We start from the raw sequence: 72,089 nt of genomic DNA on the forward strand, positions 1-72,089 counted from the left end.
AGGGCGGTCGTGAAGTCCCTGGCTCGTAGCTGCGGAAGTTGTGTGGCGGGGTTACGGCCGATCCAATCAAATTTTATTCCTCTTTCATGGGCCACAGTTCTTTTACTTTCCTTTCTTTGGGGGGGGGCCTTCTGAATTTGATAATTTTTGGCCCTATTCGTTGTTATTATCGATTCTTTCATCGGTGCGTGTTTGTGTTTGGCTTTGTGCTTAGGTTTATTTCTCCCCTTTAGTCATCTTTCATGTCACACAGTTCTTTTGCTTTCCATTCTTTGTGGACTTCCAGATTTTGATGATTTTTGTCTCTATTCGCGTTATTATGATTTCTTTCAAAGTTTCGTGTTTTTGTTTTTTTTGTCATTAGGCCAATCTTTTCCTTGTTCCTGTTTCACGGCTCGTACTTCTTGATCTTCTTATCTTTTTATCATTTGTTTTCTTTGGGGGAAGTTTGTCCCTGAATTTGATAAATTTGGGCACCGTTCTTGTTAGGATCGTTGCTTTCATCGTTTCGTGTGTATTTTTTTTTTTTTTCGTCCTTAAGGTAACATCATCTATATATTCCTTTCTCATGGCACACAGCTATTTTTACTTTCTTTTCTTTGTGGGCCTTCCGCGTCTGATCTTTTTTGGTCTTGCCCGTGATGCTATATTTTCTTTCATTCTTGTGTGTGTGTGTGTGTGTGTGTGTGTGTGTGTGTGTGTATTCGTGTGGAACTGTGTTTAACAGTTTCCTTAAGCCTTTTATGGTCATGACAACTGGTATTTTATTCCGTTTTACGCCAGAAGTTGATACTCTGATGAGGTGAGCCATACGACCAAGTGTGGTGATTGAAACCTTAGTAATACTTTTTTTTTTCTTAATTTAACTATATTTATTTTACGTTAGATGATCATTTATTACTTATTTATTTATCTATTTTGCAGCTCTCTAGAAACAGAGTTTCATAATTTTCGTCCTTACTGACGTATCTGGATGAGCTATCCTTTCATTCATCATTCACTGCTTGTTTGGTTAGAAATGTGTTTTATAAGAACATTAAGCTTGCGTTTCCTCTCTAATCCTCTTCCATGGGCCAAAGTTCTTTTACTTACTTTACATTTTAGGACTTTTACGTTTGAAAGTTTTAGATCTTTACTCCATTTCTGTATGAGTTATTATCTATTTTCTTATCGATTTGTGTTCAGGGGTTTTCCTTTGTTTAGACGTCTTTTTAATAGAAGCAGCTGGCACTACCGCAGTATCATCGTAGAATACTCTTCTTTAAGCCAGCATACACAAACGTCAATTTTCACTTTAAATGTTTCTTCAATCCTACTGATGTTATCACTATTCAGTTTTTGTCCTGCTTAATTATAAGTTGCCTTTTCTTGAGCTTGCTCTCAGCGGAGCCATGTACAAGAAAAAAATAATTAAATTACTAAATTGCTGAATGCTTAAAATGGAAAGTAATAAACTAGAAAAAAAATAATTTTAAAATTTTATTTCATTAGAATACATTAGCTACATAACATACCTAAACAATAGCTACGTTCTTACATATATCATCATATTAATCACACAGACACACACACACAGACACACAGACACACACACACACACACACACACACACACACACACACACACACTGACGTTCGAATGGGAAGTGGAGTGTTTGACTAAGTGATGCATATACATATTCGTACTTGTACATATTATACATGATCAGTTTTGCATGAACAGCAGCATCTGCTACAGGTTACATACCACAATTTGATATGAACGTAGTGTGTAGGATCATGAAAGTTAAGCTTGTCACAGGGATGTACAGAAGGGATATAGAACGAGATGTTCATCTGGATTCGAGAAAAGCTTAACTTTTTTTTATTATAATAAGCTTTGTAGTTTCTAGCTATAGCATTCGACACTAAGAAGACATACTGAATACTTGCTGAGTTCGAGATGCCTGTATACATAGCATCTTTAACACTGGAGGTAATAATAAGAGCAAAGGAAGAGTTCATAGATTGTGTAAGTGATGAACTGAGAACAGCGGATAACTCTTTCAGTAGAAAGAGTGACAAAAGGGACTGGAGTGAACCGATACATGGGTGTTGTGTGCCCGCATTAATGGTGAGCACTTAGTTATATTATGGAGTACTGGTTATGGTAATATTTTGTCTGTGCTTACTGTGGCATATTTTTTCTGTTGCTGGCCGTCTTTCATGGATATTAGTGTGACTTGTATCCTGGCATTCTCTTTCATGCTTATCGTCTCTTGGCACGCCACCACACTGTTCTTGCATTTCGTTGGATCCTGAATGTGGGTCTGACGCAGTGTTTTATTTGACCTTTTCTCATATTTCCTCCTCCTCTTCCTGCGTTTCATTTTTAGGCTCTTGGCGTTCCTGACCTTGGGCTTGCTGCTGAAGAAGATGTTGAGTGTGAGAAGGCTGGGCAGCAGCACCAGGAGGGCCGACAACAGTGAGCCAAGAGGACCCAGTGACATTCCAGCGGCTCCTACAGAAGAATAGTGCAGCTACTTTACTGGAACGTAATTTTTAAGAAGTGTTTTACTCTTATCTATCTTTAGCAATGTCTTAGTTTCAGTGAGGATATCCATACCCGTAAGCAAGAAAAGGAAACACTTAGAGAGTGCAACACCCATGCCATACAGTCTAGAGGCCCGTCCTCACGATCAGTGGGCACCTGAGATGTTGGAGAATGAAAATGAAAACATAAGCAACGCTACGCTGTCGCAACTCTCCATCTGACCACGCACATACACCCCACCTTCCTGCACACCTAACAAAGCGCATAACAAGCCGGCCCCAATCTTTTTTTTTTTTTCTTTAACCCATATCTGCCCGAATTTTTTTTTTTTTTTTCTGAGAATCTTTGATTTTTCTATATTTCTAGCCTTAGTATGAAGTAAATAATTTGCGAAAGGGCTTTGTTAAATTCTAAATATCATAGTAGGCACAGAATAAGGTGTGACATATATGTCACGCAAGGCAAATACGAGTGCATTTCTAGTTATATGGGAAAATAGTTTGTGTTGCTATGTAAACATGTTTATTTGTAATTATACAAGTTATATATCACAATTTCTCATTTTTCTGCAATACTTTGAACTATGACAAATAAAAAAAATACAATTTACAAAAAATTGCCACAAAAATATTCTATTTACTTGATGTGAAAGAGAAGTTTGCAAGGTATGCAGAGTCCTACATTACATTTACTACACTAACTTTGTGTGAAAGAGAAGGTTGCAAGGTATGCAGAGTCCTACATTACATTTACTACACTGCCTAGATGGAGTAGCAGCCGTGGCTCATTGGGCTAGAGAGCTCCGCTCTGACCAAACGGTCGGAGGATCGAATCCACCCAAGGGTCATTGGTAGACATCAGGAAGGGCATCCGGTCATAAAATGCTACACGCTCCAATCCAAAAGTCCTCTACCCAGGAGCAACGCCTTAGCCCTTCGGGGATACCAGACATAAAACCAGAACACACACTGACTAGATGGAACTTTTTGACATGCATCACCTGCACATTGTCGTCTTTTCTTCCCTGGTGTTTCTGTAAGGTAATGTTCTGTTCCATCATAACGAATATCCTCCAACACACGTTTATCATCTTTTCCTGAGTAAGACCGAGGCCTTCCTTTACCTTTTGGGGGCTCACCATACCGAGTAAGGTAGGTTTCAGCAATTTGTTCCTTGAATTCACACTGTTTCAGGTTGCCCCCAGACTTCTTATGCAACAGCCAAGCATTCTGTACAGTCACATCAATCAGCCATGTAAATATGCACCACCACCACTTTTTTCCCCGGAGCGCTATTTGATACTTGTTCACATTTTGGTCTTGCCTGTCAGTTCCTCCCACGTGCTGATTGTATTCTTGGATGATCTGTGGGCAGTCAACTTCAATCTTTTTTTTTCTCTTTCTGGCAATATCTTTTCACTTTACTTGAAAAATCACTTGTGTGACTTGTCGAAGCTATTGTCACGACTGAATTATCCATCCATCTACATACAACAATCTTGTTTCCCATGACAACAAAATATTCGGTGCTTCCTCTCTTCTGTTTCTTCACCATTTGTACAGACTTCAAAGGGCAACTCTTACATCTGTTTTCTCTTATTGTTCCTGTACCCCCATATTTTCTGTCTTGAAGTTCCTTCAGCAATGGAAAAGAAGTGATGAGATTATCAAAGTAAAAGTTATAAGGAAGATCTCTCTTATCTTCTGGCAATGAGTCAATAATGGTTAGTAACAAGCTAGTGACTATAATTCCAATCACAGAAAGTACATGTGAAAAGTGACTTCATATTAGCCTAGCGTGACATATATGTTACACCAAGATGAAGATGGTATATATGTGAAAAATAAAAATTGAGGAATTAATTTTATTACATAATAATAATCCTTTATGCTCTGTTCAACAGTATCAATCATTATAACAGTGTATTTTTCAAAGAAGAATGTGAAAACTGCTCACCTATTGTAAGAAGCCACTGTTTTGGGCAGAAGCTACTTTTCAACACAACAAATGTGGGAGGACTGGCAGATACAACCTTCACCACTCATGTAACATGTTCTCACAAGTCCTGTTTACACAGCTGACAATCCTGTTCAAACCTGTCTCAACTTAGGGAGATGTGGTGTGCATTAGTTTTGTATACAAGTTGCGTGACATATATGTTACGCTGGGCAGATATGGGGTAGGTGTAAGGAGAACGACTTGAGGACACATAACATGGGCCCTTCAGATTCCTTGCGCAGGTCGCATTGAAATTTCTGGAAAAAAATATATATATATATATATATATATATATATATATATATATATATATATATATATATATATATATATATATATATATATTCATTTCTCAGTATTATAAAAAAAGGCTACTTAAGACACAGCATTCTACCCAACAAAAGGTACCAGTTCAACATAAGACACATGACAATGTGGAATTTCATGACTCTGTACTGAATATTTTCTGAGTTCTGGCCCAGAAACCAAATCTCTACGTCCGGCCTGCCGCCCAGCTTTACGGACGGATATCCATTGATCCTAGTGACAACAACACCCTGATCTGACTGTCAGGTGGAGGGTAAAAATGATGGAAAATAATCACTTCGACATGATGAACTAAAACATCTTTTCCCCTCTTCTGATCTACTGTTTATGGTGCGGTTCGTCACCTTTCTTCGAAACTAGTGAGCAATGTGCTTGCGCACGACAGGCGCCCAATGATCGTGAAAAGCGTTCTTAAGTCCGAATCTCTGACCCCGCCCTGTGTCGTTGGTCTTTGACTGATTGCTCTCAAACTGAATTACCCAATCTTTACCTGACCTTCAGTCCATACTCGAAGTTTGGTTCAGATCTGATCAAGAGTGTTTAAGTTGACCTTATCACGTGTCCTTGACTTTTGACCTATTGCTTTGAAAACTAGAATGAAGTCATCTTGGGCTAACCTTAAATCCATCCATCAAGTTTTATCCAAACAGACTCATACCTTTATTAGTAAAGGGCAGAAAATTTGACCTTGCCCTGTGGCTCTTACATTTGACCAAATGTTCTCACATTTGAATCACTCCACCCTTTCCTGTCCTTTAACCCTTCCATCAAGCATGGTCAAAAAGGATCAAAACTCATGAGACAGTTTTCATGGCTTTACAGAACTTCGTATCTGGACGTAATATATCCAAGGACAATTTTTGGTTTAAATATGAATACACGCGCACCTGTGCGGGAGTAATAATTCAGTTATTTCAACTCTCTCTCTCTCTCTCTCTCTCTCACACACACACACACACACACACACACACACACACACACACACACACACACACACACACACACACACACACACACACACACACACACACAAACACACACACACTTGTTTTGTTCAAGTTATTTGTCATATATTCCATATCTCATTCAGAAATACTTGGATTATTGTACAGAGTCCGTAACTTCTTCACTGATGAGCAATTAGCTATAATTTATAAGAGTCTTGTGCGCTCTCAGCCTGAATATTCCTCACCCTTGTGGAATGGATGTGGAGAGGTTGCATTAAAACAACCAGACAAAATTCAGAACAAAGCTGTTAGAATTATTAACAACCCTGCCATTACAAATAAAATACCTCCCCTGTATGTAAGAAGGAATGTTGCCTCCGCTGCATTATTTTACAGATATTTTTATGGCAAATGCTCAGACGAAGTTGCGTCCATGGTGTCACCTCTCCATGCTTTCCCTCGCGCTACACGGGCATCTGGTAGCGCTCATGACTGGAATGTCACTCACCCATATTGCAGAACTTCTGCCTATCAGAATTCTTTCATTCCCCGAACTGCATCCCTCTGGAACTCGCTTCCCCAGAGTTGTTTCCCTCCAAACTTCAACCCACAGCTGTTCAAGTCTAACTGTTACAGATATTATATGAACAGAGGACACCAGTAATCTGGTGTATGGATATTTTTTTTAAATTCATTTGTTTTTCCTTCCTCCGTTGTTAAAAAAAAAAAAAAAAAAAAAAACTTTCTGATCAAAGCACCCAACTCTACTGGAAGACGGCTTCGCAAAAACTGAAGCCCAAGGATTTGTTGCCCTATTTTTTGTTTTTATAATGAAGAACACGAGACACGGACAGCCTCCACTCTCTCACTTTCTTGTCCTTTATGAAAAAAAGAAAAACAAATATCTTTGACTCTGACTGTGAACTTATCTTTTCACTGCCTGAGGAACCACGTCAAGAATTCTTCGTCTAGCCAAGCCTAACCCACAAGAGTCATCATTAATCTAACGCTAACCCACCTACGCCATCGATAACCCAAGCCTAACCCACCAACTCATCAACAGCCACCTATCTGCTGTACGTCATCAATAACCCAAATCTAATCCATCCACTTTGGGAATTAGCCTAATCCTAACCCATCCGTCATCAACAACCCAAGCCACACTCACCTACACCATCAATAACCCATGCCTAACCAACGTACGTCATCAATAACCCAATCCAAGCCCAGTGCGCCATAAATAACCCAAGCCAAACCCACCTACGTCATCAAAAAGCCAAGCCAAACCCATTACGCCATAAACAACCCATGCCAAACCCACCTTCGTCATAAATAACCCAATGCAAGCCCAGTACGCCACAAATAACCCGAACCTAACTCACCAAACCACCAATAAATCAAGCCAAATCCGCCAAGTCGTAACAACCCAAGCCTAACCCTCCCACGACGTCATTAACTTGTTCAGTCCGATGATGTACTAATTATTTCGTTCTTGCCAACTCCAGATGATTTTATTCACCCTAATTAACAATTAAGGTGTTCTCTGAATCTGATAAAAATCGTTAGGGGATTGAAAGAAAAATATAAAATAGTGTATCATCATAGTGCAGGAGTTAAACTAAGCCTAAATCACCTGTGCCCCTTATAACCTATGCCTAAGCCACCAAACCGTCAGCATCAACTCAAGCCTAACCCACTCATGCTATCATTAATCAAAACCTTACTTAATGTAATTCATCTCACCTAAATTAACCTAACCTACCTATCCATACAGGCTTAACCTAGTCCACCAATCTAAATATATCTAATCCACCTAACCTAACTTAACCTAACTCACCTAACCCACCTAAGCCAACCTAACCCACCTATGCCGTCAATAACTTAAGCCATCAAGCCGTCCGTAGTAACCTAAGTGTAAACAAGAGTTGCCTATGGTCTCGGTAACAAGCGTGACGGTAATAAACTGACTCCAGCTTTGATAATGACTTGTTGTGACAGACCCTCGCGTCGGCTGAGGCTTTGGCGGGTGGGTGAGAGCATTTGGGTAACAGTAGGGAAAAGCTGAACAAAATCGTCTGGTGTTATGAGCATATTCTAAGAGGCTTTGGATATTTCACAGCATCTCTTCCATAGTGTTGCATGCTGCTTATTACACTTAGCTATTTTTGTTTTTTGTGTCACTGATGTAAACAAGGTCGATGTTAGCAAGACATAAATAGCATAAAAGAGAATGTTATGGTGTAATAATTATGCAAAATAAATCTCTGAGGAAGAGGTGCCACGATTCTTCCTAAGCCACCTAGAATACAACCCAAAGTCTAAATATCATTGGAGGTGGTAAGGTGTGAGAAGTTAAGAACCTACTGACTGGCGAATAAAAACCATCTGGTGTCAGTCTGAACAATAATGAAGATGGCAAGGCGAGAGGAACTGACAGAATTTAGGATTTGCCTCGGCTGAACAAAATCGTCTGGGGTTAGTCTGAATAGCAACGAATATCTAGCTACTTCAGCCAAGTACTTCCACAGGTCCTTAGATGATGCTATAATGAAATGCTGTTTGTGTTGTGGGAGTGGGATGCACGAGGACAGTGAGTGTGTTGTGAGTGAGGTGCAAGAGGTATATAAAAGTGTTGTATCAGAGACAGGTGCATGAGGTGAATGAGTGTCCCGAGAGTGCGACATGCATGAGGAACGCTTGTGTGTCGTTAGTGAGGTGCTGTAAGTTCACGCGTGTGTCGTGAGAGAGGTGCACAAGTGTGTTGTGAGGAAGAGGTGAATGAAGTGAGTGAGTGTGTTGTGTCTGCGAGGTGCATGAAATAAAAAGAGTTTTGAGAGAAAATTCATAGCGATAGTAAGTGTGCGGCATGTGTAAGGTGTATGGGGAAAGCAAGTGTGTGGTTAATGTGAGGGAGGTACATGAGGTGGTTGAGTATATTATGAGAATGAGGTCCATGGGGTAAGTGTGTCGTGTGTGTGAAGTTCATGAAGTGAAGAGATGATATGTAGTGTGAGGGTCAGCACGACAACGCAGATAGTATTTTACGGACGTGACTGTGGTGCGAAGCATCTGGCAGGAAAACAAAAAATTGCTATATATATCTGTGTGAAATTATGCACGTTATTTAAGCAATGTATGTCCATACCAACACAAGAGACCATTTATACGTAGAATGAAAAATGAATTAGTAAGGAAGAACTGACAGAAAGTCTCCTAACCCGACAAGAATACGACCCACATGTAAAAAAGGCAAAACTCCTATTCTCATCAGCTGTCGAGGGTCTCCAGCACCTCGTCCTTCACAGCTTATTTGTATGTGGCACGTTGATATTATCTTTAATTTTTCTATGTAAAATATATGGAATATTAATGAACATGAATAATACAGAATATTAACATTTCGGCTTCTTTCACTCGCCCTCAGCTAAATAAACTGGTCTGGTCTTAGCTGTAAATGAAGAGTAAAGTTGTCCCGACCATGACAGAGATAATAATGATAGTATTAACACTCTCAGACTCCTGTCATTCACTCTTACCTGAAATAAAAAAAAAAAAATCTCTTGAACTTATCTGGTATTTAATATTAGATTAGTCCCGACCATGAAAGGGTTAATGTCCAGTGTAAAAAAAACAATCGCCAAGAAGATGTTAGAACTCCATTACTCGGCGAGAATACGGCCCACAGAGTAAGGACAATATGGGAGTGAGTGAGGTGAGGGACAAGTTGGTGTGGTATGGTGGTAGCGTGGGAGTGGCTATACAGGTGCGCCTCCCTCCCCTACCACCCCTACTGAGTTACCTTCCACCCACCCCAGTAGGTTGGGAAGGAGCGGAGGAAATTGTTTGGAGACTTGGGGTTGGGAAGGTAAGGGCAGGTCACGTGACTGAGGTCGGGGTCAAAGAGGGATGGCTCAGGGTAGGTGGGCTGGACAGATGTCGCGATGATAAAGCTCCCTCCAGTAGTGTCTCCTCCTCCTTCCATCCTTCCTTCCCTCTCAGTCTCTTACTATAATTTATTCTACTATATTTTGTCTAAATTTCCCTACACTGCGTCCAATATATTCTCCGCAAAACAACTTCAAGTCTCAAAATTCGGTAGCAAATCAGAGAAATTATTCATAACGATGGCAGAGTGTTGCACACTTGTCCCCCTCGTAGACTTACCCCCCCTGGCCCCCTGGCGGCACAATGTGTAAACAAACGGACCTTCCTAGCGGGTGGTTTGAATAAATAGACATCGAGGACAATAGCTGGTCAGAAACAAAACACTAACGACATTCTCCTCCCGGGGACCACCAACATTACCCTTACAAACCCTTCTGGGACACCTGACTATTATATGCCACACGACAGAAGGGATAAATATATACGAGAGATTTGTAACACCGAGCGAAAAAAATAAGGGACGCGGGAGAACGAGGCATCTCATCTCTCTCCGCGATGCCTCGTAATTGCTGAAGATGGATTGGATCTGCCTAAAAGCGGCGAGCGATAAAGATTATGATCAATGGGGAATCAAAAAGACCCACTTGGCATTATACTCGACGTGGCATAAGCTTCCATTGTCTGCCCACAGTAAGCGACACCCAGAGAAGCATTTATAAAGGATCCCAACTAATATTCTACGCTAAACAAGTCTCGCAGAAGTAAATCACTATCAGCAATCATATTACTTAGTCGTATTTTTCACTTTAACTCACACTCCCACTTGACTGGCAAGTGCTTCTTAGCTGTATAAGTGAAGATAAGGGTAAAGCCAAGCAAACTTATATTCGACTTATGCACAAGAATGTTTCTGAATACGGTGCTATATCTCAGCCACTAGGAGGAACACTATGCCAAGCGACGGTAGCCAAGGAAGTTGAAATTTGCAGAAAGAAGGACGAATATTTAAGCCCTATGGATTATCACCATTGATTTAGCTTAGGATCAATTCTTCATCGTAAATAATTGTTGCTTCTGCAGGAAGGACAATGCACAGGAAATATATGCTTAGTCCTTCAATCCATGTCTGTCTTGTTTAGTTTCAAGGAGGGTCGTCAGTTTCGGCCACACGGATTCTGGACGTTGATTGGTGCATGATTAACTCCCCATCGTAGCTAATATTTGCTTTTGTAGGAGAGACAAGTAGGAAAATTAAGTTTAGCAGGAAGAAGAGGGAAAGACAAATCAGTGCAAAATCTTTCAGTGTCTCTTAGAATACTGTAAAGAAAGAAAAAGGAAAAAAGAGAAGATGAGAGGAGTTAGGGTAGAACAGATTCGTTTTAATTTCTATCGTCGTCATACATTTAATGGTACAAGAATGATGATAACTCTCCGTCTGATTTTGGTAGCAATGAATACAAGTCGAGATAATGATCCCATTCAGTACGATAATTTTCTTTGTTTTTCCTCTTCCTTCCATTACCATACGATTTTATTTGGTTACGGTAGGATATCAAGTAGTGGACAAGGTTAATGGAGAACGTCTCTCTCCGCATCACAATGAATAGTCTCTTCTAAGCTGAAAAAAGGAAAAAATCTGACTTCAGGAAAAATGACATATAAAAATGTCGGCTTACTGCACGGGCTGTCACTTTATTATTACATCTTAACCCTTTAATACGGTAATGTGTTTAGTATTCAATTCTTTCTAACATCACACAATTTTATTCACCGAAGCGGAGATTTTTCGGAGTGGAAGGGCTGGGTTCGGCCTTTATTAGCCTTCTCCACTGCAAATAGTCTCCCTTAGAATAAATAAATACATAAATAAATAAATAAATCATCGGGCTGAAGGGTTTACTGAAGTCAGCCTAATTATAAAGAGGATACGCCACCTTTAGCCTTACGATTCAAGACTTGGGACTGCATCCTCGTGGGCTTAAGAGTCTTTTTGGCACCATTTTCTTGTAGGCTTATTTCAAATCCTGGTTTCCTCTTGTATGCCATTAATACCTTGTAATGTGGATTAGGTTTGTCTAAATAACATACATGAGAATACAGTCTTAGATTCATAGTCTTAGATTCATATGACTCACTCTCAGCTGAATAAAATAGTCTAATGTCTGCTGAATTAAAATATTAGGGAAGCTCTTAACTGGAATAAAATGCTAGAGAAGACGCTACTGTTTAGATGATTAACGTGGCATATGCAGAAATATACCGGTAAGACAGGGATTCTGGAGAAGCAGACAAGAGTAAAGACCTTAGTATTCTATGTTATTTACCTCCGCTCAATGAAGACAATGTTTAAATACATATCCTACGAGACGATATTCAGGTGTCACAAGCAAAACACACAAAATGTAACAAAAATGAGATTACGGCCCATAATATAAGTCCAGTATGATCATCTGCATTGTTTCTTACTGGGATGCCACGATAATATACTTTCTCCAATGTGGAATGATGAATGGCTTTGTGGCAGAACTATAGGATATAAGCTGAAATCATTAACTGCTTAATTAGATGACTTTTATAATTACTATCACCAGACGATTTTTCCAGGCAGAGGTTTTATGTATTGTTTTCATTAACCCTTTCTCCGCAAGAGAACTCTTGTAAAACTGCATAATAACGTCTGATGGCAGGAAAAATATTATTAAAATTAGAACAGCCAAGCTGTTTGCTCTCGGACCCTTGGGTCTCAGCCCAGGAAGGGCCTGAAACGGCCCTAATAGACCACTTTATGAATTAGTATTAAATAATATTCATGATGAATTTTAAAGCAAATATAATAATTCTCCATTTCAAGATATTCGCAAATGTCACACACATCTCTGGTGTTCATTAAGAGGGGACCTAGAAAGGCCCCTTAACTGTCGTGGAGGCACTAGGGGAATTGAAAAGGGTTAATTTCTGATCGGTTCCTCAGTAAGGACGTTGGTAAGTAACCAGGTCAGTCAGTCAGTCAATAACTCAGTAAAGAAGGTGTCTTTAGGCCGGTCCCTAGGGGGGTACGGAAAAATCTTTATGTGAATCAGGGGATTAAGAGTGTCCTATCATTAATTTTAATACAAATAATGTCCTATATATGTCGCCTGTTTTCATATTCTCTTTGCTCTACAATCCATATTAAACAAATACACTGTCTACTAAAAATATACTTATATCTATAAAGCGAATTTGCACAATTAATCCAGTTAATGGAAAAGTTGCAATATTTTGGAAGAAATCCCCGACTCAGAATGAAAACGATTTATACAAGTATTAACTTATTTTTAAACAGGAAAAGATTTGCTTTTATAAACTACTGGCACTAGATCATCATTGCTCACAGGAAGCGTGACTGGATCCGACGTGAGATGTCTCAAGAGCTTCTATGCTTGTTTAACTGTCGAGTTCTGGAAGAGTTGGTACAATTAATGCTTAATATTTTTGTCTCTTTGGTAAGAATTATTATATTTTTAAGTATTGTAGATTAGAGCATGTATATAAGTAATTTTATTTTAACTCATTAAGCAACGTTATTTCCACCTCTTTCCCGAGCAAATCATTTCAATTTCTAATGGGACAATATGGGATTAGATGATGGATGGACAGACTGACACGATTATTTTTTGAGTGATAAGATTTTGGCAAACGAAACCACTTTTTCCTTTCCCCAGCTGTTGCAAGAAAAGGGCGCTTACATCCTGCACGCATTTCCAAGTTGAAGCCGTCAGTCAAGGCTCGGAGACTCACACCAAATCAAAACTTTGGTTGTCAACTTCCCCGGTGCTGGGCGAGGCGGGACACAATTGAACAGCAACATCCAGGCCCCGTCCACCGCCACGCTCCGACACTTCCACCGACAAATCTCTTTTCTTTAGACACCCTAGAAGCCGGAACTTTGATGAGATTCGTCTGTAGATGTCGACTTATGACAAACGGATCGCGGAAGTCAAGCTGGCTTATGCAAATTCCGGCAATTGCAGAAAATTTGATCTTGGAGATTATCCCGAGCTTATACCGGCGCTCGTCCCGTCCCTCCTCATCCCGAAGACCCCCTCCCCGTACCCGAACCGAGCAAATTTTACACTAGAAGACAAAATTGAAGCGACTTTTGCTGTAATCGTGATGAAAATGCAAATAACCCCCTTGACTTTTGACTCTGGCTATGGTACGGCGCCGGCAACCTCGCTACAGTGAATACACGTCCCATTCTCCCATCTCCTCCCCCCTCCCCCGTCTTTTTCCTCCTTCTCCCTCCCCCTCCCGTCGTTCCCTCCAATTCTTCTTTCTCCTTCTTCCCTTCTTGTCTGTTCCCTCCCTTACTTTTCCTTTTCAGTCTTTCCTATGAAATTTCCATGTTACTTTTTTCCATGCTGCATGATGGTTTTTCTCACTTTTTCTTACCAGTTTTAACTGGAGGGTTTGGAGGTGGGGGAAGCCTTCTTGCTTTACTATCCTTATCCTTCAGCATGTAGAGTTAGATCTCGTAGTCATAGTCTATTCTGTAACAAACAGCCTCGAAAGGACCATAAGGTCTGTTGCTGTTTGCTTTCCTTTGTACACTCCTGACTTCTCTACACTTTCCCTTTCTTCTCTTCCTCATCCTTCTCCCCTTTCCCCATCTATTCTCTCTCCTCCCCGTCCTGACTGCTCCTTCCATCCTCGTTTCTTCCACCTCCTCCCAGCTGCTACCCCCTCTTCTCTTTCATCCCTTCTTGCTGCTTTTCCACCCTTTCCTCTCCTCTCCCTCTCCTTCCCCCTCTCCCCTGCCTGCACTTGGCCACCTGTTATACAATCATCACCTCCACCAAAACCACCAATTATATTCTAATGGGTGATTCCTCGGGTCGTTAGGCAGACCCTGAATTGGCCCTGTCCATTGTTGGGGGAGGAAAGGAGAGAGAGAGAGAGAGCGAAAAGGCAAATGGGACGGGCGTATTGAGGGAAGAGTTATGAAAGATGAACTGAAAAGTCGACGAAAATCCAACAACCAACCAAATACGAAAACTGCACCGGAAGAAATGTACAATGTAGTTGGCTAAATTTGAGTACGGTAGCACTGATAAGACAGAATATAAAGAGAAGAGAGACTAGGAACTTGACAGAGGTGATAAACGGTATGAGAAATATTGCATATATCAGTGGGGAGCAGATTATAGGGAAAGGATGCGCCGAATGTACTATATGGGGGTTGCGTCTGGAGTCAAGAGCAGTTGTCTCTCTCTACCATATGTCCTCTTTGTCCTCCTCCCTTCTTCCACTAACATTTGGCTGCTGTTGCCACTGTGAGTTATGTGGCGATAACCACAGATTCGAAGGGAAGTAGCACATTTACCAGTATACTATGAGTGAGGGTTTAGGAGCTATGTTTATTAAGGCATATTCTGAAGATGAATACTTTGCCATGCAACTCTGCTTCTCCAAATAATATAATCTGTAGGAAAATCTGACCTGGGGCTTTCTTTGAAGGAATAAATTTTCATAATTACTACTCCTTGACTATGAGTTGGATATATCACTTTGAAAGTTTCACGAAACTGGCTAGGAATAAACCATATAAATATCTATATGTCTATCTATCTATCTATCTATCTATCTATATATATATATATATATATATATGTATAAATATACTGTCTTTATATAAATATATGTATGCATGTATGTATATGTACAAATATACGACATATCTATCTATCTATCTATCTATCTATCACTCTCTATATAATATGTAGAAATATACTGTCTTTATATAAATATATGTATGTATGTATGTATGTATAAATACAAATATATGACATATATATATATATATATATATATATATATATATATATATATATATATATATATAAATATATATGTGTGTGTGTGTGTGTGTGTGTGTGTGTGTGTGTGTGTGTGTGTGTGTGTGTGTGTGTGTGTGTGTGTGTGTGTGTGTGTGTGTGAAGTTACAAAATTACTACACATTCTTTGAAAAAATAAATGATCATACGTGTGTCAAACACAGCAGCAAGCCACCATGATTTCAGTAACTGAGCGGTAAGAAAAACTGGAATGCACAAGTGGAAGGATTTAAAAGGCACAGTGAAGGAACAATGTATCTAGCCCATGTGTCATCGCCGCCGTCAAACTCCCTCTGGCAACCCTCGTCCACAAGCGGTCATCACGTCTCAGCACTTGTCCGCCGCCGCTGTTTGTGTCCTCCCCACAATTTTCACCAGCGCTGGCTTGTCCCTTGAGTGTGACGAGGCCATTGTTTCAGGAGCCAAAGTGTCAATCAACAGCCTTCTCTCTCGGTCGTCACAATAAGGGCGAAAACTCCCTTGCCTGGTTTGGGAAGTGTAGGCCTTAGAGGCAGAGGTTTGGCGGGGCACTGTCTTCCCCCCACTCCCCCAGCCTGGGCCGCAATAACACTTGCCGTAGTCATCCCATTATTCCTTATCTACAGTTGTCCAATGAGTTTACCAGAGCTTGTGGTGGCGGTATAGGGTCCAGTCGCGCCCTGAGTGAGAGGCGGGGAGGAACTAAGGGGAGATAAGGGGAATGGTAGGGGTTGGAAGGGAATGGGGTAGAACTGGGAAACTGTAGGATGTGAAGCAAAAGGAGAAAAAGCAACAAGAATGGAAAGTCCCCTATAGGAACTCTACTACAACAAGATTGTAGAATGATAACGAAGAAGTGTAGTATAGTATTTAGAGAATAATCGAAAAAGGAGGAAGAGAAGAATCAAGAAAGGTGCACATAACAAAAGAGATGCAAAGAGTTAGGACTAGGGTAATATACTGTGAGATTAAGGCGAAAGAGAGGATAGAGGGGAAAACTGAGAATAAAAAACAACAGAGAGAAATATGAAGAGGGAATCAGGCAAACGGCAGATCTCATAGACCTTGAGGTCAAAGCAAGAACGATAATGAGAAATATTTAACAGAAAGCTGAAAATGAAGGGGAAATACAAGGAACGGAAGGTATATAGAACAAATGACAGAATGTGGACGACTAATGTACTAGGAATTTATAAAAACTGATAGATAAGAAAAAAGGGAAAATCATCACTGGAAAATCTACACAGAAAATGGTCAGGAAAAAAAAAAAAAAAACAGCAAATACCAAAAGTATCCAGTAAAAACTGGACCAGTGAGAGTGCTACATGAGAAAGAAACATTACTGTACTATGGGAAAGAAATTTTTGAAAGAGGGGGATTCTGGAAGATTGTTAAGAGAACGTACTGTTGAATTCCTAATAGGTGTCCGATATCTATGGATGTAAAATATTTTACTCCGGTTAAGGCCAAATGATTTTAAACAACACATGGAAACCTCCGTTTGTTCCAGGTTTAAAAACTATCTCAATTAATTCTTCAGTGGCTGAAAATGATGTACGTCTACAACAGTGCCTAACCTCAGATTATTTTACCTGCCACAACAACAAAAGCTAGTTGTCCAGAAAGATTTACAGAAGTACCAGGATACGAACTTAGCAAAAGAAGAGATTGCAATTTAACAGGAAGGAAAACAAGGTGAGATCGACTGAAGTGTGCTCATTTTGTTAGACCAATGATTGCTTAACAAGATGAGAGGTGAGGGATGATATTGAAGGAAGTCATTCAAAAGGGGGAAACCTATAGTTCTGTGATACACGAAAACAGTGGAATATATATTTGCTCCCTATATTTTTAATACAAAACTCAAACGTGAAGATTATTTATGAAAAAGGCCTTAAAATGTTGTTTACTTGGTTAATTTGAAAGACAGGCCTCAACCATGCAACACTTAACTAATATTCATCCATCCATCCATCATCCAATCTTATGTTGCCTTATGAGAAGCGTAAGAGTCCGGGGCTGGGAAAGCTGGTCCTGACATTTAAGATGAGAGTGACCAGCCTCACTCATCCCTGAGTGGCATTACGTGTGCAAGAAACTCCAACCACCCCTTGGATATATACCTACATAGGCTTTATCCGACTGGAGCACCTTAATTACCCACTAAACTGACACTGAGGTAATTAAGTGTGCTTTCATCCTTTCATGGATTTCGCCATCATTTCATACTCTTAGCCTTGAGTCAACAGGAATATTTGTTCATGATCCTCTCATTTTTTTTTCCTTTAAGCCAGCATACAGATAACACAAAGAGACAGACAAGAGTGAACACTTAACCTCCTCACCTTTGTGGAGAGAAAAGATCAATTTCAGATGCAAATACCTACATACAGATACTGGGGGAGGCGGTGGCTCGATCGGTAGAGAGGTGGCCTGCAGTCCTACGAGCCCAGGTTCAAATCCCCGCTGGGGCAGGGAACAGTTTAAGGATTTGAATTTCATTAAAAAAAAAAAAAAAAAAAAAAAAAAACAGACTTTATTGATCTACCAGACGACCCACCGACATGTTGCAAAAATACCCCCGCTAATACCAATACACCAGTCCTGTATGAGACAGCCCTAGCACGTATTCAATATGGACGGTGGTTGTTAGCGCTGAAGTTGTGACATGTGGAGGTGTATGGTATGCAGGAGGACTGCTGGACCTTGAGAGCAGGCTGTGAAGCCTATGCCCAGAGTCGGACACACACACACACACACAAAAAAAAAAAAAGTTCCCTCTGCTGGTTGTAGTACGGATTGATTTGATTGCAACGCCAATTAACCTATCAGAAATATTAATACAAATATGTCTTACTGCATCACGGCTTTCAATGTTCCACTGATACTGCACAATGTGTCAATGAAACACTCCGTCTCAAAATATATAATAAGCAGCAAAATAAGAGTTCAGCAAAAACTATTCACATATTAAGCAACAGCAAAGCAAATTATTAAACACACACACACACACACACACACACACACACACACATATATATATATATATATATATATATATATACACACGATTTTTTTTTCGATAAAAAGTCCTAACCTAGAACAAATGCACGTATGAAGATGGCCAAAATCTTCAAGAGCTTACAAGGAACACCATAAGTTAAAAGAAAAAAAAAATATTTAACAAAAAATCAGTGGAGGTAATCAGCTACCGTATTTGAGAGGCAGATGTATTTGTCTTGAGTTGTATTTAGTAAGTACTGGTGTAGTGTTGACATGTCTGCCACCACCCACCACAAGGCTGGTGTCATTTTTCCTGCCACCAGCCCGGCCTGGGCTTTGTCAGGCTGTGTGACGTCACACAGGCGTGAAAATGGCCTTTATTGTGGGAATCTCATCTTTATCTTCACTAAATTATGACATGAAACTATAAAACCGGGAGCATCCTATTCATGCCGCCGCCGCCCGTATAAAGGCATAACCGATGAAGCACGTCAAATGGCCGCCCAGGCCTATGGAAACAAGTTGTTTTATATCACATTTGGGCCGTTTAGGGGAAGCAGAAGAGGAGAACCCATTATAATCCCTAACGTCAGGGGCCCGAGGGATCAGTTTTCTCTCGCCGGCTGGGAGCTTTAAACCAAAATTCTCATTTTCTTTGGATTGAATGGGAAGGGAGACTCGCGCAGATAACGCCGCCGGATCATTTACGTCTCGCTCACGAAGGAATTACTGCCATGTTCCCTGTCGCGTGGTGCCTAAGTCAGCTGTATGCCAGGACGTAGCAGAGACTGGAGAGAGAAGGGAAGGAGAGGCTGGAGAGAGGAGGGAAGGAGGAACGACTGGGAAAAAGAGGGGAGAAGGAGAGGCTGGGGACGAGGAGATGCTGGAAGGACGAAGCTAGAAAGAGGATGGAAGAGAGTGTAGAGGGGAGAGGTTGGAGACAGGGTATAATGAAGTGAGACTGGAAGAGAGAAGGGGGAAGGCTGTAGAGGAGAGGGAAGGGGTGATGAGAAGAGAAGAAGCCTAGGGAGAGGAGGAAAGGAGGAGACGCTGGAAAATTATGGGAAGAAGAGAAGTAGGGAAATTGAACCTAGAGAGGAGAAGGGGAGGAGGAGAAACTGAAGCGAGGAGGGAAGGGGAGACCTTAGAGAGAGGGAAGGAGAGTCTGGAGAGGAAAGATCTAATGGAGAGAGGGAAGAGCAAAGGCCTGCAGAAAGGAGAGAAGGAGAGGCTAGAGAGAGTTGATAGAAGAGAGGCTAGAGGAAGGAGAGGTTGAAGACAGAGAATAGGGAAGGAGGAGTGGCTAGCGAGGGGTGAGGAGGAGGGAAGGAGGAGTAGGAGAGGTAAATGTGGAGCAGTAGGGGCCGCAACAGACACATGGTTTATGGTGGCGAGAACAAAAGAGCAGCGACGCGAGACGAAACGCCCGATTAAGCCCCGATTCTCTGTCACCGACCGTGTTTTGTTTACCCCATCGACTCCGCCAGAGGTTGAGCTATCTCGCCCTACGTGGAGATCAGCAGTTTCTTTCTCGTGTGTTCGGCCATCAATGTATTTATGGAAGCTATAAAAAATAAAAGTACTTTCGGTTTCAGGATGCGTCGGAGGATAAACACGGAGAAAGATCAGATACTTATATGAACATCCTCGAAGGTAGAATTTATATGATTTGAGAAGTGATACCGCTCTGGCTAGAAGACAAACTTGGAATTCCAGCATTCCACTTTAGTCTCCCCTTACACTAGCCTTCCTCCCCTCACCCCCTCTCCCTCCTCTCCTCTTCCTCTTTCCCCCTCCCTGCATCAGCTTTCCTTTCTCTATCATTTTTCTCTCTTTTTTTCTCTCACATTTTCCAATCTCTCTCTACTCTCCTTCTTTCCTACCCTCTTCCTCTCCTCTCTCTTTTTTCCTCCCTGTATCAGCACTCCTTTTTTCCCTATCACTTTCTCTTCTGTTACTCTTCTCTTTTACCTATATTTCTTGTCTCATCCTTTCTACTATACTGTCTTCCCTCTACAAACGCTCATCTTTTCTCTCCTTTTCCCTCTCCTCTCTCTGTGGTCGTCATTTTTCTTCCCTCTTCATATTCTCTCTCTCTCTCTCTCTCTCTCTCTCATGAACGAACGAAAGAAGCAACCAGCCAATGATGTGATTTACTTATTTCATTTATAATTTTTTATGACGTTAAAATTCTCAAATTTACCTATGCCTGAATAACATAAATTTATAAATCTTTTCTGTTGACTTATTTCGCTTGATGAATAAGAATGATTTTGTCCTATTCCACGTTTTCCTATTCCACTTGTCCTTTTTTCATATGGGCTTCCACTTTCCGCTCTCATTTTAGTGTGTTTATTTCGTCCTTTTTTTTTGGTTATTCATATATGCATCAATGGGATCAACTCAGAGTGCAGTGTTGCTATCCTCCACTTTTTTATATTCAAGTATCCTTTTTCAGAGTGCATGTACCGTCCTTCAATGTTAAAAAGTGCCAAGGTGCTGCTGCTGCTGCTCATGATGGTGATGCTACTGCATGCCTATATTATCATAACCATTTCTTGCTTCAGCCTCACTAGTCTACACTTTCTTTTCATTTACAACATCTATGCTATATCCCTTCCCTCTTATCGTTTCTTACGCTCCTCTGCACACTTTCTTCCCTACCTCTTTGCTGCGATCTTTTCATTCCTCTTTACTCGATAATCTCCAGTTCTCCCCACCCTTCTGCCTCAGCTCCTCCCTTCCCGATTTTTTTCCGTCTCTGTTTTCTTCCCAGAATGTTTGCTGAATGCTTCTTCCTTCCTCTGTCAACGTTTTTTGCATTTTTTTCTCTCTGTCTCTTGGAATCGTAAGTGCTGAAGAGGAGTGCCTTCACGTGGTGGCACTGTTAAGTCCAGGCAGTTCTAATGACTGATCATGCAAACGTCCCTTAACTCTCTCTCTATCCTCCTTTCGGAGGAGGATTTACAAGAGTGGGGCACTTTCAACCTGCAACCCACTGGGTTCACATTCAGGTGAACCTGGGGCAACACCAACAACTTCAGTCACTACTACTAATACTACTACTGAACTCGTATCAGTCATTGCTAACCCCTTCTGTACGATGGCATCTTTTGTGATTTATGATTCATACTACTAGTCGTCAATTTTCTTTACAGATTTTAATACTCTGTCGCTTCTTTTCATAATTCACACATCGTCTTCCTTCCCTCTCTCTACCTTTTTCCCAACCACTCGATCTCTTTCCTTCCCATTCTACTGTTCTGCCTATCCTCGCGTTTCACCATTATTTCCAACTCCTCCTCTTCTTTCTTCTTATTACTGTTCGTCCCTCCCTTCTTTTTCTTACCACTCAATTTCTCTGTCCCCTCTCTCTTTTCAGTATTATCCCACCCCTTCTTATACCAAGAGCCCATCACTCTCTTGCCCAAAATTATGATCTCCACAGTATGATGGAGATCATACTGCAATGCCGTTTCTTCTTCCTTCTAAACACTTTTGTGCTATTCCTTCATTTCTTCATCGGTTCACTTAAAACTTGGTACATTTGTTCGTGGGGCATATTCCCACAGACAATTTTGTTTTGTTTTTTTATTTCTTTTATCAGAAGTTTTAATGGGTTTATGGGCGAAATTTGAAGTCATATAAACACGCATATTCAGCAAAAAGTAACATGAATACGTAATCTACCAACTTTTATTTTTTTTTATTTTATTTTTTTTTAAGAGGAGACCATCCAACAATCCCCTGGGAATGTTGGGGAATTTATCATTCATTCTGCTTTCTTTCTCTTCTTTCGTTTATCCTAACCTATCTAAACCTTTAACCTTATCTAACCTAACCTGCTCACTTTGGTTATCTTCTTCCCATTTATTCCGGCAACCTTTACTCTCCCCCTCAGCTCTTTGAAACCAATGAGTTATTTTTCCTTTCCTAGCTGCTATTTGGCGGTTGCATTTAGCTAAGGAAGACCTCTTGTACTGCAAGCGTTACTGATGGCTATATCTAACTCCTCCAGCACAAAAAGTCTCCTCTGAGTTACATAAATAAAACAGTCTGGTTGTAGCATGAAATAAATAATAAAAAGTCACAAGAGTCGAGGGTTTAATTTTCCAATCTTCCTCCCTGCTCTCTCCCTTAATTCTTCCTGTCCCCCTACCCTCCGATCCCCCGGGATGCCTTACGATATTGATCCTGGGGTGCTAAGTACCCCCTGAGGGATTACTGCTGACATTTAGGATCATAAGCTTGTCAACATACTCGCAGAGCTCTTTCTAGCACCTACTCATTACCGGTGTATTTCCGTGTATGATGCGTCAATATTCCCTTGTCTGTCATTCTGTGCACACCATGTATAAGTTACCCCATCCAACCTGGAAACGTACTCTGCTTTTTTATTTCTTTATTTTTTTAACTAACAGACTATCATAATCAGCGCCATTCCGAGTTAATGGGTTAAGGAAATCTATATCTAATCCTTCCAGTTCAAAATGTCTATCCTACTCTAAATAATATCATCTGAAGAAAGAAAGAATAAAATGTGAAATATAGTAACAAAATGAAGGGGTTAAAACATAAATTACGATTGAGTAAATATTAAAATTAGTCGTGAAGAAAGAGATGCAAGGAAGCCTCCAAACCTGACAATTATTGTGGTCATATTAGCTCGCATTTATCATGACGACCATTCGAACCTTTAAACTAAGCGAAAACACCCCTCATCTGAATCAAACTTTATGGTGGTAGTAAAAAAATAAAAATAAAAAGTCATATTGCTAAAGGAGTTACACAAATAAATGTCATCGTGCTGAAGGAGTTAAAGAGCCTATTGGTGTTCCAGTTCATAAATTTTCAGCCTCTGTTAGATTCGCATTTTCTTTCTGATCTTCCCTCGTTCTTCTCATACAGTGTCTCCTGCGACCACAAGAACAATGTCTATCCTTCCTCTCCATGCTATCCCCACCCTTCTCCAAACTTCCTGCATCATCAGTGACCTACTTACTCCAATCCAGTTACTCTCATTTCTCTATCTATGCTACTCACCTTTGTAACACTGACATGCATATTTTTTTGCTGTTTTCCTATTTCTATGGCTTCTTTAAAAGTTCCTGAAAAGATGGTATAAGATTCATTTGTGTTTCTGTCATCCTCTTTATTTTATCTATCCTTACTTCCTGCCATGTCCTCCTTTACTTTCCCTTACAGCTTCCTCCCTGCACCACCGTTATCTCATCCTGCTTCATTATTCTTTCACCATTTCTCCTTCATTAGTTTCTTTTGTATTATTTCCCTTTCGTCTAAGTTGCATCCCACTCTTCACCTTCCTGACCTTTCCCTTTACCATGTCCTCCTTTCCTCTTCCTTAAAGCCCCCTCCTTGTACCATCACTTCCACATTGCGTCTCCATTTGTGTCTATCTTATAGTGTCTGCATTTCACCAACCTTCCATCAGTCTCATACTTCCTTGTGACCTTGTTTCCTACCATGTTCTTACCTTTTCTCTGTAGCTTCTTCCCTGTACCATCACATCCATGCTCTCTGTATATTGTTCTCTTGGTCATGTTCCTTCTCTATCTATTTTTCTACACTTATTTGCCCTGCATTTGTGGTTCCAAGATTCACCCTTCTGCATGCCATACTATCCTTACCTCTTCATATAGCTTCCTTTTTCCACGATTCTCTAAAATGATACCTTATATCCTTGATTTGTCTCTGCCCCTTCTCTTTCCGTTGCTAAAGGTACTTCCTCATTATCTGCATTTTGATCACCCACCTTTCTTCTACATATCTTCCTTACTTCGTCTTATAGCTTCTTCCCTGTACCAACGTTTCTACACTTAATTAGTTTCCTTGATGTGTTCATGTTCCTTTCCCATTTCTCTAAACTTACTTCCACTTCATCTCTAGTTCCACCACCACTTTTCTTCCTGTCACGTCCTCACCTCTTTCCTCTAGTCTCCCTTCACCATCACTTGCACACTTTATTTTCCTCGACTTGTGCCTGTTCTTTCTATATCTGTCTTCCTAAAGTTACTTCCACTTCACATCCACCTTTCTTCCTGCCATGTCCTCCTTACCTCCTCCCCATAGCTTCCTCCCGGCAGCATCGCTTCCATCCTCTATTTCCTTCCCTTTTCCCTACCATCTCCCGGTGGCTCGACAGATAAATAAACTGGCCGTCTGCTTATCTCCACAAGTTTCTCAAGACGTCCCAGAAAGTCGGCCATCCTACTTCGGTGCCGCCAGCAAGAGGAGGATGGAGGGAGGCACAAAAACGTCCCCCCTCCCCTCATCCTCCCTCGTGTTGTGATCCCCCAATACCCCATCAGCGGAGGGTCTACGAGGGGGACGAGGGAGTCGTGATCGGAATTTATTCACATTTCATTCCCTTTATCAGGATCCTTGAACGGTCCCCCCTCACCGTCAAGCATTATTCCTTCTGAGCTCTGCCCTTCTTTTCTGTATGGTCGGGTGAGTATCTAAAAATATATGATACTGTTTAGTGTGTAATGCAGTTGAAATGATAAAAAAAATTAAGTAACACAGTATTATTCATAGGCTACCCATAGAAAACTAATGAACAAACCTAAAAAAAAAAAAAAAAAATGTGACTTTCATTCTTCGGATTCATTAGCTATTTTATGGAAACCTTAAACTGCTAAAATGATATCTCCTTTCACTAATGACAGTCATGTTGTCCTTGGAAATAAACTGATATATTCCTTTACTGTACGAATTATATCTTTCATTTACTTTTATTTTAGCTTATCAGATTCGCCAGTAATTAGCATAGTACTGTATTCTCTTCACGATCTTGGATGAAATTATATTACCTAGACGACTTGCATGATTAAGTTAATTGCCAGTTCCTTGACTGAGAATGCATCGAACATTCCACCGTTAGCCACAACATGCTCGGCACTCAATACAGGGATGAGAATCACAAACCGATACAGAGATAAAGCAACTCATAATGTCATGTTGATATCCTCTGACTCAAACTCAGTGTTGCCCATTGATTAACCATAGTTTTTACTTAGAGATTAACACTCATTGGCTCCTGTATTCATTCAGATAAATATAATCGTCTGTCATTAGTTGGAGCAGATTACCTGAATTGTCCCCACCATGAAATTAATGGTGTCAGCTTTAACATTCTCCCATGACTTCCTATCAGCTAAATAAAATCGTCTGGCGTTCGCTAGGACTGAACGCAAGAGTTGTTCTGACCATGAGATGTTTGACAAAAAGTATTTCACTCACCTGCTGTGTGACTGTATACCACATGGCAACAATTAATCCAGCCAACCATTAACTTGGAACCCAGTCATCCTACTTACATTTCCTATATCTTAAGTAACTTTTTCAAGTATGCTAAGTAACAGTTGGACCATTATACACATATACAATAACTTCACACACACACACACACACACACACACACACACACATTATATATATATATATATATATATATATATATATATATATATATATATATATATATATATATATATATATATATATATATATATATATATATATATATATTCATTATCATCGCTTACAAGCTACACACGCCACGTACAAATATTCACTCATAATCTTTCTTTCATGGCCACTGATCTGTTACAGACCTCGTATTCGATTGCGATAAATTTCCATGCAACAAAGCTTGATATACATTATTATAATGTAAAATTATCCTACTGCCATCAGTGTACAAATATTCCTTCTAACCCACTATGACATCAGAAACCTCGCACTGTGTTGTCATAAATACATATAGTTAAGAACTGAAATAAACATAAATATTCCACAACACTGTCAAGCTTCTATGATCCACTCTCTGGTGAAGAAAATCGACGGATATTAACTGGAGCAGTATGAGAGAAGAGATGATCAAGGTGTTAGAAATACCACTGTTCACCCCGTCCAACCAGTGATTTTTCGTAAACATTCCCTCTCAGTTACTAGGCCATCGCAATGTTCGTCTTCTCTATGTCTATATCTGTAACATATTTTAATGCCAAGGTAACATGTCGTTTTCATTTTCCATAGCTTCCTTCAGGTCCCCCTAAAAAAAAAAAAAAAAAAATCTAAATATAACTATCCCACATTCCACCAGCCCACCACAGGCATAGCCTCAGCCTCAGCCTCGTAAAATCCCGATTCTCCCAGTCATCTCCTCTTTGGTACCAGTTAATTTCTGCACAAGCGGCGTTATTATTCTCTCATATGTTTATCTTTCTAAAACATGTCGATATTATTTCAATAAAGACGACTGACGGATTCTCTGTTATTTTTGTGAGATGATTTAATTCAGCTCAGGAGTGGCTTTTCGTCATCAATAGGAAAAAAAAGTGTAAAAAACATTCAAGAGAATATCAGGATGCAGTATGTAAAACAAATCTCTGTGGAGGACGTAATACGAAACCCCCAAAATCAACGAGGAATGTAAGCGCGCACACACACACACCAAACCCAGCATCCTCCACTGACAACAGCCACAATCCCTTGGCTGGCCCGTCCTCCCCTTTCCCACCCACCACGAGTCATAATCACACCGGGCTTGATATGTGTTCTACCCGGTGTTTATCAGGCGAGATGGGAGGTCCGATCACTCCTTATCTCGCCTCCTATCTGGCTAATCAAGAGCGGGCTAACAGGCGTGATGGCGTTAACTCTGGCAGGGAGGCAGTAAACACCTGAGAATCTGCACGATGGGTGTGTGGGATAAGCGCGAGATAGGATTCGTGGCCTGAGATAGGATGCGTGGCCCCTTGAGATAGGATCGTGTAGTGGTGCTTCTTGGAGACGCATTCTCGTCGGCTAAGGAGGCTGCCTAGTACAATAACGAAATAATATTGATTTACTGTTTTGCTGAACACTTATGAAACTTTTATATAATATTCTGAAAATTGAAAGTTTGCTGGGCTCCGAAGATTGGATCAAGAGTTTCAAAAGATACTGTTCACTGTCTCGTTATTTATCGTAAGGAAATGGATCGATATCAATGTCCATAACTATACAGATGCCGACAAAAATACTGGCAAATCCACTACTATAAATAACAAGACAGTGATCAGTGACTTTCGAAAACCAGTGATACTATCTTCGGAACTCAACAATGAGTTCATAATTGTTCGACTATAACATGGAACGATATTAAAGAGTTACAGCTGTACAGCCTTCTTAACCATTTTTATCAGCACATCACTGGGTAACATTTTCCTATAAGCTATTCATGTACACCAGACCAATATAAAAAAGACAAAAGAAGATACAAGGTGCACTATACATAAGAGAGACCAAAGAAACAGGGTTTTACTAAGCTTTCCGAGGCTTGAATGAGGAGTGTATGGATAAATGGGGAAATTATAATGGACATTCTTCTGATAGTGTTGATTTTGTAATATCTTGTTCCTGGTTTTAGATCCCTTTCACATCATGTAAATGGGAAAGACAGTTAAGATGAGGAGGATGTTTATATATTCAAAATCTGTACAAAAACGAAATGAAGAACATAGAGATAATATCAGGCTGTAATATGCAAATGAAATCGCTAAGGAAAAGTGTTATTAGCATGTGTCCTAAGCCGACGAGATACTGTCCTTGGGGTCGGGAATGCGTGACGACTGAGAGTTTCACGGGGGGTATGGGGGTGTCTCCGCGTCCCGTTGTTTATGAGTCGTAAATACAGATGAGAACTGCATTGTTGTTCACTGCGGCTGCTTGTAATGAAAATGGTGGACACGGTGACTCGAGTCGTAAACTAACAAAACAAAGGCTACATAATATTGCTCTGGGTACTCATAACAAGAGAACATTTCCATCTGACTGGAGAAGGGGATTAAAGACCGGGACACGATTTCCCAAACAAACTTATGGCCAGTTCTCTTCCTAACTGTGATTTGGTTTGGCAGGAAGGGTGTGGAGAGTACAGAATTTTCCCACGTGTTGTGTTCTTGCAGTAAATAAATAAATGAAATAAATATCTTAGTGAAGCAATAGATATTATAGTTTGTTTTGCTGAAAGGATGAAGAAAGAAGTGTGTAGAACATTCCTTACCTGTTATTCCTCCTGTAAATACAAATATACGCTAAGACAGGATATTGATCGTAAGCATGTTTGTGTAGGCTATCCCACCCCAGGAATAATATTCATAAAAGATAGTTAATTTACAAGAAAAACAATTTCTTATAGAAGTTAATTATAATACGATATAAAGGTGATTGAGTGCATTTTCTGTTTGTTATTACCTCCGTTAAGGAGGTTATGTTTTACCTCGCGTTGGTCTGTTTGATCACAGGTCTACATAATCAAAGTTTTTCGTCTCATCAGATATAAAGTTTAATATTTCTAGACATATTTTTGACGACGATCACGAATATGCAGTCCATTTTAGCGTAGCACGTCACATTCCGATATGGAATGACCTCAGGATTACCCCTAAAGAAGTCAGAGCTGGCCAATAACAGTTGTACAGGATACGACCACAGCTTAACCTCCTCACAACGATGAAGTTTAATCACCATATTTCAAGTGGGATAGGTCGTAACACCTCTTTTTTAGCGACTCATTTTGCAAACTACATGTCATGATTCACCTGTATGCTAGGTATATCTCATTAATATCGAGATAGTGTGTATCGGTAACATACAAGAGGATACTGAGATGTTATGTGCAGAATAAGAACAATAAGAACCTAATGCCAAAATCCAGCTCAGAGCCAATGTGCAGAACAAATACCCCAGGAAAACGTGCTACGAAATAACCAGAGCCAACCAGAGTACGATCATTATTCAGTATAGCATTGCCCTCTGCCTACGACTTTATGCAACCAGGCAGAGAATCTCGAACTGGAGGGGTTAGATACAGACTTCATTAATTTCTTCTCTACAAGAAAGATCTAAGCTGAATGAAATCGTCTGGGAGTAGCAGGAAAAAAATGCAGAATATGAACTGGTCGGGTTAATTAGTCTTCTGTATGCAGCAATAACACAGTAAATCATCATCTTGAACATCCAGACCTGTTTCTCTTCAGTACTAACACATGCACACTAAATCATCACCATCATCATATCAACATCACCATTATCCAAACCTCTTCCTCCACCCAAGGATGGAATGAGATATGACAGTATCTGAGTGTGAGAAAAGATAATACGACAATGCTTTCGTCTTTAAAAATTATTAAGTATCCGCTTAAATTAGAGGTGTCAAATCCCTGATCATGCACTTCTCCTCACAACATTCATCCATCCCGCTCGTGAGAAGTGCATGATCAGGGATTTGGCATCCCTTTTTAACGTGGCAGCGTCCGGATTGACTGTACAGGATACGTTTATGTAAAGCTACAGAACGTGGTGAATGTTTCCGGCGTATCCGATGGAGCCAGGATTCCGGGGGCTTGAATGATGAGTGAATGGAAGCATGGCCCATCGGACTGGGAAAATTTGGGTTATCTGGACATTGCACCTCCTCACCCTGCGGTGGGAAAGGAGGTCCGGATGATGATGATGATGATGATGATGATGATGATGATGATGATCCAACTTAAAGAGTACACAAGGCAGTCCGATCCCTGAAGTCCAACTTGAGAGAGAGAGAGAGAGAGAGAGAGAGAGATACTGTGTGTGTGTGTGTGTGTGTGTGTGTGTATTTTTTATTGTAATTTTGAGAATAAATTGAAATCTGGAAAAGGAGGAGCGAGAGAAAGATTGTGCATGCATGAATATATATATGTACACTTATATGTGTATGTGTAGAAATGAGTCTGTGCACGTGCTGTATGTAGGTTATGTATGTATATAAGTGCATGTGTGCTTTCGTATATGTGTGTGTGTGTGTGTGTGTGTGTGTGTGTGTGTGTGTGTGTGTGTGTGTGTGTGTGTGTGTGTGTGTGTGTGTGTGTGTGTGTGCGTGCGTGAGTGTGTGCGTATGTTACTGATGGCAGGAGTTTGACATACTTATGATAATATTGGTGGGGTCGCGGCGCCCCACCTATCGCCTGGGATCACCTCTCCTCTCCTTCTCCTCCCTCCCTTCCTCTCATCTCTCTCACCATCTCCACCTACATCTCGTTTCTTTTTCATATCAACGTTCTGCTTCTGTCGTGCTTCCGCTTCTGCCTCATCTCCACCTTGTAATAACCTCAGTTTGGCAGACACTTTTTTTTTTTCTTTTTGGGGGTGTCACACGGCAAATCTGAGCATGCGCGGAACTATATTCTAAAACACTGGAGCTACTGAAGGAAGAATTAGCTCATCGACGACTCCTACCCCTCTGAGCACAAGAAACTCCTCTGTAGCTGAATTACCTTGACTTGAGCATGCAAGAGAAAAATAGCTGTGACTGTTTCACGTCCAACAAGATTTCTTGGTGACGATTACCTTCACATGACGGAGTATAATCCTATCCTGAATGACATCGTTTGGTGGTAGCAAGAATACAATGGTACAGAATGAACACGTCCTGCCTAAGTTAATTTTTGGTTGTTAAGAGCTACTCGATTTGGGCGTCTGTAATGTGAGTTATAGAAATGGAAACTATATATATATATATATATATATATATATATATATATATATATATATACAAGGTTGCATCCCTTTCTTTACTTGACAGTCGAAGTGATCACTCTCCCGTAGGCATTACGAAGGGCGGTATGTGGACACTTTGGCCTATGAGATGGACTTCAGAATTTCGAAGACTTGAATGACTGCATGTGTGACCAATTTCAATGGCCATTCCTTCAGTAGTTCTTATACTAATTACTTTTTGTTTTTCTTTTTTATATATCACAGTCTCGCCTTATATTAATGGATTAGAACGATAATGATGATGATGATGATGATGATGATTACTGCTTTATTTAATTTCATTGTTCTGCTAACCCCATGAATGCGGGTTTATCCCCTAACTTGCGAAATGTGTACCCAAAGAAATGCTGAAACAGTGTTTGGTGTGGGCTACTCCTCTGTTATTACGAGGAAACTCTTGACGCCTAAAGCGAACAGAACCATGAACCTTATTCTTATGGTATTAGAAGGCTCCTCAGAACGTCATCTTTCGCAGTTTCTCCAAAGTAGAATAAAAATGTCTGACATTAACCCAGTATGCTTTAATAAATTTCTTACTTGCTGGAACGACAGAATACAGTAAATAAAAATCAAACAAAGGAATATTTTTACGTGACATAATATATCATTTATTAAGAGGTCCTTGACCTTCTGAGCCAGTAAGAATACGGCTTTGGGACACACCCTAGAATTCCGTTAACTATGTAGGCTCTCTGGTACCTCTTCCTTTCTAGTTTACTTCTGTATATGACAAGTTAATATTAATCTGATTACCTGTAACAGAATCTATTCCTTAAATATAAAATTAAAATATTTTTATTGTAAAATGTGTCGTTAAGGAAGAGGTGCTAGAGAGTCCCCTAAGCAAACGAGAATGTGGCCCACACACACCATCCGTCATAACCACCCACCGACCCACCCACACCACCACCCACTGCACTCACCCTCCCTATCTCTCCCTCTTATCGTCCCTCTCTTATCTCACAGGCCGCCCTATCTCCCAGTTTCCCCGCGACTATCTCCCCCTTCCATCGCCTGTGCTTCATCAATCTTCCATCTATGACTGATGATCTAAGATGTCTCGAGTCGGCATCTGGTGGGGAGAAGCGGGCACCACACTGGCCTATATTAAGGGAGAATGTCGAGGAGAAGGACGATATGTTGACTTTGAAAGCTTGGTATGCACTGAGTTGGACTTCACCATCACAGAACTGGCACGACACTGACCTATATCAGGGGAGAATATAAAGGAGACGGATGATATAGCGATTTTAGTCTAAAGGCCTGGTATGAGCGGTACTTCACTATTACAGAGCTGCAGCACAGGAGAAAAAGGATAGAAATGGCTAGATACTGTCTCAATATCCCCTTAATTTCGAGGGTTTCTATATTTTTTCTATATAGTTCCAAGCGGTTTTAATTCGGCTTAAAAGACGTTTCTGGGCGGCGTGGAGTACATCTTTTTTGTTCTTTGACTTTCCGTGTTCTGTTCAGCTGTCGATTAATAAGCTATTTTTGTTAAATGTGACCAGCAGAAAATGGAAAGACAGCCTCACAGTTCTTTCTCTGAGGACTATATGGTAAAAGGTCTGCTTTTATAGCTGCTCCTCTCATCCACATAATTCAGAATAATGAGAAATTGCTGTAATGGAAACTGTTTTGCCTGGTTCAATTTTTCTCGATATTCAGCTATTCCTTTGTACTCTAGGATGGGATTAGTATTTTATTCCTGCTACCTCCAGACGATTGCATACGCCTTGGGAATGATCTCTTGTGCTGAAGGGACTGATCAAAGTTGTATGTAACTTTTCCTGTTCGAAAAGTCTCTCCTTAGCTGAATAAAATCTTAACTCTTTAAAACTTGTGACTTTTTCTTTTTTCTTTTATTGTTGCTCCCACCACAGATTGTTCACCTAAGGAAAGATTTCTTACCGTGAAAAGGTTATATATGATCTTCAATAATCACTTCGGTACGAGAAATCTTCCCCATATAACATAATTCGTGTGACTGAAGAAAGACTATATGAAAACAATACGTCACTGAGGCGAAAGTTATGGTAGCAAAAATAAGATTTAAAAATAATATATCATCTCAGTGAAGCTATTATTGCCCCAGTCCACCAGAACTCATTATCCTTCCCTGCTTTTCTCTCATTAAGTCCTCCCTTAGGTACGATTTTGTAGATATTTATACCTTCCCCTGATAGTTCAAGCACACCTGCACGCCTCCTGTCTTCCCTCAGTCCTGTTTACCCTTTCACGCATACCATACCACTCCCCCTCCCTCCACCCACACACACAGCCTGTCCCTCCACTCAGTGGTTTTCTGTGTTTCCTCCTTAACCCATTCATTACGAAAGGTCTTTATGAGTGTTATCTCCAGACGGTTTTAGGTACCTGAGAAGTGACTTTGAAATGGAGAGGTAGATTCATACCTTCATTATGAGAGTGCCCACCTAAGCGTAATACAATCGTCTTGGTACCTGAGCAAAAAAATGACATCCTCGGGCATACCATACCCCATCCTCCCTTCTTCCCAGCAAACCTTACCTTAACCTGCTCCTTAATACTTACAAACACACCATACAACACCCCACTCTGCCTAGCCTCCCCACAAACATTGCACATCCAGCTTCAGCCTCTGTCTCAATTCCTCCACGCATCCCTCACCTCAACCCCTCCTTAGGCTTGCCAAAGACTCCTGTCCTCTCTCCTTTCTTAAGCTCTCCAGACAATCCTTTCCTTAGCCCCTCCTTAACCACATCTTCCATCCTCAGCCTTCTCATTAACTCCCTCAAACACTCCTCTCCTCAGTACTCCTCCTTAACCCCTCCAAATGCACCTGTCCTCAGCTTCTTCTGTAACTCCTCATGACACTCCTCCCCTGAACCCCTCAAGGCACTGTTCTCCTTAACCCCTCAAGGCATGCCTCTCCTCAGTCCTTCCCTAACCCCTCAAAAGCCTCCTCCCTAGATCATTTCAGGAATCGATGACGGAGATTATTTGGCAGGGAGGAAAAGATGGAAGTGTGAAGTGGGAAAGAAGACAAAGTGAGCAGGCAGAGAAGGAAAACTATTAACTGCGATGAAGGAGTGAGCTGGTAAGGAAGAAGGAATGAGTTGGCTAAGATATGGAAGGCTGAATTACTTGAGACAGAGAGAAGTGAGGATTAGCTAAGAAAGAAAAGAGTGACTTGGCTAAAAATGAGACAAGAGTGAGACAGGTAAGAAAGAGGAGTGGGTTAAATAAGAAACAGGCAAAGGGGAGTTATTTAAGAGACAGGCAAGAGTGAGTTAGCTAAGAAAAAGGAAGAGTTAGTTAAGAAAGAAGAGAGGTTTGCATAAGAAGGGCAAGAGTGAGTTTGCTTAAAAAGAGGAGCGAGTTAGTTAAGAAAGAGGCACGAGTGAATCAGCTAAAAAAGAGGCAAGATTTAGTTATCAAAGAAAGAGGCATACGTGGGATAAGAAGAGTGAATGAGCTATAAAAAAAAAAAAAAAAAAAAAAAAAAAAAAAAAAAGCGTATTAGATAAAAGTGAACAGCGAGTGTTTGGTACTAATCAACACTCTTAGAATCCTGTGACTAATTTACAGGTGAATAAAATCGTTTAATTTTAACTGAGATATAATTATATAATTATATATATATATATATAAAATTTTATTTTTTTTCGGCCAACAGAAAGTAAATCCCTTCAATACGCTGTCATCTTTGAGAGTATTCTGTTATATCCAAACGACCTAATTCGTCTCAGGAAGATCTCTTGTACTGACCGGGTTACTGAAGGTTATATTTATGGTTACCATTTGAAAAAGTCTCTGCGTAGCTGAATAAAATAATCAGAGGCAAGGCGAATAACATGAAAATATACCCTATCACAGAGAAAGGATTAGAGGTGAAAGTATTAACTCTCTCCAGCTCCTACAGTATGATTCACACTTATCTCAGTAATATCGTATGAGGTAAGATGGAATAGAATTTTACACTTTTCCCGACATAGTATTTCACACTCTTCCCGACATAGTATTTTACACTTTTTCCAATACATAATTTTACATTTTCTTCCGATACAGGATTTTGCACTTTCCCTGATATAGAATTTTACACATTTTCCGATAATAAGAGATTAAAAGAATTTCCTCTCTCTCCGTCTGCCTCACCTCATCTTTAGATGTCAAATAGATGACGATAACGATTTTATGTATCTTGCTTTGGGTCTACACTGGCAATTCGTTCTTAGAAGCCCAACAGTGTCCGCAGGCACCTACAAATTATGTGACATGGCTTAACATAATGGCCTGAAGAGGTAACAACGGATGCCAGGTACTGTGGAAGGTGGCAGGGGAGATAAGGAAATAATATCGACGAAATTGAGAACAGTGAAAGGAGGTGACAATGACAATGAGGAGGAAGGATACCACATGTTCGATCGTACGAGTAGAATACGACAGGGACAGAGAGACAGGTAGGGTTAGACAGGTACGGGAAGACAAGTAGGGTTAGACAACAGGCTGAAACATGTAGGGGGACACAGGTAGGGTGAGACAAGTGGGGGAGACAGGTAAAGGGAGACAGGCAGAGTGAGACAGGCAGGGTGAAACAGGAACGGTGAAACAGGTGTGGGGAGACAGATAGAGAGAGATGAGTAAGATGAAACAGAAAAAGGGAGACAGGTAGAGTGAGCCAGGTAGGTTGGGACAATTAGTGTAGGACAGGCAGGGTTAGACATGAAGGGTGAAATAGGCTGGGTGAGACAGGTAGGGTGACAAGTAAAGTGAGACAGGAAGCGAGAGACAGGTATGGTTAGACAGGTAAGATGTGACAGGCAGGGTGAGACGGGTTGGGTGTGACAGGTAGGGAGGAGCAGCTAATGGGAGACAGGGAGAGGGAGACAGAAGGGATGAGACAGGTAGGGGTGAGAGGTAGGGGAGGCAGTGGCTGAATCGGTAGAGAGGCGGCCTGCAGTCCTGATGGACCCAGGTTCGAATCCCGGCTGGGGCAGGGAACAGTTTAAGGATTTGAATTTCATGAAAGCTGACTTTCCTGATCTACCAGATGACCCGCCGACATGTCATAAAAGTACCCCCGCTAATACCAATACACCAGTCCTGTATAAGACAGCCCTAGCATGTATTCAATATGGACGGTGGGTGTTAGCGCCGAAGTGGTGACATGTAGAGAAGAATATGGTATGTAGGAGGACTACTGGGCCTTGAGAGCAGGCTGTGGAGTCTATGCCCTGAGTCGGACACCTAAAAAAAAAAAAAAAAAAAAAAAAAAGTAGAGTGAAATACGTAGAGGTAACAGAATGAGACAGGTAGGGGTGACAGGTAGAGTGAGAAAGGTAAGGGAGACAGGTAGAGTGAGACTGGTAAGGGAGACAGGTAAGGGGTGACTGGTAAGAAGAAATAGGCAGAGGGAGACAAGCAGAGTGAGAAAGAGGGGGCGACAGGTAGAGTGAGACAGGTAGGGGAGGAGACAGGTAAGGGCGACAGGGAGCGTCTGAAGATGCTCCTGATAATTTACCGTTCATCGGCCACCTGTAGGGTCACGGGGGCTGACCTGGCCTGACCTACACCACCTCTTCCTTCCGCCAGCAGGAGGTCAAGGAAACAGGCGTGGAGGCAATAACAGGAGACGGGGAAAAATGACAGTAATGAGGACGAAAACAACTGGAAAGGAAATGGGAGAAACGGAACTAACAAAACAATGGGCTCGTCGACTGCGATAATTTGTACCCGATTAGGTTAAAATATAGGCTGAAATGGCCCATCAGCTGCCATAACCTTACATGACACACGGTTATCAGATACACAGAGACAGTAATAACTTTCATCTTAACTTGCCCCCGATTTTTGTCCTTTTGCAGCTTATTTCACGTATCTCAGTGGTCAAGAAAGCTAAGGCTCCACACCCATTCCATAACTCTTCTTCATGATTAACATCGTAATCTGTTGTTACAACTCAGCAATCCTGAAGGAGAGATGGTAATTATAGACCAGGTAATACTGAAACGAGAACAGACTATTGCGTTCAGTTGAGTCCAAACAATAACAGGATTAAGAGTATGACTTAATGATATGGATATAGACTTTGGTATATTGTTCAGGCTGACACGGCAGCCATTACTGTATATATCTGAGTGGAACCCTATGAGTCAAAGGATTAAGCAGCTGAACAATCTTCCTCATCTGTTCCTCCCTCCACTGTCCCTTCGACTCTTGCCTCTTCCTCTCTTGTCCTTCGTTCTTCTTTATTTCTGATGTGTTCCTATGTTCCTACTTTAACAGCTTCCACTTCTCGAGTCTGTTGATTTGGTGTTACCCCTGTTTCTTTTCTGTTATTTTTTTGTTTTCCTGTACCATATCAGTTGTCCCCATTTCATCCGTTTCATTTGTTTTGCTTCTATTCCTATTCTGTTTCATCTGCAGGCAGTCCATGTTATACGCAGCCTCTCTGACACAGGATTTTTTTCTGTAGAATCTCAGTATATTAAAAATTACCCTGTGCAGTTCCATTGCTACCTATGGAGTTGACCTGCTCATTTTTCCCTAATTAACAGTAACAAATGTATGTAACAAGTTGTAAATTTGAGAACTTATACAAGGGCTGCTGGTATTATTTTTCTTCCCTTTTTCCACCTCAGTTTCACTTATACTCAAGTCCACCCACTGCTCTTACCTTTTCCATCTCTTCCTATTTATCTCTCTACTCGACTATATACTCCATACTGTATATACAACCGACTATTTTTCCATCAGTTTCATTTGATTTACCTACATTTCACTCAATATCCTCTACATCATCATCTAGACTTCAATCATCGAGTTCCTTTCTCTCTCCGCTTCTCTCCACTTCTTTCCTATCTTTCCATCTCTTCCTTCACAGATTCCCTTTCCATCGCCTCCTCCTCTGGATCTCCTTCAGACTGTATCTTCCACTTCAATCATGGACTCTAGTTTCCCCACTCTTCTCCATTCTCCCTGCTTACACTCCTACAAACTTCCTCCCCACTCTTCATTCTTTTCTCTATTCCTTCGTCTTCCGCTTCTACCCTATTATCTGTTTCTTCTTATTCTCCTCCCACCCTTCCCTCTGCATTCTCCCTTCTCCTCTCAAGTCCCTTTCTTATCCTCCTGCTCCCTCCCTTTATATTTTTCCCCCATTTAATCACCTCAAATTCTCCCCACGCTCTCCTCTTTATTTTCCTTCTCCTCTTTTCTCTTCCCTCCCTCTTACTTCTCCCATTCACATCCTCTTACTTCCCCTTCTCCTTTTCCCCTCCACCTCCTTCTCCTCTTGCTCCTGAGGTGTGGCGAAGCACCTGGCCGGCCAAAGGAGATGAGCGACCGATTATCAGAGCCAGCCATCAGACCTCGCTTCTCACTGCCTGGTTAGTGACGCTGGACTGAGTGGATCAGGGAGGGTGGGGGACAGGTGGAGCAACACGTGGAGTGATGGGTGGAAGAGGGTAGTGAAAGGAGAGGTGGAAGGGTGGGAAGAGAAGGTGAGGTTGAGGAGTGGAGAAACAGATATCGTGTGGTAAGCAGGGATTGATGAGAGAAGGGGAGGTGGAAGGATGGAAAGAATTGCGGCTTATGTGTGGTGTGGTGGAAGGATGGTAAGAGAATGGGAGATGGAAGGGTGGGAGGAACTGAGATGCAGTGTGGTGTGGTGGATGGAGAGAAGGTAAGAGAAATCAGGTGGCAGAGGAGGTGGTGAGTCGACTGGGTGGAGCGAGATGGGATGGTGGAATAATGCACGAGAAAGGGTGGACAGTGACGCAGCAGTAGTTGGAGTGATGAGTGCAGTGGGTGGCAAAAGGCAATAGGTGAAAAGGGTGATGCATGAAGGAATATGGCAGGAAAGGAAGAACTAAGCTGGTGTGAAGAGTGGAGGGGAAGAGAGTGAAGGGATGACGACTGAAGGAAGGCTAGAATAGTGTTATGTGAGAGAGTGGAAAGAGGTGGAACAACAGGTTGACTGATGGGTGGAGGGATGGGGGAAAAGAAGGAAGATGGTGGGATGGAATTAGCTGAGGTTGTTGGGTGAGAGGAAAGAAAGGAACAGAAGGTTGTCACGGTGGGGAAACAAGTGGAGTGATAGGTGGAAGGGGTGATTCGAGGAGAGAAAAATAGGGATGGGGAGAGTGAAGTTCGTGTGATGGAGTGATGGAGGAGTAGGAGAAGGGAAAAGAATGAGAGGAGAATCAGACGAAGTGGACAGTGCGAAGATAATGTGATAAGTGGAGACAGTAATGAGGATGGGCGGAACAGCAAGTGGAAAATGGAAGAATAAAATGTTGTAATAGTTTAGCGGAGCCACGGTTGCCCAGTGGTTACCGCAGTCGTCTCTCAATCGGCACACTGAGATCGAAACCAAGTTGTGGCAAAAAAGTTGGTGTTGGTGGTATGTCCTCTTACATGCTATCATTTCATTATACCTTCTTTGTTATACCGAAGACATACATGGGGATACACACAGGAAAAAATTCATTCAAACATTTCAAATTTCACACTGCAATAATTCGAATTTCACATGCCTCTCTCTCACTACAATCATCTCTTCATGATTTCATACGTGACCAGCATGGAAGAGGGTTATTTCAGGCTCCAAGGAGGTGGTCAGGTCTTGCAGTGGATCTCATAGGGACTGATACAGATACAGATACAATGAACAGCTGCAAGGGTATATCAGATGGCAAGTGAATGGAAAATAAAAAGTGGAGTCTGGATAAAGTGATACCGTGGTGTGCTGTGTGGTAAAGGTATGTAGTAAACTGAGAGAGAGAGAGAGAGAGAGAGAGAGAGAGAGAGAGAGAGAGAGAGAGAGAGAGAGAGAGAGAGAGAGAGACGCAAATAAGAAGAACGATACTGACCGACGTGAGGTGGAGGTGAAAGGAAGAAGGTGGAGAAAGAGGGAGAGGTGGAGTGGTTAAGAAAGACTAAAGTGGAGTGGGTGTGGGTTATCTGAGTCAGACATCAGCCTTCTCTTTTCACTGTCTGCTTAGTGTTGACAGAAGTGAGAGGTGGAACAGTGGTGGAACAAGAAGCGGGTGGATGGAAAGTGGTGGGCGAGTGAGAAAATAAGCTCCTTCAGTACGACGGGCCTCTTCTGAACTGAACACCATCGTTTGACGGTAGTGATAAAGTATAAATGAACGTTATCGTACTGAAGAAGTTTACCTCTTCAGTGTGATGTCGCCTTTTTTTACTATTAATTAGAAAATCGACCTTGTGCAGCTCAGACTTATCTTGTGGTAAAGTTAAAAAAGTCTTTCATAAGATAAATATAACAATCTCGACTCTACAAAAAAAGACGAGAGAAAAGAGAAAGGTCCCGTTGTGCAGGAGTTAAAAATGGGCTCTATTAATCTTTTCATTACTGGGTATTTCTCCCAAACCTAAGTAAAATCATATGCAGAATTACACACACACACACACACACACACACACACACACACACACACACACACACACACACATACCAGGCGACAAACTACTGAGGAGGTTAAAGTAGTCTTAGGGAGAGGCAGCAGAAGTTAAAGAAATGGGACACGGGACGCAAGACAGGAGACAAAAAGCGGAATGGGCAACGAAGTGGTGAGATTAAACGGAAGTGGCAAAGAGAGGAGAGAAAAAATGAAACATAGATAAAAAGAATCAATAAACGGAATATGAAAAACAGATGGAGAGAAAATATTAAAATGAGCTAAGAGGTAGAGAGAAAAAGTGGAGTGGGCAATGAGGTAGAGAGAAGAGCGAAATGAGTAAAGAGGTAGAAGGAAAAAAAATAAAAAAAGGAGGAACAGATCAATAAGCTAGAAAGCGAGGAAAGGCTGGGGAGGGAGGGAGGGAGGGAGGGAGGCAGGGAGGTGAAAATAAAAGAGGACAGGAGGGAATGTGTGTAAGAATAATGAGAGAAGGAAGACAGGTGGATGATATAGAGACAGTGGAATGGGCCAAGAGGTGGAGAAAAACACAGGAACTGGGGGAAGGCCAGAGATGAGGTAAAAGCAAAACAGGAGAGAGGGCATAAGTGAAAATGAAGTAAGGAAATAATGTGGAAGAAGAAAGTAGAACATGCAAACAGGCGGGAGGGAGGAAAGACCAGAGAGGTAGGTGAAAGGAAGAGGACAGGAGTGAATGCGTGAGTAAGGAGGAAGGAAGGAGAGAATGCAAGTGAGCCATTGAAATCATCAAAATATAAAGGAGGAAAATAAACAAACTCCATAGTACGACAAGAATTACTTAGGGTAAGACGCTGCATATGCTATAATGTTAATGAAATTCGTAGACAGATGATTCAGTTGTGGTCAACGAATTAAAATGAACGAGATGACAATACCTAATAAAGCACCTCAAGAAACAGCAATGTTTTCAACATAGGATATAAAGAGGGGGAGGGAGGTGTTATTACAGTATTATGGAAATTTCCACGGAGAAATGGCTAATTCGCAGCCAACGAAACAAAGATAGAACAATATACTCTTCCCTTTAACATGGCCTGAAATTGTCGTGTCTCCATCCAGATGGTTGAGGTATAATGAAAATTTAACATGAAAATAATGAGACTAGTCATGAAGTGATATGAAAAAGATGTAGAGCTGTAACTTTTTCTGCCACTGAGCTACGTGAAAGCCGGAAATCTAGATCATATTAAGGTGAAGGAAAGTGTAATATAACCATCTGAACCCCCACATAAAAAACGACAATATATAAAGTTCTCAGCACAGGAACCATCTACTCTCAGCCGGACCATTAGGAGAAAAAGTGAGGTGGCGCCTACGAGGGAATTTCGCAGACAGATAAACTGCTGATTATCAAAGGGGGATCTCGGAGGTAGGGTCCCTTCAGCCCTGCCCTGTGGGTGAAGCCGCCCTAGGGAGAGAGGCACCAGGGGGTCTGAGTGACGGAGGGAAGGGGGAGAGTTGAGGAAAATAGGTAAAGGAGATGGGAGAATAATGAGGAGGAAATGTGGAGGGGATGTTGAGGATAGTATATAGGGGAGGAAGGATGGTAAGGAGGAGGCTATGGATGTTGGTGAGGAATGTAAGTAAAAGAGAAGCGATAGTAATAATAAGATTTGGAGAGGATGTTGAGAACAGACGATAAGGGAGAAAGGAGAGTAAGGATGAGGAAATGACGGGGTGTTGAGGAAAGTAGGTAAGGCAGAAGAAAAAGTAAGGAGAAGAAATGAGAAACGACTGCTGAAGAAAGTAGCTAAGACAGAAGGGAGAGTAAGGAGGAGGAAATGGGGAGGGGATGTTAAAGAAAGTACAGTAGGTAAGGAAGAAGGACAAGTAGTAAGCAACAGGTAATGCGAAGAAGGTGGCGAGAGAAGGGGTGTGTTAGTGATGGAGGAATGTAGGTAAAGATGAAAGAAGATTAAGGAAAATGGGTACTGGAGAAGGAAAATAGAGAAGTTGGTAAGGAAGCAGGGTGGGGAGGAAAGTAGAAATGAAGGGAAGGTGGAATGTGAAGACTGTAAGTATGGGAAGAAGGAGAGTTAGAAGGGTGAGTAAGGAAAACGGAGAGTAAGAAGGGTGAGTAAGGAGAACAGAGGGTAATAAGGGTGAGTAAGGAGAAGGGAGAGTACGGAGCTGGGAGGGGAGGAAGGGGGGAGTGCGGAAAGCAGGTAAGGGAGAAGAAAAAGCAAGTATGAAGTCTTGATGTAAGGATAGGGGACTGTTACAATGAGATTATTTCTAAGCCCTTTACCCTTTAGTACGGTGCCAGGTATTATTTTCTTCTTGCTACCACCCAACTTGTTTTTTCTAATGGGAATGGATTAGCTGTAAAGATTTCTATCGACACTGTTCCTAATCCCATTTATCTGGGGTTTCTCTCTTAAGATGAAAAATCATTTGACGGTAGTAAGACTAAATTAGTAAAGGCGATATCGTTCTGACGGAATCAAACTAATTTTTAGAAAAGTAAAAAAGAATACGTTCAGTGATATCAGTAACATAACATATAGAAGCTTACTTTATACTGTAAAAAGGATGAAAGGAGTGGGAAGAAATAGAAGGAATATGACGAGGTACGAGGAAACAATAACTGGATATGAAGTACCGTGGTTATTCCTTTAGCCCGGGGATGTCTTGTTTTTAACCTTATTGCCGCCAGACATCTATATTCTGTTTACGAGCGGTTTTCAAACTGAAGGGGTTAGATCAAGCCTTCAGTACCTCCTTCATTATCAGAGGGCTTTCCAGAATTGATTAAAATCGTTCTATGCTGTCTGATTAAAATGGAAACTTCGTCACTGGAATGCAAGAGTTAAAGGACGCGTTCCCTTTGCATCAGCGAGAAATGGAGTTATGATGATGATGATGATAATGAGAATGATGATGATGATGATGATGATGATGACGAGGAGGAGGAGGAGGAGGTCAATTAGATACAAAGGTGAAGAAAGGCAATATAGCAGTATAAATCAATGATGGTAAAGGGAGGTGGGGAGTGATGATGATACTAAGAACGGGAGGTAAGGATGAAGAAGACAGAGTGGCAGTATATAGAGGTAAATGTCGTAAAAGAGGAGGAATGTGGGGGAATGAGAAAGAGGTGGTGGTGGAGGAAGTAAAGACGGGAGTAGAATGGTCTGGGGACATGGTGATGACTGGAATGGATGACGGAAGGAGATTAACACAGAGGCGGATGAAATAAAGGATAAATTACTAAATGAGACAAACTCCTGTCATATCATTTCCATTACCATATAGCATTTGGAGCAAGTTAGTGCAATAATGAAACTTGCTTTAAAGATTTTTCTTTGAAATAACGCTTTGTATTAAAGAAAAATATTATTTTTTTTAATTATTTCGTTACAAATGTTGATACCGTTTTTTCAAAGGTATAACTTGTATTCACTTAAGGTTCTTTATATATTTTGCTACGCTATTATTTATTTCTATGGTGACAGGAAGGATTTTTTTACATCAGTAACTTTAAAATCAGGGTATTCATGAACAGAAACCAACACCCACGACAAGAACATACAAAAATGCAACGCAGAACTAATTATATTTATATGTTCCGTCGCAGGCTGATCATTTCCCATTAATCACTTCATTACCACTCTCTGCCAGGTTTTTAAGCCAGGCCTCCGGCGATACTCATTACGGTAAGACAGTGAGCCTTGCCTTGGAGGTGTGACCCTTGACTCGCCTTTTAGGTAACACACACCCTTTTATGGCGAAAAGGGTGAAGGATGAGAGGGAAAGTTAGGATGGAGTGGAGAAGGAGAAAGCTGGTTGCTGGGGAGAAACTTGAACTAATCCCTTCAGATCGAGAGGTTTTTCCCAAGCCGAGTACAGCTTTCTGGTGGATCAGAGAGAAAATAAAACGCCGTCGTATTAAACCAGTTAACCCTATTACAGAATTTAGTACGCAAATTAAAGACTTTTTTTTTAGGCAATACAAGATTCCTACCAGTCATAAGGTTAATGAAAACTGATGCTAACACCATCATTTCGATAGGCTTTTTTTGACGCTTAAAAACATCGTGTGGTGTTAGCATGAATAATATACAACACTCATCATTACAATGAAGGCGGATATCTGTGGAAGGAAGGGAATTCTGTGGGCGAGGGAATATGTTGCTTAAATTAAAGGAAGCTAGTTCAATGAGTAAGGATGAGAGTAATAATAGCAATAATAATAATAATGATGATGATGATAATAATAATAATAATAATAATAATAATAATAATAATAATGATAATAATAATAACAACAACAATAGTAATAATATTAATAATAATAATAATAATAATAGCAACAGTAATCACCATCATCATCATATTCAGCTTGGAAAACACTATTGGAATTAAAGCGATTCTTCACAGTCTTCGTTAACTCTTTTCGTATTCCGGTGGTACTGTAGAGGTGCCTTCACGTACTGGCGCTAATATAAATGAACGGCTGGACTGTATAACGTGGGCGAAGTTATCAAGGGTGAAATACCGACGTACAACAATGTCAGTCAAAGGATTAATTATGCTACTCTGACTTGTAGGATTATCCCTCGGCTTAAAAAAAAAAAAATGTTCTTAATGACATAAACAGCATCGTAAAGCAGAGGAACCTGACGAAGATACTTATTCAGATCTCTGAATCCTTGGTTAAAAGCAGCCTCCAATAACTCTTTACGGACTGCAGCCACTCATTTTTTCAAGTTAAGAACAACCTTTCACACGTATCTGATTAATTCTTTTACAGGGCCGATTCAACTGAGGTATTATGCTCTGATTTAGGTCACACCACTTTACTCGTCAGAAAAACCTTAAGCCGTCCAATGGTTAATTTTCTCAGTCTGATGACATAATTTTTCAATTAATTTTTACTATCTTCAGTTGACTATAGTTTAATGAGGAAAGAGTTTTCGAACTAGGACGGTTAAAGCCTTCATTAACCCGTTTAACACAAGAGGATTTTTTCTAGTATAATAAAAAGTCTGGATATACGAAGAAGAAAAACAGAATAAGCGAAACTCACGTCCCAGGCCAAGTGCCAGGCAGGGACATAAATATTCATGGGGTGGCGACGTCCCTCCGTGTTTTAGAGAAAATGTGGCAAAGTTGAGCTCCCGATTATCTACTGATATCGCTCCCAGGGCCTCGGGGGGCACACCTCTCCTGGGGACGCGGTGGTGGGGGGTCGACGGGCCCTTGCGGCGAAGTAGCGGGGGGCGGCACCCTCCTGGACCTCTTACCGAAACGACCTTTGACTCGCTGCTATTAAGACGGGCCCGCTATTTGTCTTTCCTTCAGGCCTTCTCAACTCTCTCACAGTAATTTTTTTTTTTAATAGCCTAAAATACTCTCTCCATGTCATACAATCTATTTTATTGATTCTTCGAAAGTGTCGTTATGTATCCTTGATATGTTATTCGATACTCGTCTTGAATTCTCACTCATTTTTTTGCTGAAAAAAAGTTCATGACGATGGCGATGAGGGTGATGATGTTCATCGCTTCTTGTTCTGCTGAATATTCAGCTAAATCAATAATTGGTACAATCAAGCTGCCTTGCCATAAGGAAATACTGATGACCAACTTGTTAACTATATGGTCTGACGCTCAAACAGAAACATTGTTCATGGTCAGTATATGAAAGATAGCCATATTTGGCCAGACAGCATCTAGAAATAGTTCATTTATATATGGAGAGGCGAAAAATAATAACAATTCAAATTCCCCGATCATTAATTGTTCTTGAACCCCCTGGCAGCCAATTAGCTAAATTCCTTTTTTATTTCATTACCGTCAGTCAATTTTACAATGCTCAAGAGAAACGCAGGGCAACCAAAAAGTACAAAAAGAGATCTTGACTATCGCTAAAGCTCACGACTGACGATTCTATATAGCTCACAGAAACTCATCGCGGCCAGGGGGTTAACATTAATTAATAGTTTCCTTAGTCTGTGCAACTGTTAAAGTGTTGCAGGATGATTGTATGATTTCCAGAAAATTTGAAGCGTCATGATGGACCCCAGATACAGACACTTTAAGCCTCGGGTGGTTCCTCGTCCGCGTCGTGGGAGGGGAAGGTGTACACAGGGAGGGTAGAGGATGTGGGGGGTGTACCTAGTGGGAGTGGAGGAAATAGTACAGATAACATATGGAAGGTGGTGAAGTCGTACAAAGGCAGCGTGGGGGAAGTGGAGGAGGTGTACATAAAGAGGATGGGGATGGCGTCCATAGGGAGGGCTAGGGAAGTGGGGGAGGTGTACACATATGGTGGGGGAGGTGTACGTAGTGAGGTAGGGGACGTGGAGGAGGTGCATACAGCATACAGAGGAGCCAAGGAACGTGCGCGAGGCCTACAATAAGTAATATAGAATTAAGATGACATCGCTAAGTGTATAGAAATGAAACACCTATCTCGTCAATGTTTGGTGAATACATCGTGGAAAATCTAACAGGCATTACATGACATGGCACTTTCGTTACGTTTCACCAGTTGTCAATTATCTCCAGAAAAAAAAAAAAAAAGTTTTACATGTCCCTGACTTCACAGTACCTAGGGAGGGTAGAAGTAAGAGAATAAACGAGAAGGTAAGAAGGTGAGTCTGCTTACCACTAAGACATAATGTGCAATAAAGTTTTTTGTAGACAGATATTATATGAGGCTACAAAGAATGGCACAAGGTACTGTGATTACTAAACAGATGTATCTGAACATAAGTTTCATGTGTCTTTTGGTGCAGTGCTTGATACTAAAAACTAGTGCCAGTTTGGGTTTTATGAACGCATTAGAGATGCAAAGTGTTGTAGTATTCTCTTAAAGAAGCGAAAAATTTTAACCACAATAAACCAAAAGGATATGACGATAGGGTGCTGTGGATGCAAGTGTAAGACGGAGAAGGTGTTATAACATGAGACTACGTGTGAAAGATGTACATCAGGAATGAAGGAAGCTGCAAAACGAGTAGCTGATGCTGACTAGGTGTACACGACAGGAAATTAACCACTCGACAGTGATGACGATTATTTTACTGTGTTCTGGGCGGCAATTGACGGGTTCTCTCTCTCTCTCTCTCTCTCTCTCGGGAGACCCTCCTGTTTTCTCCTCATTCAAACCCTCTCATACTAAGGGGATAAGGAGCAAAATCAAGCAGTCCCTTTAGTACAATGACATATATGCCGACCTTTAGATAATAGTATTTTCACACAATATCTGAGCAAACCTTAGGACAGAAATCAAGAATATTAAAAAAAAAAAAAGTGGCTAATAATGAACGTAGACGAACAAAGAATAATAGGAGGATGTAGTTAAAAATGATTTGCAGAAAATCCCACTTAACAACTTCTCATCCCCGGGTTCCTGTACGTGAGCCTTGTGCATCACCAACACTACCGCCACCAGCACCACCTGCTCTAACACACACACACACACACACACACACACACACACACACACACACACACACACACACACACACACACACACACCATAATAACCACTGCCATCACCATCACCAGCACCACATTCACCACCACCGCTGTGAGTGAGGCTGGGTAATGGACGGAGACTCCCGCTAATTGCTACTATCTGTCTGCATCTCTCCTTCCTCCTCTCGCATTTTTTTCATCCCGAGCTGCCAATTGATTCCAGAACGTCTGACACTTTTACTACCAGACACATTGCTTGTATGTGTGGTGAAAGGAGTAATTAAGCCGGTTTCATTTCCTGCATTTAATACACTGGAAATCTCTTAAGTGGGGGGAAAAAAATGTCATGATGATGATGATGTGTGTGGCTCTTGCTTAGCAGATATATTTCTATATAATTTAGAAATGATTAAGCTGTCCGACTACTGTCTTTGTCCGTAATTATTAAAGACATACTTATATGTTAATAACAAAATTTTTAAAAATAATGATCAAGAATATGAGACTACTAAAAAAAAAAAAAAAAAAAAAAAGCTGCCTTACGTGTGTGTGTGTGTGTGTGTGTGTGTGTGTGTGTGTGTGTGTGTGTGTGTGTGTGTGTGTGTGTGTGTGTGTGTGTGTGTGTGTGTGTGTGTGTGTGTGTGTGTCTCGCATATGGTATTTTTCTCAGACTACACTTTACTACCACTCACGTCGTAAGAGATAACCACTGTCACTAAATCGTCAGCAAGGCGTGAACTTCGCCACGACGCTACATTAGGCCTATTAGTTCCGAGTTCAAACAAATTATTGCAAGTGACATAATGCTTGTGCTGCAGTAACCACATCACAAGTATATTTATCTTCTTAGCTGTGAAAAAAAAAAAAAAAAGCTAAGTCACCACAACCATTAACCACAAGTGTAAAAACACTACCGTTAGGACAACAGCACAACAAAACAATAGGGCTCATCATCGTCCGGAGCTTTGATGATTTCTCCTGATAACCTGGTCGCTGCAAGAGGACCCTCGCGTCGTCATCACTTCTATGTCCGCACCTGCATCCATAAGTCCTCTCCAGTGTGCGTGCAGGCCAGAGATGCTATATAAGGCACTGTTGTACCTGGTGACCCGCAGAAGTTCGATGATGTTATTTATCAAAACAGTTGCACTGTTTGACCGATATTTTGCTTATTCTTTGGTCAGAAGTTTGTCAATTCTGATTGTATTCGTATAGCCTCTTTATATTATAATATCCTCGGCTCGTCGTTTTACCAACCAGTGCAATACATTACCTCCCTTTTGCCACGGAGAAGTAGAGAATGGAGGAGATTCCATCAACTGAATATAATCGTCGTATGATGTCCAGAATGATATGCCTAAGTGAGCTCCTGCTGTCCTAAACTTAATTAAGGTTGCTTTTATCTACTTCACTTGAATGTAAACGTATGGTAATGGTGAGAAGGAAATACCTAAGACCTGATAACTATGTAAGGTAACCCACTTCATTCACACCATATCATTACAGCCATCAACATCGATACACATAATGCCATTTACCAGCACTATAGCCCTTCCAGTCCAGTGCCGTCTTCTGTGACACTGGGAAGATTTAAGTGCCTACGTAGAGACCTCTTATAGGGAAGAAGTTAACTCCTTCATTCTGATTACTAATTTATTTTTCATATGGCTCCTACCAATCAGTCTTGCAATAATTAGAGAGGGCCTCCACTAGTGAATGATCCTCTGCTAGTGAAGTCTCCCATTAACTAAACATAATCCTTTAAGAAGAAACAAAAATTCTCCGAACGAAGGGGTTAAGAAAACACTCAAGTACCCACTACAACCACCCACCCCCTCCCTCTGCCTGGGCCTCTGGGAAGAAAAGTGCCCCGAGCATCCGGCCTGACAGCGTACTTAGCATGCATCAATGGGTTTATAACGAGATCTACTATCAATTGGGGTCATCTGGGGAGGTTATTACCCCGGGGCTAGATGCCACCCTGAACGAATGACTGGACTCGGAGTTGCTAATAAATAGTTTCCATTTGTCAACTTCTCCCGGGGCAGCGAGGAAGGGAGAGGTTGCCGGCTGGGGTATAAGTAACTCATGATGGGGTTTTTCTCGAGGAGCATAACTATTAGCTGGTTCTATCTTGCTGTGAACAAGAAATCGATAAGGAAGGCGTGAAAAATGCATAAAAGGTTTAATACAGATTATCTTCATCAGGAATTACTAGTAAATGAGGCTGCCAGCCGCATGATGGGGTTCTTTTCGAGGAGGATATCTATTAGTTGGTTCTAGCTTGTTGTTGACCAGAACTCGGTAAGAAAAATGTGGAAATAAACAAAAGTGCAGTAGGGATTGTGTTGGCCTAAGAGTTGCTAGTGGCTAAGGTTGCCGGTCAGGGTATACGTAAATCATGATGAGGTTCTTTCGAGGTGGATATCTATTAGCCGCTCCCATCTTGCTGAGAACAATAAATCGCTAAGGATGGTGTGGCAAATGTCAAAAGGTATAATATGGAAGTTCTCGACTTACGAGTTACTAATCGGTGAAATTGCCAACCGGGGTATTATTCATGTTCCCGTATTCATTAAAGATTATAAGAAATTGCTAAGATACATTTTTGTTCTGATTTTTTTTTTTCTAAGTTTTAACTCGTTTCAGATTGGTTGCTGTATGAATTAAGGTATAACCATAAAGAAACAAAATTTAAGGTCATGAGACTTCATGAATACGCGTACGAGGTCCTTATTGAGGAAGAAATCTATCAGTTGATTTTATCTTGTTACTGAAAGCTTGAAATCGAATATAAAAACTGTCAAAATTATATAAAGAAATTATAAAGATCTACCCACGGGTTCGTTTTGAGGAGAAAATTTACTTATAGCTGGTAGTATCTTGTTACTGTAAGTCCGATATCGATCAGGAAGTTGTCGGAAATACATAAAAAAATTACGCGGACTTTCTCCTGGGGTTCTCTTTCTAAGAGGAAATCTGTTAGCTGGTTCTGCCTTGTTATTGTAAGCTTAATATCGACTAGGAAGTTGTGGAGAGTAAATAACGGACACAGACTGTCCTGATGAGATGAGGTATTGGCCGGAATTAAGCAAAGAAAGATGGCACTTTTTTTTTTTTTTTTTTTACGCTGAGGGTGGTGGTGTGGGAGGCCTGGTGATGAATGACTGACTCCTCACACCTGCCGCCCTTGTCCTGCCCTCAGTTCGGCCTAACGCCTATACTCTTCTGCCACACCCTCTGCTGCCTGACAAATACAGACGGGGGCAATAATTCCTATGCCTTAACCCTATCACTAGTTTGACATATCTTTCTGTTTACCCTTGTAACCTCTTGAAGATTTTATTCATCTGCTGTAGAGGAGAGACCTCCCATGGTGAAGGGTTTTATGAAGGCCATATCTGATCACTTCAACATGAAAAGGCTGGCTTCAGAGGAATACAATTGTCTAGAAACTTAAACTAAAATAAAAGAGCGTAAATGTGTTGACATTGCTTAAAAACTTACCCCCGATAGAACGACATCTGCATGGAAATTGCCGAAAATTCGTGTGGAACCATTTCTTACTCCGAATACATTACATTATTTTATTTATGCTTTCCCTTACCTTGTAGGAGACAACAGCAGACATAATAAGATCTTGCTTGACTAAACAGTAATTATATATCTAGTGGGCTAGACTCTCGTATTATTAATTCGAAACCCGAAATGTCTACAGCCTTCGCTAACCGTGACCGTGCACATACAAGCAAATTCCGCAAAATAACACCAGCCTCAGGGTCAGATAGGAATGGGAATGTGCGAATAAGAGAGACGTATCGGTGTATGAATCTGTATTAGGCTGGTAGCCGTATATACATCCCTTAAAAGAAAAAGTATCTCGCCACTTCCAGCACTTAGCAGTCTGAAACATTAACGAAGTATTGTGATATTTAAACCACCCTGTAATCGTACCGAAAATATTATTCCTGGGATTTATTAATGCACTCCAAGCACATAAAACAGCACAATACGGATGTTACATTGTCTGAAGTAGAAAAGCAATAGATCCACATGTGTCTGGATTGTTTATTTTCGTACCCATCGAACCTCAGTGGCACGATATTTTTTTAAGGATGTACCCATCAACACTGCCTCGTTGAAGATAATATAACTGAGTTTGTTGGTGTAGCTAGTACCGACACCAGAGTTAATGTTTCGGTCCATAGTCCTGTAGAGATTGGCTACTAGTGCCATTAAAATTGGTTCGAAATAAAATCGAAGCCATTTTGCAGGAAGAGTGATTACTGGAACCTTAAACCTGACTGAACACTACAGCTCAAGAGGTAAACAGTTATGGTTTCGGCTCGAGTCTATCAAAACAGAAAGTAAAGTGCCATGGAAATATTACACGGAAACCAGTCTCAGAATTGGAAAAAATTCTTATATTAAATAATTTAATTCCTTCCGCAAAGCATCTGAGGCCATATGAAAGTCTCCAGTTGTAATATAATGCAATCTAACAATTAAAACAAAATCACCCATTATCATATCAGCCAACACATTAGTTTCTGTGAAATATTGTTTAAGCTGCAGACGTTAAGGCACGTCAGTTGGACGAACTGATAATTTTATGATAAATAACATTTTGACTTCTTGGTGCGCTACCTTTTTTAACAGCGGTATATAATGTCACTTACAAAGTCGCTCTATTTTTTTATTAATATTCCAGACTCATGACTCTTTACAATGCAGTGAAGGGTTTGGTACCAATTTAACACCACAACTTCGTTATTACATTTTTTTTTTCCCGTAAATAGCATCACATGGTTATCATGATTAAGCAATACAGATAATACATTTATGCAGCCATCATACACTAATAATAATAATAATAACAATAATAAACACCTATCACACATATGAAGGTAGCTGGTAGGGAAACAGGTATACCAACGTGACTGACCAGACGTGTCCAGGTTTCCAGAGATTGAAGTGCTTAAAAGATGTGATAGTTTTTTGGAGCGAATGTACAACCGCGGTCAACAGTTCTTTTACAACTGGGGGTTCCGAACTCGTGGAGAGGTTCCAGCCCGTTTGCGTAAAGTTAAGAAACTCACCCAAATCTCGCATATGTCCATAATCTTCACACACACACACACACACACACACACACACACACATGTAAGGTAGTCTCAGGCAATACAACAGATGAATGCTTTAATAGAAGTAGCGAATGAAAAAATAAGGGAGAATAGAAGGAAGTGCATCAAAAGGAGACCAAAAGAACTGACTAATGTAAGTTGTACGACGATGTAAAGAAACCAAATAACTATAAAGGACTATATGCTGTGAGACATAACTCCTTCAGCCCGAGTACGTGACTTTTCCTCTAATTCTTGCAGCTATTTGACGATTTTACTCAGGAGTACGCCGTAATAGTGGGTAACAGTGTCTTGGCCGTGTGTTCTCTAGTTCCTTATTCCAGCTAATACCAAACATTTTTATTCAGTTGAGAATGAGCATGGAAGCCTAATGTCCGTACTCCCGTCGGTTAAGAAAGCTCCCTAACACCTTTTCCTCAGCAACTTATTTCGCTTATTACACCTCACTGCCCTTCTTCGTATTATATAAATCATTCTAGAGTCCCGCCACACCATGCATCCACAACGTACAAAAGGATATTAACCAGCCACATCCAAAAGTAAGTCGCTAAGGAAGAGGTGCTAGGGAGCCTCCTTAACCGACGAGATTACGGGCATCAGAGTGTTAAATATCACCACTAACCTTCCGGAAGTCAGGCCAATTTTTTCATCATATTCCGGTTAACGCCAAATGATTTTATTCAGCTAAAGTGAAGGATACTTAACCCACCAGTTCTAATAGCCTGTAACCTGACCTGCATAAATCGTCCTCATGCAGCTAAATACAGCCGAACAGAATACAGTGCAAACAAGCTATCGTAGCAGGAAGGTTAACTATTGCTGCACACATCATTCAACCTTACCTCAACACACTACACGAATCGTTCACCACAAACAGGCTCAAAATAGCCCCAGCCAAATCTACAGTGACCCTTCTCACAAACTGGACAGCAGAACACAGTCACATCCCACACCTCACCATAAACAACACTCCCATACCACACACACACACACACACACACACAAAATCCTTGATGTAACATACAATACATCAATGTCACTTAAACAACGCATCACAAACAATAAAAATAAAATAACACCAAGACTCAATGCTTTGAGGTCACTTGCCCATACAACATTCGGACACAAAAAAGAAACCACCACCACAATATTTAAACAATACATACGTTCTGTGATGAATTATGCAAGCCCTGCCTGGGCTTTTAACATCACCAAAACACACTACAACACTCTACAGACCATACAGAACAAGGCCCTAAAAATAATCACAGGCTGCACAGCTACTACACCCACAGACCACCTACATCAAGAAACCAAAGTCCTCAAAGTCAAGGATCACCTAGACATGAGAGGCACCCAGTATCTTGCTGCAGCCTCCACAAACCCACAACATCCACTATATTACATGGCAGCACATCCACCCACACCAAGGAACATCAAAACAACACCCAGCACACGATATCATACACAAATACTGTCATCGCTCCCACCTCGCCCTCCTCAGACCAGCTTCCAGAAGCATATCCACACCCAGATCACTCGCCGCTCCATTCAGTCACTTAAAGACAACACACAGCTGCATGCACGGCCTCCTTACATCCACCTTCTAAATCCTATCTTCCTCGTGAGGACAGGGTCCACCTGGCCAGGCTGAGATGTGGGCACCATCCAGCCCTCTTAAGCTACCAGAAGAGGCTGGATGACTCAGTCGCTGATGCATGTCCAGGATGCAACACAGCACCCCATACTATTAAGCACAGTATGGAAGACTGCATTGCACACAATCACCTACGCCAGCAACACAACATACACTCTTTGAGAGCTCTGTGGGAAAGCCCGGTCTCGGCCATGGCCTTCCTAAGGGACTCGGGCTGTTCGGCCAGACTGCCTAGGGAACAACTACTACTACTACTATTGCGGTGACATATATTCCTACCATATTCTTGCTGTCTGGAAACCTTTTATGCAGACACAAGGACACTGTTTGAACTTATGGGATTGCATGTTGTCTCTACTAACCTCATTACTGCTGTGGTTTTTCCCGACCTGAAAGGAACTGTCAAGTAGAAACGAATATAAAATGAAAAATGACGTAGGAGGACTAAAAGGGGTAATTATCAAGTAATATTATGTTAGATCTAGCCTTCATTAATCTCTTCATTTCTAAGGCGTCCTCCTAAGCGGAATAAAAATCGTCCATTAGCCAAATAAATAAACAGTAAAGGGGTACTCGGCCCGAAAGACACAGTGGTTCCTGGGTACTATCAAACATAAACAAATAAATAAATAAAAAAGACTAACAAACTGTATCAGACACCGCGAAATTAAGTGACCGTAATAAAAATGGATCAGATTCTCACTTCATTCGTTCCAAGTACAAAGAAGTGTAATCGACTTTTTGAATGAGATTATGCGTGCGTGAGTGAGAGTGCTTAGGTTACGCGCACTTGTCATACCGAGGGCCTACGTCCGTGTGTGTGTGTGTGTGTGTGTGTGTGTGTGTGTGTGTGTGTGTGTGTGTGTGTGTGTGTGTGTGTGTGTGTGTGTGTGTGTGTGTGTGTGTGTGTGTGTTTTTCAGTATATGTGGGTGCAGGTATGTGTGTAGGAATAAGTGTATAAGTGTGTATTTGAGTGTGTAAATATGTATATGTGTGTGGCATGTATGTATGTATGTGTGTGTATATGAGTCTACGTGTGTGTGTGTGTGTGTGTGTGTGTGTGTGTGTGTGTGTGTGTGTGTAAAGATGTAAATGCATGAGCGTGCACGCGTAAGCGTGCATGTGAGTATGCGCATGTAAGTACTGGTCTGTGTGTGCGTTAATGTAAGTGTGTGAGCGCGTGTGTGTGTGTGTATGTGTGTGGGCGTGTGGGCGTGGCGTGGTGGGGCCCCAGACAGTAATGGACGCACTTCCAGACTCCGGCCTGAGAATTGATGAAGCCGTAATAAATATGACAGATGCGGCCGGGATAACCATTAATAGATGAGTCTCCGTACCTGCTGCATGGATGGAGGAGGCACGGAGGGAGGGAGAGATGGAGGGGGAGGGATGGAGGGTGGAGAGGGTGAAAAGCGATGGAGGGATGTAGGGGGAGAGAGGGGAGAGATGGAGGAGGCAAGGAGGGATGGAGAGATGGACTTGGGGAGTGAGGACTTGGAGGGATGGAGAAGGTGAAAAGAGATGGAAGGATGTAGGGGAGGAGAGGGTAGATGGAGGAATGGTGAGGGAGAGAAGCAATGAAGACAGAGGGATGGAGAGGGGGGGAGGAAGGGTGGAGGGATGGAAAGGCAGACAGAAGTGGAGATATGGAGAGGTAAAAAAAAGCGATGGAAACAGACGGAAGGAGAGAGAGAGAGAGGAGAGGTGGAGGTATGGTAAGGAAGTGTAGTTCTGGAGATGGAGAGAAAGAGGAGATGTAGAGGGAGGGACGCGACGGAGAGGAGATAAAGCAGTGGAGACTGAGCACTGGAGAGGAAGAGGAAGAGGAGGAGAGAAGGAGGGATAAAGGAAGATACGGAGGGATGGGTATGGGGGGATGGAGAAGGCAGTGGTGGAGGGACAGAGGGGACGAGAGGAAAGGTGGAGGTACAGAAAGGGAAAAAGATGTGATGAAGGGATAGAGGTGGAAAGAGGAGGGATGGAAGGATCTGAAGGGAGAGAAGATATGAAAGTATCAAGGGGCAGAGAAGCATAAAGCTAGGGAGGGAGAGGGAGAAAGAAACTATGGAATGAGAGATAGAAGGATGGGGAGTGAGTGGGTTTGAGAAATGAAGGATGTGATGGAGAAATGAAAGAACAGATGAAGTGATGGGAAACTGGAGAGAGGGAACAGGAAAGATGGGAGTGGGGGAGGGGGGAGACGCTGGGATAGCGAGTTAGGAAAGACAGGGATAGATGGAAAAGGAGAGAGAGCGCGCATACAAAAGGGCGGAGAGATGGAAGGGGAGGGAAAAGGGAAAAGGGTGAAGTGATGGAAGACCTGAGGAATGAAAGGGTTGAGTGGTACTTCCACAGAGGACGGGTGAATGAAGGGATGGAGGGATGGATAGTTAAATGCTGGAGGGAAGGAGACGTGGCGGAGGGATGGAGGGGGAATATACGGAGGAGGTAGGGAGGGATAAACCACGGTACGGGAGTGGAGGCGACGCGACACACAAGGACAGGTGGAGGGAGAGACGACAGGTTGAAGGAAAGAGAGAGAGAGAGAGAGAGAGAGAGAGAGAGAGAGAGAGAGAGAGAGAGAGAGAGAGAGGAGGGGGGATACTGTAAGAAAACAACGAAGAAAAAAAAATCATAAAAGAAAATATAGCGTAAACAGGGGCACCCAAATAGCGCGACCACCACCACACTATGTATATCAGACATGTAGATATATTTACCACTGAGCCCTTGATCGGATGCATGCTATCATGCAAGACAATTAGTTAGTCCTTGGGCCGACAGGAAAACCTCAAAAAAGTTTTATGAGGATCCTCCCTTCAATGCTAATACCAATACACCAGTCCTGTATGAGACAGCCCTAGCATGTATTCAATATGGACGGTGGGTGTTAGCGCCGAAGTGGTGACATGTGGAGGTGTAGGAGGACTACTGGGCCTTGGGATAGGCTACTGCCCCCGAGATATAGGCCCTGAAGCCTTTGCCCAGAGTCGGACACATGAAAAAAAAAAAAAAAAAAAACTTCATCCGTAATTCGGTAGACAGACACTGAGAGACAGGTGGATAGACAGGCAGAAAAACAGATATATATGCAGCGGGAAAAACATAATGCTCCTCTAACATAAAAGAATAAAGAAGAAGGGGTATGCAGCTTTATCCAGCATCCAGGCATTTTCCTTTTATTCTACCGAAGTCTTTGTATGATTACATAAACTACGTTAACTTTTACTGGCGCAGGGTACCAGAGGAGACGAATGGGGAAATGTTAAGACTGACGGAAGGTAAAAAAGGTAGAGCAAAGTAGAAACCAATTCACAAAAGCAATTCAATTATGGACATAGGGCAAATTATCAAAATGGAGAGCACAGAAGAGAATATCATAGGCAGAAATTGTAACAAATCAAAGGAGAGGTGGCAGCTTAAAAGAGGAAGGATAAAAAGGAAGAACAGCAGATGTATATATATATATCTACATGTATCCATCTTTCTATATATCTATGACAAAGGAGAAAATAAATGAATGATTGTATGTAGGACAGCAAAGATAGGAGTATCAAAAGCCTCTACCGTAACGAGACGGAAAAAAGACGGGAGCTGGACGACCGTAGGGAAAAGTAGTAACAAGAATAAGATTAATATTCAAAGGGGGAAGGAATGGCATTTTAAAAATTGAGCGTAGAGGGAAATATCCTAAACCGAAATTGCAAGAGTTGGCTGAATGACGAGTATTTGATGGAAGGGAAAAAACGATACTGTACGATAAAGAAACTGGTTCACCTAAAACATTCAAAGGGGCAAATTACGTGATCGATGAAAATAGAAAGATTCAAGAAAAATATAAAAAATCGAACTGGGAACAAGGTGAAAGAAAGGCTGGAGCATAAGATAGAGGAAAACTATCAAGAAGGCAATTAAAGATAAAAATTAGAAAAAAATCTCGTGCTAGGGAAGGACTAATTTTCATTTCCAGCTGATGCCAGACGATTTTTCTCAGCTGAGTGAGCATAGCAGCCCGAGAGCGTTAATACTGGTACTTTATTCAACTGACATGTGACTCATAGCAGTCGCTGTTAGAAGACGGAAAATAGTGGGAATTCATCTGAGAGTGAATCATAAAAGTCTGAGAGAGTTAAAAGACATATAATATGGTGAATGATCAAGTGCCGGAGAGTTTAAGAAACAATATCAGCCGGAATCAGGAGCCTCTCGAATCATGCGATCGCTTCTTCAGTATCAGATGAAACGAAGACTTCATTCCAGCAGAGATCTGACATGAAATAGGGTACGAACCAAGGGGAATGGATCGCATTAAGAAAAATGGAATTAAATTCCTGCCATATACCGAAATATGAATTTCAGGGTAAACCTATCCCTTTTCAGAACGGATGGCGTAATTATTTTACTCGTATTCTTACTACCTCAAGATGATTTTATCCATCCTCTGAATAATGTCTAACAGAAAAGGAGTTAATGAAGACTATTTGCGTACATATAATCCCTGTTGTTTGGAAGTTCTCTTCTACGCTAATAAATCTGTGAGTGTAGCGAGAAAACAGTAAGACTTCCCGGGTGTGCAGAACGTCATTTTTGTTCTCTCCGTGCTCTTCCATGACGAGCTGTTTCAACTTAAAAGTGACTCTTCTAACTAGACGGGTTAGATACGACCTTCATTAACCCGCCTGTATATAGATGTCCATAATAACTACAGTAAAACCGGCCGGTGATAGCACGACTGAAACCTATATAAACCATTGAATATAAGTGGTCATGCCACTTTTAAAAGAAGTGAGTATTTCTTATTCCATCCGTGTCCACTGTCATCAGTCCCTTTATAAGTGCTGATCGTATAGCCTCAGAGATTTCTCTTAACCGAACAGGATCGTCTGGAGTCGGCAATTTTTTTCCTGGAGGCGCTGGGCCACTCCCACAGCCTTAATACTAAGTTGTGATTGCAGGAAAAAAGATAATCCTATTAGGTGTATGAACGAGTGTCCTTAGTTATACTCAAATCAATCCACCATTCTGACAACACTTGGCCATCAACTGAGCTAAAGGGAGGAAAGGATCAATATCAGGTAAAAAAAAAAAAAAAAAAGTGGACACTTGTCTAAATAATATACTTCACTTTGTTTAAAACACCGAAAAGGGTTTATTGCGATGGTTTAAATCTATGATTATCAGTTTCTCTCACTTGAATATTGATACCCAATGTTAGTTCGAAAACAAAGACTATATATATATATATATATATATATATATATATATATATATATATATATATATATATATATATATATATATATATTTTTTTTTTTTTATGTGTCCGACTCTAGGCATAGGCTTCACAGCCTGCTATCAAGGCCCAGCAGTCCTCCTACATTCCATACACCTCTACATGTCACCACTTCGGCGCTAACACCCACCGTCCATATTGAATACATGCTAGGGCTGTCTCATACAGGACTGGTGTATTGGTGTTAGCGGGGGTATTTTTACGACATGTCGGCGGGTCCTCTGGTAGATCAGTAAAGCCTGGTTTAATGAAATTCAAATCCTTAAACTGTTCCCTGCCCCAGCCGGGATTCGAACCTGGGTCCGTAAGGACTGCAGGCCACCTCTCTACCGATTGAGCCACCGCCTCCCCCAAATGCTGCCACACCGGCGAAAATACTAATGAATCATGTATTGTTCTTGTGGTTAATAAGGTATCTGTAAAAAAATATATATATATATATATATTAAATGTATCAGTAGTATGCATATCTCCGTCCATTATAACCAAAACAATAATCCATTCAGACTGAGGACGTCATTTCAACAGTATTTCTGCTACTCCCAGACGATTCCTTTTAGCAAGGAAGAGCTATCGAACAGAAAGGGTTATAAATACAGCCAAGTTAACCTCTTCAGCAATATACATCCTTCAAGAGCTACGGTAAGTAAAGTAGTCTAGTGGCCACTTAAACGAAATGAAAACGTGTAATCGGATTTCAGAGGTTAAGAACAGTGCAACTAAAATTTTTACCATGACCAACAATAAAGGCAGAAAAAAAAGTTCTGGCGATTTCTGTCGAGCTGGAAGGCAGGAGAAGACGGAAGAGGACGCAAAGATGGAGGAAGTAAAATTCGTGAGATGAATTAAAAACAATAAGAAGACTTAAATTAATTCTTATTAACAGAACTTCGGCCAATACGGCAAACAATTATATACATTTATGCTACGCCTCATTCTTCCCCTGGACACAACCCACAACATTCAATATTTCTTAGATGGGTGAAAAAGTACAAAGGAAAAGCAAACAGAGCCAAGTTAGCTCTTTCAATTCGAGAGAGAAATTTTTATTTTTTTCCTTGCGACCACCAGACGCATTTACTGAGCTTCAAAGAGCACTCTAGTAACAATGTGCTTAATGATGGCCATACCTACCCCTGAAGTTCAGAAAGCCTCTCCTAAGCTGAAGAATATCGTCTGTCAGTAGTTCTCCCAAATGTTGTAGTTGAGAAGTGATTGACCGAAAATGCAGGGACAATATCTACGTTTAGGGAATAATCACTGGCATACATAATCAGCTTTTATCAATGAAAGCATCCAAATTTGTTCCTGAGATACGACCCTCGGTTCCCGATTTCAGTAATTACTTATCGGTTTGGTATGTGATGCGCACTTACATGTTCCTCAGCTTCTGAAACATCGAACTGAACAATAATATATAAATTTACTAAGAATAAAGGCAATTTCATAGTGTAAAATTTTGGTTAAACTTTTATTTATTTTCTTTTACATAAATGCAAATTTACTTTAGACCGATGGGATATATATATATATATATATATATATAGATATATATATATATATATATATATATATATATATATATATATATATATATATAGATAGATAGATAGATAGATAGATAGACAGATAGATATATCCTTTCTTTTTCAAGACGACTTTATGCAGCCTTGGTAACTTTTTTTTTTTTTTTAGCTGAAAGGGCCAAATATAGTCACCACTGCACCGTCCTTTACTTGATTTTTTTTTTTCTACTTTGTACATAATCGCCTTCTTATTAGACAAGATAGAAGAGGTAATTAGTGATACGAGTAAAGGGATTACACGGGGATTAGAAACACAAGAACGAACAGCAGATCGTCGAGGATTTTAGCCTCAGCGATTATCACTGGCACAGTTCCTTTGTGGTAATTAACACTGAGCCTCCTGTGACCCACTCACCTGAATCAGATTCTCTGATATTAGCCTAACAGAATACTAGAGTTCTCCAGACTATTAAAGAGCTATTGGTACCAGTACTAACGTTTAAGTTCATACGATTCACGTAAATAAATTCGTCTGGCATTAGCTGATTCAAAGTACCGGTACGAGATGACATGATTAGTAGAAGACTAAAAGTGGGTCTGAGGCACCGGAACTAGCAGTGGATAGTCTAAGATTTCAGCATCAACAGAGAATCACCAGTAAGATTCCTCTATTATATATATATATACAAACACATTCTGACAGCGTTTTTTTTTCCCTTTGCTACAGTTGGATTATTTTTACATAACTTGAGAATGCCCTCACATACAACAGGGGTTAACGAAAGCTGAATCAACCCATTTTAATTCGATAAACCTCTCGTATATTGGATGAAATGGTCTGGAGATTGTACGATGTGACAGAATATAAGTCCACTAGTTGGGGGTCTTAACTAATAATGATGACGGTGATAATGAATGATCAAAGTAAAGTTTAGAACATCAGTTTTTGCACAGAAGAGATTGTAGAGGTCAAAATGAATCTTGTATAATTTAGGATACGAGAAAAAGTATAACAAGGCAATTTTTTTTTTTTTTTTGCAAGCTACTGCAAGGATGAAGAGAATGGAAGAACATCTATACAGTGCCTGGCAGTGGTGCTTTTGATATCTTTTTTATTGTCTGCAGTGGGTTACTGTCGCGATTTTTAACACTGAGGTTCTATTACTCGCTCTTAGTTGAATAATACCGTCTGGTGTTAACTGGAAAAGACCACTACAGATGTCTCAACCAGGAGAGGGGTAGCGGTGACAGTATTTACAGTAGATGCCGAGTCGCATGACTCCCTCTCAGCTGAGTAAAATCGTCTGGCAATATAGGTGGAAGAGAATAAGACAGTTGTCTTGACCACAAGAGGGCTGATTTGTATGTGTTGTGGGGCTGGAGTCTATCAATAGGTCTGAAGGAAGTAACTTTTAATACTATATAGCGTCTTTAGGATTTGGCAGTGGGTTACTATCAAGGTCTTAATAAGATGGAGTAATCGTTTGGACTGGACGAAGCATCTTTTTATACTTCAGTGTTCCTCTTCCCTACGGGGCATTTGCCCTTCAAGACCCGTAAAGCATCGCCTTAACGTGTACAGGAGTACTGTGCGCTCATATTAAGCGTGTGCAAGCCGGCCGCCAGAGCATACACATACGGCGAATGCATACAAGACACCGCTGCCCATTTAAGTAAGCTCCATAAGACAGGCATTAAGTAGTAACAAATGGTATTGCACAAGACGATCTACTTTAACCGTGCTTTACATTCAACCTCGATTGGGTGATCTTGAAGTCTGACCTAGGCGACCCGACCGAAGCCCAAGTATGAGCAAGGGAATCGTCAGCACGCCGCGCCCTGACTCCCATCCAGGCCATTGTTATTCTGGCCGCGGGATCGAGTGCTTCTGTTAACGGCGATGACGGACTGAGGCCGCTTGAGTGACTGACGAGTTAATAAAGTAGAGGTCGAGGAGGAGTTGTGCTTTGAGATTCATTAAGATAACCCAGAGGGAGCGACGGGAAGATTGTTGCTCGCGGACCCTGATATCTGTGGCCGGTGGTTTACGTGCGGGGGTTTTTGCGACAGATTCTGCATACGGTCGTCAGGTACGCAAATTGGTCTGCCTCGCAAAAGAACTTTACTTTTCAGATGAATCGCCTCATTGCTATTGCCGCTTTATCCTCCTCTTTGAAAATTTAAACGAAAAGAAAATAATTTGGTTCACATCAATAGGATTTTGCCATCGGTGGTTTGATGTGCACAATGGTATAATGGAAATAAACGGTACTTTGAATGAAATGGTATTTTTCAGACAAGGTTATCATTGTTGCTGATGTATTCACCACTTTCAAAATCTCATTGAAATTAGCATTACATTTTTCGCATGCACAGTACCGCACTTAACATTGTATTCGAGCTATCTACATTAACGAGAACAAAAAATGCTTAGCCGTGGAAGCATAGTATATTAATAGATCGCCAAAATACCCCAAGTTGATTACATAAAATAATTATATATTAATGTATTCTCAGGATCGTACCCCTTTTTGTTTGATGGCTGAAATCTACTTTTTACATAGTTCCACAAATTTCTTTCCAGGTCATCTTGCCAGTCATCGAAGAAACATGTTACGGATTTTATCATAATTTGAATTCTGATCTCTGCTCTTTTCACTCAAGGTAAACAGCTAATAATATACAGGTAACCAGATTCTTAAGACCACTCCTGGCCGCTCAGAACAAGTCCTGAAAGTTACCTGAAAAGAACAAAAATTCAAGCCACTGTAGTAATTATTGCGTCTGAATGAGGTGGATGAGGTTGCAGCAAGATCGCATTGTAGAGATATAAGAATACGAGTACTACGGTGGGTCTATTCAGCTCATCCAAGAAGTATTGTGTTCATACCATCAGCACATTAACTCCTTCACTTCGATGACTTTTTTTTCTTTTACTCAAGCCACTATCGGGCGAACTATCATAATACTACGACTAGAATCGAACCTGGGATTCTCAGACTGGAGTTTCCTGGCTCTAATCTGAGAATCCAGGGTTTGATTCTCGGCACAGTACTGGTAATATGTTAACTGATTTTTCATTGTTAGTACAGGTGTATTTCATCTCGATTAAACGATTTTATTCAAGTTAGGACAGACTTCTCATGATGAAGGGCTTGATGAAGACTCTATCCAATCAACAATTTGAAAAGTCTATCCTAGGCTTAATAAATCGTGAGGAGATATCAAGAATAAAAAAAAAGAAGGTCTGCATATTTCCTTACAAGCATATGCAAATGTACTGCATAACTAGTTTCCACCGATTATCTTGAATGTGCGTGAACAATATACTGCAACTCCATGAAGGGCCAGGATTTTAGTACTAATAGGCTCAGTGATGAGGCCAAGATTACATTAGGGATGATGGGAGTGTTGGGACTGATAGGGAGACAAGTCTACGAAAATATATTAGAAAAGATGACAGTGGAATAAAGACTGGTAGGAAAATGAACCAAAGATGATATGAAGGAAGCCAAGGGAGTTGATAGGGAGAGGAACCAATGACAATACAGTATAAGGGAAACCAGGTGAGATGGTCTGATAGAGATATGAGCTATAGATAAGGGAAACCAGGCGAGTTTGAACTGATATGGAGGTAATACAAAGGTAGCCAGATGAGGTACGACTGATGAGAGATGAGCCAGAGATAAAGGAAGCCAGAAGAAGACTGATAAGGAGATGAGTTACAGACAAGGGAAGCCAGGGGAATTGGGACTGATAGGGATAGGAACCTAGGACAATACAAGGGTACGCAGGGGAGGTAAGACTGGTGGGGGATCAGTTAAAGATAGGGGAAGTCAGGGGATGACAAGCTGGGAGATGAGTTAAAGATCAGCAGAGATGCCAGGGACGTCAGGACTGATACGAAGAGGAACCTAGAATAATATAAGGGTAGCCAGAGGAGGTAGGACTGATGGTACATGAGCTAGAGATAAAGGATGGGTAGCCAGGCATGTTAGAAGTGACAAGCTGATACAGGGAAGAGCTTAAGTTAATGTAAAGGAACCAAGAAGTGTCCGGAATGAGAGACTGATAGGGGTATGAGCCTGTAAGACAGTACAAAGGGAGCCACTTGTGTTAGAACTGACAAGGAGATGAGCCTAAGAAGACACAAGTGAAGCCAGGGATGTTAGAACTGATAGACTGGAGGGGGGGGTGAGCTAGCTGAATGGTGATACACGAGTATCTAAGGCAGCCACCCGTAATTTTCTTTTACTGATAATATGCCTGAATGCTCTTCATCAGACACGTAGATGACGTATCACTTACTTTACTCATTTCAGGACTGGAGATATTTTGAACCCTTCATGGGTGCGACAGCTCTTGCATTCCATTCCAGCTATTCCAGCTAACGCCAGACAACTGAAAATGAGTCAAAGGAACTTGCATGTTACTGCTGGTACTACTGACCCTTTCATGGTCATGGTATATTTAGTGATCTGTTCCAGCTAACTCCAAATGATATCACAGCTAAGAATGAGAGTGTGAACGATTTAATCTAGGTACCGCCAAACTACAGTATTCAGCTTGGAAGTGTCATACCATCCTCTAAAGTCTGTATTCATAATCCGGTAGACAGGTACAAATGGCCCTGATTAAAAACATTGAGCTGTGCATCATGTTGGTACCCAGCCACCAGGGTTCGTATTCATGAAGGATCTTAACCAATTATCAGAATAAATATTTCACTCTAATAGAATTATATTGCCAAATATCTTTTATTTTTCGCATTTTTCACTCTAATTTACACTACCTTATTTGTTAAATGAATGGGGGATAATATAAATAACGACAGAAGTATGACCAAGCAGCTTTGTGTACAAGTAAGCTTTAAAAGTTTTGAAGACAAAGGTATACACTAGGAATATTATATTGTATTCAACCTAAGCCCTAGAAAGTTTGTAAATACTAAGTCAAACGCACCTTGTCTCAAATTTCTGATGCTGCGTATACAATACCTCTCCTCCCCATCCCCCCATCCCGGCACTGAGAATTGCGCCCCTGGTTCCCAAATATACGATTTTTATGGAGCTCGCCTGTTGGATATCAATCTGAGGGTCGTTACCTTTATATTCATGTTTGGATCCGCCGTGAATGGGTCGCCGCGGGAGTACCAACAGTAGCAACATAAACCACGACGGGGCGCTACGGGAGGCCGCCACTAGGAGCGCCATGCCAAGCCCCTCGTCCAATCAGAAAGCGCCGGGTCGTCTAAACAGCCATTTGAATTGATCAGTGAATTTGCATCGTGTTGATAATTGTTGGTGAGTATTTTTATGTTCCCTCCCCCCTCCCCGTCTCCCTACCTCGCTGGACGATCTTCCCTGCATCGTAGAGGAAAAAATGATTTTTATAATGCAAGTAGTAGTTTTTTTTTTTTTTCTGTTATGACTTTATTTATGGGAGAGATAGCTCGCAAGGAAGATATCAGCGCACATGAATATTCTTGTTTCGATCACGGGAGCGAAATTATATACTGTTTTCATACATCTGATGGAATCATCCCGCCTCCCGGACTCGTGTGCGTGGCCATGTTTGAGAACAAATAAACTGAGTGACTACAAGACCTCCGAAAGGAAATCTGTCAGATTATTGCTTTGAGACTTCTGAACATAAATTCAGTGACTATAAAGGATTTATCTCTACGGCTATACTTGTGATGCAAGCATATCTAAATATTTGAGGGGGGCAGCCTATGTGCTTGATGATACCAAGTTACTAGGAAAGTGTTTGCTGTACAACAAAGGCTATTCGTACACAGTAAGTGTGCAGCCAACAGTTTGAGAATTTCGTCAATGCAGCAAATATGAATAATCCTAAACACTGTTCCCTGCTTCAGTAGATCAGGGATATGAGAGCAGCGAGCGGTTATCATGTTGTTGAAGAATACTTTCAAATACACCTTCACTGTCCTGTAATCATTAATCCTACAGTACACATTTTCACAGGACGCACTATCATGGCTCCTTAGCCTCCTACCACAAGACCAGTTCATACCGCCCATTTCTTTTCCCCCAAGTCTCCTTATGTTTACCATCTTGACACTTTCCTTCTTGCACTCAGTCTTTTAACCCTATAACACCCATTCTCACAGGGTACACTTTTCTGCCACACCGTCACCCTCCACAAAGTTCTGAGTCCATCCGGTCGATTACTTTATTCTTAAAACTCATTTCTTTGCGACCTTGTAATCATTTAATGGTCCGATGAAGGTCACGCGGCCGACGAACATGCTAAATTTATTCATTAGTAATTATTCAGCACTTTAACGTCGAGTGCTACAATCGTACACATGGGCAGTTTACTCGTATAATTTTAGATACGCAGAATATCTGTAAGGCAGTCTTCTTTATAGTATGAATAACTGCTCTCTGTTGTATTTTGTTTTCTCTTAGAGTGAACGGTTTGCATTCTCCTGGCCTTCTTCCTTGCATAAAAAAAATACAAAAGAAGTTCAATCGGTTACGCCAGTTTGACGAGGACTTACAGATTCCTAACAATTTATCTCTTCATAAGAATGCATTAGAATGTTAACGTTGCCAGTGTCATGCTTAGAATTCCTGTCATCTTTTTGTAAGGCTGATGCTCAGTGAGAACATTTACCGCATACTTTTTGTTCTTGCTGTCATCAGACGATTTTCCTCAGCCTAATATAGACTTTTCGAACGGAAGGGGTTACATGCAGCCTTCACTGATTCATGCACTACGATAGTCTCCACTGAGCTGAATAAAACCTACAGAAGGCAGTAATGGAAAATGAAGTCGACAACCACTTCACATCGATTATATATTTTTGTTACTCTCACTTTCGAAAATACAGTCTGATGTGGTGTGAGACAGCCCTCTCATACTGAACGTGCTAATGGAGTCTATATCTAATCCCCCACCCCTTCAGCCCCAACAGTATTAATAATCCTAAGTAAAATCGTCTGGAGTAGCAGGAGTAAAGAAAAGTAACCGCCCTGAAAAGTTTAATTATCAGCACGTAATCGAAAATTCGTTTAGGAATAGAAGGCTTTTGGAAGAGCAACAGGCACTCAGGCTCAACAGGGCAAGACTGTAAGAAGGCTTGCATGACATACGTAAGGTCAGAATCAATAGTTCCTGTGCTCTCTCTAGCATACTTCCAACTCACATTAGGCTGGCATGTTGATTACGACTCTCGGGATCCAATTACTTGCTCTCAGCCGAATGAACTCGTGTGGCTTTTGCTGGGACAGAATATTGAACAAGTCTCGACTATGAGAGGGTTAATAATGACAGTATTATACCTCTTTTACTCTAACTTGGCTTAAAATTCCCGTCTCTCCATCTTGAATGCAGAGTTGTAACAAGAGATTAACACTAAAAAACATTGCTAGTCATGAAGAAGTGATATAATAATAATGTTTAACTGTAGTATTGTCTTATTCTGCCCCTGAGCTAAGCGAAAAAAAAGCTGCTAAAGGACGAAAATCTAGGCCAATGTAAGGTTAAAGAACTATAACACTCACAGCTAAATAAAAATCGTCTGGCGTTAACTGCAATAGAACACTAGAGTTTTCCATATCAGGAGATGGTTAATGGTGGTAGTAATATCTTTACACTTAGGCTCTCACGACTCATGCTCAGCTGAATAAAATCGTCTGGCATTACCTGAAAAAGAATACTCAAGTTCTGAACTATGAAAGAGTTAACCAGCTGGATATTTCATGAGTGTAGAAGAATTAATAACCGGAACTAAAGACTATTCACTTTAATATGGGATAACCAGAATGTTAGTTACTAGGTGTTAGCTGAACAAATTTACATATAATAATGAATGAGCTATATTCCCATTCTAAAGGATGCAGCGTTATTTCCCTTTTCTTTGGTTATGGCAAGAAATAAGAGGCTTTACTACTACTGCATATCGCATTTTGTACCGTAACATTACTATCACATTGCTGGCGACGCATATATGCTCCTTTCACCTCATCACTACACGACGTTGCCTTAAAATGAGCAGAGTCACAAAACGGTAGCAAAAGTAGAAGACCTAGCGTACCGAAAGTTTTACAGACTATGCTTGTATCTCCTTCACTAAGAGATGTCTCCAATAAAGATAATGTAACTGAGCAGAGGTAGTTAGAATATAATTTTTTAAAAGACGTCATCGGGTTAAAGTGGTAAAAAGCAAAGACGTGGAATATCTGGGAAGAGAAAGATCAAGAAAGACGAGTGAGAGAGCAAAGTCGTGGTAAATAAGAGGTGGAAAAGAAAAGTGGTAGAGACGTGGAAAAGTAGACTGTTAGAGTGAGAAAAGGAGAATAGTGTGGTGGTGAGTGGGAGGTGGCCTAAAAGAGTGGCGGTGAACGAGATGTAAAGCAATGGGGAGTGGGAGGTGGAGAGGTAATGTGGTGGTAAGCGGGGGGTGAAGCGGTATTGTGGTGGCGCATGGGAGGTGGAGGAGAAGCTTGGTGGTGAGTGAGAGACGGTGGATTAGAGTGATGGTAAATGGGAGGTTGAGCTGGTTGGTGGCGATAGGATGGTGGAGGAGTGATTGTGAGTGGAAGATGGAACAGGGTGGTGACGGAAGGTGAAGGCGTAAAGCAGCGATGAGTGGAAAGTGGAGGAGTAGAATGGTGGTGAGTGGGTGGTGGAAGAGTAAAATGGTGGTGAGTGGGTGTAGAGTGGCGTGTGAGTGATGGAGTAAAGTGGTGGTGAATGGGAGAGGATAATAGTGGTAACTGAGAGGTGCGTGAACAGTGGTGATGAGTGGTAAGTGGAGAAGCAGAGTGGTGATGAGCAGGAGGTGATGGAATAGAGTGGTTGTCAGTGGGCAAAGGGAAAGTAGAGTGCTGGTGCATGGGAGGTGGACAGGTAGAGTGGTGGTGACTGGCAGAAGAAGAGTGGCTATGAGTGTAAAATTAAGGAGTAGAATGGTTTTGAGTGACAAACACAAAAGTGCAGCAGAGTTTTGGTGAGCAGAAAAACAGAGTAGCAATAAGAGATGAGTGGGAGGTTAAAAGCAGTGTGTAAATGAGGGGGACGTGGGAAATGAAAGGGTAGAGTGGAAATGAATGGAAAGTGGAAGAAAAGAGTGGAGGAAAGTGCGAGGTGTAGTACAGTGGATGTACTGTATATTGGATTTGGAAAAAGAGTGGTGATAAGTGGCAAGCAGGAGAGTCGTGGTAAGTGGGCAGTGGAGAAGTAGAGTGCAGTGAGAAATGGCATAGCTGACTGCGAGTGAGATGTGAGCAAGGAGATATAAGTTAGGAGGAATTGTGTCGTGTTATGAGAGGGAAAACAGGATAAGGAGGAGAGGGACAGTATGTAAGCGAGGAGGTGGGTGTGAGAGGTAGATGGAGTGGGTACTGGGAGGACAGAACAATAGGGAGTCAGGTAAGTATGGGGGACAGGAGACCAGAATGACTGAGAACGGGAAGGAGAGTGGGAATTAGAGCAGAAACGACTGTAAAGAAGTAGATGGGGAACAGGGAGTTGTGTGTGTGAGAAAAGATCGACTGTGACTGGGGTGAGAGGAGAGTGGGAAGGAGGGAAGTGGGGAGGAATGGAGGGGGGGTTCCGAAAAAAATAGCTGTGGAATATGGCAGGAAGGAGGAATGACAGGGAGTTGGATGTGCTAGGGAACGAGAGAACAAAGCGATAGTGAACTCTGGGAGGTGATAGGGGAGAAGTCGGGAGAAATGGATAGGGAGAGGAGAATGAAGAGGTGAGGTGGCAGAAGTGAGTAGAAGAATAGTGAGGTGGAAATGTGAGAGTTAGACCGGGAAAATAGTGAGAAAAAATGACATAGCGGCGAGTGGAAGGAAAGACTGGTAATGAGTGGGAAGGACTGAGAAACGAAAAGGGAGAGATAATGGAGAGAAAAGGAGAGAGGGTGAGAGGGACAGACAAGTGGGAATGAGGGAGAAATGGGAGGAGACGAGAGCATCATGGAAGCTGAGAGAGGTGAGTGGGATGAAACAATGGGCAAGTGGAGGAAGGTGGATGGTGAGGAGTGGGGTAAGTAGAAGAGTAGGGGGAGATGAGTGAGATGCGCTAGGTGGGGAGGTGGTAGTAGGTAGTAGAGGTGGTAAGAATGAAGAAAGGGCTGTAAGAGGAGGGAAAAGGTGAGTGGGAAGGAGTGGGAAGAACTGGAGTATGTAGAAGAATAGGGAGTGAAGAGGGGAGGATAGGTGAATGGAATGGTGAGGAGCGGAGAATGGAGTGGGGAAAATAGGCGTATGGAGTGGTAAGGAGAGGGAGTGGGAAGGAGAGGCGAAAGGAGTGAGGAAGAGAGAGAAGTGAGTAGAAGGGAAAGGTTGTGACAGTGAAGTAATGAGAGTCGAGAAAGGAGAGGTCGTGAGAGAGACGGGAGGGAAACGAGCAGAGAGACCCGTTAAGTGTAGGGAAAGGAGTGGTAGTTGGAGTGGAGA

The sequence above is a fragment of the Coenobita brevimanus genome, chromosome 70 (genome assembly GCF_032717465.1).
Source record: "Coenobita brevimanus isolate Jiangsu-jjx chromosome 70, ASM3271746v2, whole genome shotgun sequence".
Lineage (NCBI taxonomy): Eukaryota > Metazoa > Arthropoda > Malacostraca > Decapoda > Coenobitidae > Coenobita > Coenobita brevimanus.